Source organism: Papaver somniferum, chromosome 6 (genome assembly GCF_003573695.1).
Source record: "Papaver somniferum cultivar HN1 chromosome 6, ASM357369v1, whole genome shotgun sequence".
In the NCBI taxonomy this organism is placed as follows: Eukaryota; Viridiplantae; Streptophyta; class Magnoliopsida; order Ranunculales; family Papaveraceae; genus Papaver; species Papaver somniferum.
The window spans coordinates 135,993,838-136,052,488 of record NC_039363.1 but is presented as its reverse complement, the minus strand read 5'-3'; the positions used below and the strand labels follow the sequence as shown (position 1 = coordinate 136,052,488).

At 37.0% G+C, this 58,651-nt stretch overlaps 5 protein-coding genes across 5 annotated transcripts; 2 read left to right on the top strand and 3 right to left on the bottom strand.

Moving 5' to 3' along the window:
* Positions 1-17,679: 17,679 nt before the first annotated feature.
* LOC113289436 (protein NRT1/ PTR FAMILY 5.10-like) lies at positions 17,680-19,915 on the top strand. Its single transcript, XM_026538685.1, has 3 exons — positions 17,680-18,155; positions 18,312-18,877; positions 19,007-19,915. Exons 1-3 carry the CDS (start codon positions 17,718-17,720, stop codon positions 19,845-19,847), a joined length of 1,845 nt encoding a protein of 614 aa, XP_026394470.1. The 5' UTR covers positions 17,680-17,717; the 3' UTR covers positions 19,848-19,915.
* Positions 19,916-20,050: 135 nt separating this feature from the next.
* On the bottom strand, positions 20,051-25,822 carry LOC113289437. The gene is made up of 20 exons (XM_026538686.1): positions 25,693-25,822; positions 25,500-25,568; positions 25,161-25,295; positions 24,792-24,910; positions 24,393-24,698; positions 24,123-24,210; positions 23,909-24,014; positions 23,717-23,830; positions 23,383-23,546; positions 23,149-23,269; positions 22,682-22,906; positions 22,400-22,590; positions 22,104-22,271; positions 21,905-22,010; positions 21,589-21,726; positions 21,315-21,476; positions 21,028-21,228; positions 20,714-20,908; positions 20,554-20,625; positions 20,051-20,460 (listed from the first exon to the last, which is right to left on the bottom strand). The coding sequence occupies exons 1-20, from the start codon at positions 25,755-25,757 to the stop codon at positions 20,308-20,310; spliced, it is 2,898 nt and encodes a 965-aa protein (XP_026394471.1). The 5' UTR covers positions 25,758-25,822; the 3' UTR covers positions 20,051-20,307.
* An 18,103-nt stretch (positions 25,823-43,925) lies between these two features.
* Positions 43,926-45,817, top strand: LOC113289435 (uncharacterized J domain-containing protein C3E7.11c-like). Its single transcript, XM_026538684.1, has 5 exons — positions 43,926-44,108; positions 44,727-44,804; positions 45,105-45,180; positions 45,355-45,428; positions 45,516-45,817. Exons 1-5 carry the CDS (start codon positions 43,992-43,994, stop codon positions 45,585-45,587), a joined length of 417 nt encoding a protein of 138 aa, XP_026394469.1. The 5' UTR covers positions 43,926-43,991; the 3' UTR covers positions 45,588-45,817.
* A 120-nt stretch (positions 45,818-45,937) lies between these two features.
* LOC113291541 (pentatricopeptide repeat-containing protein At5g18475-like) lies at positions 45,938-48,411 on the bottom strand. Its single transcript, XM_026541065.1, has 3 exons — positions 48,361-48,411; positions 48,263-48,275; positions 45,938-48,078 (listed from the first exon to the last, which is right to left on the bottom strand). The coding sequence occupies exons 1-3, from the start codon at positions 48,409-48,411 to the stop codon at positions 46,511-46,513; spliced, it is 1,632 nt and encodes a 543-aa protein (XP_026396850.1). The 3' UTR covers positions 45,938-46,510.
* LOC113289434 (protein CURVATURE THYLAKOID 1D, chloroplastic-like) lies at positions 48,352-50,464 on the bottom strand. Its single transcript, XM_026538683.1, has 5 exons — positions 50,235-50,464; positions 49,691-49,926; positions 48,948-49,052; positions 48,783-48,854; positions 48,352-48,672 (listed from the first exon to the last, which is right to left on the bottom strand). The coding sequence occupies exons 1-5, from the start codon at positions 50,365-50,367 to the stop codon at positions 48,601-48,603; spliced, it is 618 nt and encodes a 205-aa protein (XP_026394468.1). The 5' UTR covers positions 50,368-50,464; the 3' UTR covers positions 48,352-48,600.
* Between the last annotated feature and the right edge of the window lie 8,187 nt (positions 50,465-58,651).

Genomic DNA, 58,651 nt, shown 5'->3' with positions numbered 1-58,651 from the left:
ATGTCACCTTCTTGCCTAAGTCACAGATTGAGATTATTCCACCCAACCTAGATTTGGTTTGTAACAAAAATTTTAAACCAACTTTTCTGAAGATTCCCAACCTAGGATTGGAACTGTGTGCCTCTCAAGTCCTCTGGACTATTTTGCATCTAAATACAATACTTTTAAGGAGCCACAGTTGGAATATGCATGTTTGTCCATCCCAAACAAAGTCCATTTTGAGTTAGACCTTGTGAATCCTGCACCCCTAAAATGGAAAGATTTTGTGCTTAAAAGTAAACCTGCTGAAAATTACAGGTTTGGGGGTTGATCATCCGGTTTTTCACTCTCGCTCTCATTTCAGTCCAATTTTAGTGTTTTGAAACTGTCTATGTTTCAACACTTTGTCTTTTGGGTTGATCCTCAACTCTTTAGATTGTTAGTGTATGTGGAATTTTTGTATATAATCCAGTAGATAAAATTTCTTAAAAAACCTTTTTGTTCCTTTTGTACATATTTTGCTAATCCAATATGATCTCGGCTGACATATGTTGGATTCTTGCCTTGAATAACGGAGTTCATATTGCTTTCGCCGAAATCGGGTATTCTCTTTCCTTTTTCTCTACTCAACATGATCCTTTCATATGTTGTATTATAATTTTGTTCATATTTTGAAACATTGAGGACAATGTTTAGTTTAGGTTTGGGGGTGAAAAGTAGATACTTTGATAATATGCCATAATTGAAAACAAGAACTCCTTCTTTTTGAAAAAAAAATGAAAAATGAAAATAAAAATTAAAAATTGAAAAAAAACATAAAAATGGAGCCCATTTACCTTGAATGTTGACTCTTGTGCAAATATGTAATTATTAGGAGTCTTAGTCTAGATATTTAGGCACCCTGATTCTAGCACAATTCACATAGTGATAAGAAATTTGCACGCGCACGATCTACCAATACATGTATAGCCTCGATCTTCAAGGTGTTTGATAGGAAGTCACGATTGCCAATCACTTTAGAATACTGAACGAAACTTGACTAGCTTGTTCTTTGGTTGGTTGGGATAGAAGGTGGAGGTTACATTAAGAAAGACAACCATCGAATTTAACTGGGTGCATCAAAAAGGGCTACCTCTTGCAAAGTGTCATGTAATTTTTGTTTCCTTTTGTATATGTATCAAAAGTGTTTCCTTATCAAAAAAAAAAAAAAAAAAAAAAAATGAAAAAAAATGAAAAAATCAATCAAGTATTTATCAATTCCATCCTCTCTTGTTCCAAAAATAAAAGAGAGTAGTCAATGTAAATAAGAGTCATGTAAAGAGTCATCTTTTGTGTTTTATTGTAATAAGCAAGGAAGGGTGTATGCCATTGATGTACAACGCGAGTAATTGTGAAATACCTCCAACTCATTCACAATTCTCGTAAAGTCCGGACAGCTAGCTAGATTTCGACCTTGGTTCTTAGCCTGAGAAACTATCTTGGTGAGTAGTCATAACATCCGATATTTAACACATGTTAGATACACTTTACACTCTTATCACATGTTTATTTGTTATCAGTGCTAGGATTGTGCCTTGGATAGCTAGATTGACATCTCCATTTTGCTGTGAGCTTAAACTGACTTGCACATGTCACATTTGATGGAATCTGAGCTTATATTTTGACCTAGAACTTTGTAGGTACGTTCTAAGCAAACCTTCACGAGACTTCACTCGTCCACTAGGGACACTTAGTGGTTTAAAAGGCTTAGTGCATCGCTAAATGCATTCGAGAGACCAGCGACAGTGGTATAGGTAGGATTTCCTTAGTTTTGTTTTACTTGAGGACAAGCAAAATTCAGGTTTTGGGGGTATTTGATGAGTGCTAAAAAGTGCATATTTCTATATATTTTTCTTGGCATTTAACTCATTTTGTGCATTAATTCTACATTTTATCCCATATTCTGTGTTTTCGTTGTTTTCAAGAATAAATACTTTTCTTAATTAATTTTGCATTTTAGGTACTAAATAAAGCCTGGTTAACTCACGGAGCGAAAAGAGCAAAGGAACGGCAAAGACTCTGATAGGAAGCGAAGAATGATGTTTGCAAGAGCCGGATCAACGAGAAGTGGGCTTGAAGAGGAAGAATTGTTCTTAAAGAAGATATGGTCTTGGCATACCCAAGACCCAAAACCCTTACCCAAATCCATTTCCATACCCATTTCCATGAGAGCCGTCAGATTGGATCCATCTCATCATCCAACGGTCGCCTCATCATTGTGCATCAAAATCCGAAGCTCCTGTCAAACATATAGTACCTAACTCCATCTGAAGCCGTCCTTTTGCTGCATTCCTCATCCTACGGTCGCTCCATATATTCCCATCTCACCGTTGGATCCACCTACCATCTTCACATCCGACGCGTTTCCTCGCAAATCATCACCCTTTGCCACACCCGCTCAACACCCTAACTTCCAAACCCATCGACCTCAAGCCAACACCCCCTTTCCCCAAACTGTCGACCTCTTCTTCTCTTCCCCAAACTTCCTCTCTTCCATCACCTGCAAACCCCTTCACCACCACCATGCCCTGCCACTCCGTGCGAACTACCTTCTTCCCCGACCATCACAGAGACGCTGTCTCAACCACCATCACCTCCCCTACCTCAAACCCATCTCCCTAGCCTAGTTATTTTCCCCATCTCACAACCACTGAAACCCTAGGTTTTGGGGTGAGTAAAATAACTCGAACTAGGGAACAATTAGAGCATCAGAGGCGTCAATTGAAGGCATAGAAGGACCAGAAGAGGCAGAGAAGAAATGGGTCGACCGTTTTGAGTGATTTGTCACATCAAATTAGGTAAAATATCTAACCCTAATTTTGAGAATTTGGGGGAAAACATTGTAAACCCTAATTTGAATTCTGGGTATAAATAGAAGGTGTGGGTGTGTGTGTTGTAACCATGCCTGGATTAGCCAGAGCACCACCTTAGAGGCCTGGACTAGCCCAGTGCTCTCTACTGTTACTCTTGTTTAATTTCAAATCAGTAATTTCAATTGTATTTGTTCACCATGTCTGTGTTTTGAATTATCTTGTAGATGAATGCTTGTGTATGTAATATGTTGAGCATGAGCTAAATTGTTGCAGCTGAGGTTTAGATGAAACCTCAGTGCACTGTCTGATAGTGGAATGCTAGGTTAGAGCCTTAGTGCATTGTTTTGATTGAGCAATGGGAAGAGACTAATGCTCATAGTGCCTGTGATTGATTGTTTTGTCAAAAGACAGTCAATGCTAGGGGCAAACTAGTGAGCAAATTAGTTTTCCTCCCATTCTAGATGTATGCATAGGATATTCAACTCAACCTAAGATCACATTGTTTGGCTAGGACACAAAGGTGGACTCTAAGCCTTAGCTTAGACCACAATACCTTATTTCAGTCACTTACAATTTCAGTCTTATTTTGCTCCCTGCTCAACTAAATTTTTAGCTATCTTGTTGTTTATTTCTTGTATTTTGAAGCCTGTTGTGCATTGAAATCAGTGCACAAACTCACCCCTGCCCTTGGCTCACAGCCTTGGTTCCATGCTGTTTTGTCATCTTTGCTTTGTTAACTATTTTGGTTCTTTGCAATTGCCATATTACTTTGCCTTGCTCACTGCCATAGTGCCTTGTCTCCATTGCTAGCTTAGGAAAATTTCTTGTATGCTCCCACTCCCTGTGGACTAATCCCTTGCTTACTCTCTATACTAAAACTTGGCCTTGTATACTTGCAAGTCTTTTGTGTGTCGTTCCCAAGCACACCAAGTTTTTGGCGCCGCTGCCGGGGAGTGGTGCTTGCTGCTGCTGATTTCTTTGCTGTCCTGACCTGCAATCATTGCACTGAGTTGTCTGAGCTTCATCACTATCATTGCAGGTGCCACTGAGTTGCTGCAGAGCTGTGTTGCTGGCCACCTGAGCTGCTGCTGCTGCTGGAACCTTGGCTGCTGCTGTTGCTGTTGCTGGAGCTGGTGAACCAAGCCTGCTGCTGCCAAGCCAAAGCAACTGGGCTGCCAACTGAAGCTGCGTTTCACTGCTGGGCTTCACTGGTGGTGGTCTGCTGGGCTTCGCCAAACTTTGCAACTGGGCTTAGCCACCTGCTGCTGCTGGGCTCTGCCTTTTTCTGTTGCTGGGCTCGTGATCTTCTGCTCCTGGGCTTCGCAGCTGATCCTCCTGGGCTCGTGTTGCTGAACCAACTCCAACTGTTGCTGGGCTTGGGCGTGAGCTGCTTAGGACGATCCTAAAGCCCAACTGGGCTAGTGCAACCAAAGGGAACAAAAGCCTAACTAGGCTTCCCTCCTTAACCAAGTAAGCCTAAACCATGAGTAACCCACTTGGGCCCCATTAAATATTCAATTTGGGTATGTAATAATTAATTTATTTTTAATTTGGGCTTGTAATAATTATTTATTTTTATTTTCTTTTTCTTTTATTTTCTTTTATTTTTCTTTTATGGGCTTGTAATTATTTATTGTTGTTTTTATTTTCTTTTGTGGGGTGTGATAATTTATGCTAGGCTAAGTTTACAAAAAAAATAAAAAAAAAAAAAAAAAAAAAAAAAAAAAAAATTGCTCCTAATTTCGAAAACCAAATTTTTAATCCCATAAAACCAAAGTTTTCAAAACCCATAAAAACCAAATGTTTCCCATCAAAAACCAAATGTTTTTCATTCCCATCAAAACCAAAATTTTCCCATAAAAAACCAAATTTTGAAAACCCTTTAAAACCAAATAGTGGGCTTTGTGTCTTTTCAGTATGGGCCAACCTAATACTCTCCATGAATACATGTATCCCACAATAAAAATTCCATTATCATGTATTGTCTTACCTCAAACCAATAACCCTTTTAAAATAAATGCAAGCATGATACAAATACTTCCTTTATTTCGAGGGTTCGATTCTGAGAACCCCTATACTCATGTAAGAGAGTTTGAACAAATTTGTCGGAATATGCAACCTGATCATATGTCCGAAGACTCTCTGAAATTGCGTTTGTTTACATTTTCTCTAAAGGAAAGGGCCAAAACATGGTTTTACGGTTTGAGACCACAATCAATCAACACTTGGGACCAACTCACAGATCTATTTTTTAAAAAATTCTTTCCACATCATAGGACCATCGCTATTCGTCAAAGTATCAATTGTTTTGTCCAATTGGATGAGGAAACTGTTTTTGACTATTTTGAACGTTTTAATGATTTGTTGAGCGAATGTCCACACCATGGATTTGAGAAGTGGAGACTTGTCGCTATCCTCTATGAGGGACTAGACTTTAAATCTCGAGCCATGGTTGAGTGTATGTGTAATGGTGAATTTCTTGATAAAACTGTGGATGATGCATGGAAATTTTTAGCTGAGATTGCAGAAAAACCCGTCACTGGGAATCCATTAGGGAAACTGAGACACTGTCACATGATATAGGTGGTAATGAATTGAACTTTGGAAATAGCATGTCTAGTCCTTCTCATGTGTATGATATTGAATATGAACCTAATCTAGAGGAACATGAGTTGACTAATGACACCACAACTGCTAATAGGGACAAGTATGCATATTACTATGATGATGATGATGATGATGTTATGTTAGAAGAACATGTCTATGTTGAAAATGTTGTGGAACCTTTGGTTTCAAATACATTAGGCTTTTCTGCCCCGACCTTCATGAATGATGTTTCTTCTAGTATTCCATATACATGTGATGAGGCTACTAATTTAGATATTGTGCAGTTATCCTGTGAAGAGCATGACTTAGGTAATGTTGAATCTTCTGTTGACACTAATGATCCTATGCATGAAAATATAGTTGATGTGTCTGATTCCATACCTAAGCCACAATATATTGCTTGTTTTGATGTTAATTTGGATATTTCGGATAACCATGATTCTGAATTTGGACTTGTGAAATTGTGTTGTGATGATGAGCATGCTACACACTTGATTATGATTAGAAATGATGATGTGACTGATAATATTGGTACTTTTGATCTCATGCATGTGAGAAACTTAGATGTCACCTTCTTGCCTAAGTCACAGATTGAGATTATTCCACCCAACCTAGATTTGGTTTGTAACAAAATTTTAAACCAACTTTTCTGAAGATTCCCAACCTAGGATTGGAACTGTGTGCCTCTCAAGTCCTCTTGGACTATTTTGCATCTAAATACAATACTTTTAAGGAGCCACAGTTGGAATATGCATGTTTGTCCATCCCAAACAAAGTCCATTTTGAGTTAGACCTTGTGAATCCTGCACCCCTAAAATGGAAAGATTTTGTGCTTAAAAGTAAACCTGCTGAAAATTACAGGTTTGGGGGTATTCATCCGGTTTTTCACTCTCGCTCTCATTTCAGTCCAATTTTAGTGTTTTGAAACTGTCTATGTTTCAACACTTTGTCTTTTGGGTTGATCCTCAACTCTTTAGATTGTTAGTGTATGGTGAATTTTTGTATATAATCCAGTAGATAAAATTTCTTAAAAACCTTTTTGTTCCTTTTGTACATATTTTGCTAATCCAATATGATCTCGGCTGACATATGTTGGATTCTTGCCTTGAATAACGGAGTTCTAATATTGCTTTCGCCGAAATCGGGTATTCTCTTTCCTTTTTCTCTACTCAACATGATCCTCTTCATATGTTGTATTATAATTTTGTTCATATTTTGAAACATTGAGGACAATGTTTAGTTTAGGTTTGGGGGTGAAAAGTAGATACTTTGATAATATGCCATAATTGAAAACAAGAACTCCTTCTTTTTGAAAAAAATGAAAAATGAAAAAAAAAATTAAAAAATTGAAAAAAAAACATAAAAATGGAGCTCATTTACCTTGAAATGTTGACTCTTGTGCAAATATGTAATTATTAGGAGTCTTAGTCTAGATATTTAGGCACCCTGATTCTAGCACAATTCACATAGTGATAAGAAATTTGCACGCGCACGATCTACCAATACATGTATAGCCTCGATCTTCAAGGTGTTTGATAGGAAGTCACGATTGCCAATCACTTTAGAATACTGAACGAAACTTGACTAGCTTGTTCTTTGGTTGGTTGGGATAGAAGGTGGAGGTTACATTAAAAAGACAACCATCGAATTTAACTGGGTGCATCAAAAAGGGCTACCTCTTGCAAAGTGTCATGTAATTTTTGTTTCCTTTTGTATATGTATCAAAAGTGTTTCCTTATCAAAAAAAAAAAAAAAAAAAATGAAAAAAATCAATCAAGTATTTATCAATTCCATCCTCTCTTGTTCCAAAAATAAAAGAGAGTAGTCAATGTAAATAAGAGTCATGTAAAGAGTCATCTTTTGTGTTTTATTGTAATAAGCAAGGAAGGGTGTATGCCATTGATGTACAACGCGAGTAATTGTGAAATACCTCCAACTCATTCACAATTCTCGTAAAGTCCGGACAGCTAGCTAGATTTCGACCTTGGTTCTTAGCCTGAGAAACTATCTCTTGGTGATTAGTAGTCATAACATCCGATTTTTACACATGTGTAGATACACTTTACACTCTTATCACATGTCTTTATTTGTTATCAGTGCTAGGATTGTGCCTTGGATAGCTAGATTGACATCTCCATTTTGCTGTGAGCTTAAACTGACTTGCACATGTCACATTTGATGGAATCTGAGCTTATATTTTGACCTAGAACTTTGTAGGTACGTTCTAAGCAAACCTTCACGAGACTTCACTCGTCCACTAGGGACACTTAGTGGTTTAAAAGGCTTAGTGCATCGCTAAATGCATTCGAGAGACCAGCGACAGTGGTATAGGTAGGATTTCCTTAGTTTTGTTTTACTTGAGGACAAGTAAAATTCAGGTTTGGGGGTATTTGATGAGTGCTAAAAAGTGCATATTTCTATATATTTTTCTTGGCATTTAACTCATCTTTTGTGCATTAATTCTACATTTTATCCCATATTCTGTGTTTTCGTTGTTTTCAAGAATAAATACTTTTCTTAATTAATTTTGCATTTTTAGGTACTAAATAAAGCCTGGTTAACTCACGGAGCGAAAAGAGCAAAGGAACGGCAAAGACTCTCGATAGGAGGAAGCGAAGAATGATGTTTGCAAGAGCCGGATCAACGAGAAGTGGGATTGAAGAGGAAGAATTGTTCTTAAAGAAGATATGGGCTTGGCATACCCAAGACCCAAAACCCTTACCCAAATCCATTTCCATTATCCATACCCATTTCCATGAGAGCCGTCAGATTGGATCCATCTCATCATCCAACGGTCGCCTCATCATTGTGCATCAAAATCCGAAGCTCCTGTCAAACACTATAGTACCTAATCCATCTGAAGCCGTCCTTTTTGCTGCATTTCCTCATCCTACGGTCGCTCCAATATCTTCCCATCTCACCGTTGGATCCACCTACCATCTTCACATCCGACGCGTTTCCTCGCAAATCATCACCCTTTGCCACACCCGCTCAACACCCTAACTTCCAAACCCATCGACCTCAAGCCAAGCACCCCCTTCTCCCCAAACTGTCGACCTCTTCTTCTCTTCCCCAAACTTCCTCTCTTCCATCACCTGCAACCCCTTCACCACCACCATGCCCTGCCACTCCGTGCGAACTACCTTCTTCCCCGACCATCACAGAGACGCTGTCTCAACCACCATCACCTCCCCTACCTCAAACCCATCTCCCTAGCCTAGTTATTTTCCCCATCTCACAACCACTGAAACCCTAGGTTTTGGGGTGAGTAAAATAACTCGAACTAGGGAACAATTAGAGCATCAGAGGCGTCAATTGAAGGCATAGAAGGACCAGAAGAGGCAGAGAAGAAATGGGTCGACCGTTTTGAGTGATTTGTCACATCAAATTAGGTAAAATATCTAACCCTAATTTTGAGAATTTGGGGGAAAACATTGTAAACCCTAATTTTGAATTCTGGGTATAAATAGAAGGTGTGGGTGTGTGTTGTAACCATGCTGGATTAGCCAGAGCACCACCTTAGAGGCCTGGACTAGCCAGTGCTCTACTGTTACCTCTTGTTTAATTTCAAATTCAGTAATTTCAATTGTATTTGTTCACCATGTCTAGTGTGTTTGAATTATCTTGTATGATGAATGCTTGTGTATGTAATATGTTGAGCATGAGCTAAATTGTTGCAGCTGAGGTTTAGATGAAACCTCAGTGCACTGTCTGATAGTGGAATGCTAGGTTAGAGCCTTAGTGCATTGTTTTGATTGAGCAATGGGAAGAGACTAATGCTCATAGTGCCTGTGATTGATTGTTGTCAAAAGACAGTCAATGCTAGGGGCAAACTAGTGAGCAAATTAGTTTTCCTCCCATTCTAGATGTATGCATAGGATATTCAACTCAACCTAGATCACATTGTTTGGCTAGGACACAAAGGTGGACTCTAAGCCTTAGCTTAGACCACAATACCTTATTTCAGTCACTTACAATTTCAGTCTTATTTTGCTCCCTGCTCAACTAAATTTCTTAGCTATCTTGCTGTTTATTTCTTGTATTTTGAAGCCTGTTGTGCATTGAAATCAGTGCACAAACTCACCCCTGCCCTTGGCTCACAGCCTTGGTTCCATGCTGTTTTGTCATCTTTGCTTTGTTAACTATTTTGGTTCTTTGCAATTGCCATATTACTTTGCCTTGCTCACTGCCATAGTGCCTTGTCTCCATTGCTAGCTTAGGAAAATTTCTTGTATGCTCCCACTCCCTGTGGACTAATCCCTTGCTTACTCTCTATACTAAAACTTGGCCTTGTATACTTGCAAGTCTTTTGTGTGTCGTTCCCAAGCACACCACTCCCCAACCTCCTTTAAAATGAAAGTAATATTTTGGCATATCAGAGGCCTTAAAAGACAAAAGACCAAAGATAAATTACATTCTTTAGTTAAGACAAATAACCCATCTCTAATATGGATTGTGGAACCTAAAATTAAAGTTAAAAAGTGTGGAATTAAACATCCTGGTATGCATCATAAAATTATACATAAATCTAAAGATAATAATAAGGGGAATATTTGGTTGATTTGGAATTGCTCTATTCAAGCTCCCACTGTTGTAAATTCTTCTAGTCAATGTATTACCGTGGAGGTTGGTGATGTTTTGGTGACTGGTATTCATGTTAATTCCCACACAGTGAATAAAATAGAATTGTGGAAGGATTTTATGAGATTAGTTTGCTTGATAAACCTTGGCTAATTCTGGGTGATTTTAACACTGTGTTAACTGTTGATGAGGAAAAAGGTGGTAGGAGTCCTCTTACTTCTGCTATGAGTGATTTTAATGATTGTGTTGATTCTTGTGGGCTTATTCAGGATCTTAAAAGTGATTAGAGTTCTCTTGGTGTAATGGCAGAGTTGGTAGTAAGACAATTCTATGCAATTTGGACAGAGCTCTGTTTAATATGAAATGGCTAGACACTTTTAGTGGTTGGCATTACCATGTGGCTGCTAGAGGAATTTCAGATCATGGCCCTCTTATTGGTTCTGATATTTTTATTAGTGGAGCTTTAAATACCCCTTTTAGATTACAGAAAATGTGGCTTTCTCATCCTTCTTTTCTTCAAGTGGTTATTGATTCCTGGAATGAAGAAATTACTGGTAATCCTATCTTTATTTTCATGAACAAGTTAAAGAGATTGAAAAATGTCTTAAATCTTGGAACTGGGAAGTTTTTGGAGATGTTCAAATAAACCTAAAAAAGGATGAGGACAAGGTTATGGAAGAAACTATTAAATCTGATGCAGGTCCTTCTAATATCTCTTTATTAAACAATTTAGTAACTGCAAGAGGTGAATATGAAGTGGATGCCAATAACAATCATACTTTTTTGAGAGACAAAGCTAAACTGAATTGGATTAAGGATGGATGAGAATTCAAAGTTCTTTCATACTAGTATAAAAATGAGACAATCTCAAAATGCAATCACTTAATTGGAGAATTCTTCTGGGACTCAACATGGTATTTCTCATCTTATTATTTTAGAAATAAATCTGAATATCAGTCAGTTCATATTAATGATTCAATTTTTGATGTTGTTCCTCAAATTATTTCTGATGCCGACAATCTTTTTTTTGGAAGGATGTCCTCATGAAGCTGAAATCAAGAATGTTGTTTGTAATTTGAATGTTGATAGTGCACCAGGTCCTCATGGATTTCCTGGAGTTTTCTACTAAGCATCTTGGGACATAATCAAAAACAACTTATTGGATGTTGTTCAATTCTGCTGGAAAAATAACATGATTCCTATTGGTATGAACTCCAACTTTCTTGTCTTGATTCCTAAAATCAAAATGGGCTAAGAATGCTAAAAGCTTTAGACCATTTGGTCTTAGCAACTTCTGCTTTAAATTATAACCAAGATTATTACTGAAAGACTTACTAGTTATCTGCCAAGCCTTGTATCTCAGCAACAAAATGCTTTTATTAAAAATAGGAACATTCATGAGAAAATTTTACTACCTTCTGAGCTGGTAAATGAAATGTCATCCATTAGAAGAGGGGTAATGTGGGACTCAAACTAGATATATCACAAGCTTATGATACTATGAGTTGGAAATTCTTATACAGAGCCTTCAAGAAGTTTGGTTTTTCTGCTAAATTTTGTAATTGGATTATGATTCTACTTCATTCTACCAAATTATCAATTATGCTTAATGGTGGTCCAATTGGTTTTTTTGGTGTTGGTAGAGGCCTTAAACAGGGAGACCCACTTTATCACGTTCTGTTTATTCTTGCTCAGGATGTTCTAAGTTGAAATATTCATAAATTAGTCATGGATGACAAAATTCAACCAATGGTGGTAAGGAATGGTATTCATCCCACTCACTTAATGTTTGCTGATAACATCTTCTTGTTTTGCAATGGAGGTAAGAAAAGTATTGAGAATCTGAAATCCCTTCTAATGGAATACCAAGCTGCTTCAGGCCAAGTGATTAATGCTACTAAGAGAAAATATTTTGTAGATGGCACATCTGATACCAGAAAGAGACAAATTGCTGATTTTTTTTCCAAATGGATCTATCATCTTTTCATGAAAAGTATTTGGGAGTTTTTCTTGCTCAAGGTAAAATGAAATCTATACACATTTGGCATTTGGTTGAATATATGCATCCTAGACTAGCTTCCTGGAGTGGTAAACTTCTCAATTTTCAAGCTAGACTTACATTGGTTAATCATGTTCTTAGAAATATACCCATCTATAACATGTCCATTTATAAATGGCCTAGAAAGTTTTTAGAAGCTTGTGAAAAAATCATTCAAAATTACTTATGGTCAGGCAATATTGAGGAGGAAAAATGTATTACTCTTAAGTGGAATAATGTATGTACTTCTAAAGAAGAAGGGGGGGTCTTGGCATCAGAAAATTAGAAGATATGAATAAAGCCCTCTTAATGAAGCTCTTATGGAAGATTCTTCACTGTCAAGATGAATGGGACAAATTCTTTCTTGTTAAGTACATGGATAAAAATAGGAACTGGATTACTTATTACAGAAGATCTTCTGTGTTGAATGGCATAAAATGGGTTATTAATGAGTTCAATGAGAATACTAGATGGGTTGTTGGTAATGGTTCTCAAATTTCTCTTTGGAATGACAGATGGATCTTTGAAGAACCAATTTGTAAGTTATTCCCTGACCATCCTTATATTGCCTTGCATCCTCATTTGAAAGTTCAAGATTTAACTATTAATAAACAATGGTGCTTCCATGGGGACTTCTTACAGTTTTTCAGTACTGAGCAGCTACCTGCTATTAAAGAAGGTGAAGACTTAATAATTTGGTGTAACAATCATTCTTGGCACTTCACAGTCTTTGATGTTGTGAATAAAATTAGAATGCAACAACCAAAATTGCATTGGTATAAGAAAATTGGAACTCTGCTGTAATTCCTTATATTTCTGTAAATGTCTGGAAAATCACTAGAGAAGTTTGTGCAACAAAGGAAAATCTGAGGAAAAGGGGATTTAATTTTGCTTCTAGATGCTACATTTGCCATGATGGAGAAGATAGTATGGGTCATATTTTGTAGAAATGTGAATTCAGTAACAAATTGTGGAGCTGTCTAACAGGTATCTTCCATTTCCCTAAGCCAAATTCTTTTGAGGATGTTTATAAACTGAGAAAAAAATTCTAGTCCGGTGGTAAAAGAAATGTGGATTATAAGTTCTTATACTGCCATGGTTGAATTGTGATTCCTGAGAATTTTAATTTATTACGATGATGAGAAGACTGTTATAACCAAATTACAACTTAAGATAACAAGGATGGTCCATGAATGTGAAGGAAGATTAAAAGTAGTTATGTGGGGTTCTGATGCTGAAAGAGACATTTTACAATAATTCTATATCCAAGCCATGAAAATAAAAAGAACAACAATAATTGAGATCTTTTTTCATCTGCCAAATGAGAATGAATTGCTCTTATACTGTGATGGTGCCTCTAGAAGGAACCCAGGTACTGACTATGTTGCAGAATTTATATCCTGTATCAAAGCTTTGGAATGGGAAATTGAAAACCAGCAATTCAAATTGATTCCGTAATTAGATTCTTAGATTTGTGTTACAGCCTTACAGCAACAGAAGATTCCTTGGTTCCTCCGGGCAAGATGGCAAAAGGTTATGGCTGGCATTCACTCAATTTCTTTCAATCATGTGTACAGGGAAGTCAACTTCTCAGCTGACCATTTTTCTAAGAAGGGAGCACACCTACAGAAGGGAAAGAATTTGATCTTCAATGAGAAACCTAGAAGCCTGTTAAGCCTTGAATTCCCAGAGCAATCTTATTATAGATTTTTGTTTGAGCTTTTTTTTGTCTTTTTTATTTTTTGCTCTGCTTTTTTTGCTTCTTTGTTTCTTTATTTGGAGCTGTAATTTTTAACTCTGTTATTTTCTAATAAATTTTTTTGGTTTTTGTTAAAAAAACAAAAAAAAAAACTTGCCAAATGAGATTTGAGAGGTAACTAATACAAAAAGATAAAAAGGTATTGATTGATGTGAAGATAAATTACAACTGGGTTTTAGTTAGGATTAACGATGAACACATTAGAATTTTCAATGAGAAAATCTTACGTCATGCTGATGGAGCAAAGATTTTATTCAACAAGCCATACTCCAATATTCTTTTTCTAAATCATACATTTAAAATAGTGGATGAGAAGGAAAATAGGTGTAGGTAGAAGACAAACATGTACAGAATTATTAAAATATTTTGTTCCATGAACTGGTAGATAAAACGATTAAAATTTAAAAGATTTAAACGATAAAACTACTAACATGATTAATGAGCACAATGACTTTAACCTAAACACGTAAACCAAGGTATAAAGAGATGACATCTACGAAGGGGAACATTTGTGGGAGAGGATTTAGATTGATGATGAAGATCAAATTTGGAAATCATACAGAAAAATCAGAGATATTAGCAGACATAAATAATTACAGAGAATCATGCCCAGAAGTTTAGTTTTCATTATTAAGAGAAACCCCTACCCGTTGTGCAATCTAAGAGAAAAATCTGAAATCCTAACAAAATAATATGTACGGGTTTTAGGCGCGACAATCATATTAAGAAAAATACAGAGTTTTACACTACTAACCCATTAAAAAAAATCGTCCCAAAATTCAAAGATCAAATATACCGGGTGTTACACTATTAACCTCTCAAAAAGAATTCAGTCATAAATTCAAAATACCATGATACATAATAATTTCTTTTACGTCTAGTTTTTCTTTATTCTCTGTGGAACCCAAATTCAGTAGGAATTTCGAAAAGAATGATATAGTGCATCGAAATTAAACCATGTAGTAAATAAAATAATAAAAACCATGCAAGCCAAAATCTTATAAAAATACTTATACATTTTTACTCACATAAATCAACCTATAATTGTAAGTTATTAATCTAGTGTCAGAGTTACTCCGGGAAAAAAACCATGTTGTTCCCTGAATAGTTTTCTTAGCCACCTGTGATGGGATGACATAAAGGCCTGACATTTCAGCAGCAGGGAGAGATGTGTGTATCCGTAATTTATTTATAATTGGTACACTCAATGTAACACCCCGGATTTTTAGCATGGGGCATGCTCAAAGAAGCGCCATGGCATAAGATGAAGCTTCATCCCAATCTTTTGTTGCATTAAGAGAAACATTGGCCTAGAGACAATATAGCGCCAAGTATGGCGCATTTCGAAGGCATATTGGCCAAGGGTCAATGTTGCATTAGGTCAGTTGGGTAGATGACCTTGAGAGTTGCAGCGCAATCATTACGCATTATGCAGGCTATTGGCTTAGAGCCAAACCGCACAACAATTGTGCATCAGGCCAGGAAAGGCTAGCCGAGAGTAAATATTGCGTAATCATTGTGCAATATGCTGCTGAAGTAAACTCAGGAATGATTGCCTGTTATTCAGAAATCCATGGCAACGACCATGAATAGTGAAGCAACCACTCAAAAATGGTTCTTGGTGAATGTTAATCATTCCCCTTTCCTAAGTTGTATAAATGTCAAGTAAACATATAAATGTCAAAAATGGTACTTGAAGGTGCATATACGGACTATGTGCCATGTAAGCTTCATAACTTATACGGAATGGCATGAATGATGTTTAAGCCTCATTTATAGATGCGTAGCCTTGCCAATAAGGCATATGATGTGAAGGCATTATTATTCCATGCCACAGACTCAGTAATGCGCGACATTTGTACATATTGACGCAACGACCTACATGGATTAGGACATTTCCATTATTTTTTAGCCACGACCTTGCAAACGAATTGTCTTAAGTTGTTTGTCCCTTTGTGAATGAACTAAGGTATATGCTTGATCCCTTTAGAGTAGGTAAGGGTACGTAGGAAGCCGCAGTGAGTTGCAATATCGTCGGTCTAGCACTTTTTCACTCATATCATCTAGCTGGGAGATGATTGCGGCACATTAGCCTCTCATATCATCTGACTCGGTATTGCGATGCACGAGATGATTGTGGCTACACTTGATGAGGCTAGTTGCATGCCATTCACTGGATGTTCATATTGCCTATCAAGCTACATAGAGATGGCATATACATTAATTTCAAATTGCGCATGGATAAGAAAGTAAGCTACATCAACATGCAAGTTAGCGGAGCTTGCATACGCCTAAGGAAAGTACGACATGATCCTGATCGATGCACCCTTGGCACGAGCAATAAAAGTGCATGCTTTCGGCATTTCCTAAGCTCAAAGGTGCGATTAGGCCTCTAATGGCCTACGTTCAAATTCAACGCATGCCTTATGTCTGGACAAGACTCGGAAGCCAGTGATGCTTGCAAAGTGCATTGGTCATAGCCTTCAGGCTTTATACCCTTGTTCCGCGGTATGTTGAAATGATGTGGAAGCTAAGTAGGTTGCACCATGCTTCACGAGCATACTTGTAGGGGAAAATGAACGTGCATTTGCCTAGTTTTATGGACCAATTAGTAGCATCAGAGTGGCGCATCGGGGAAATTATGGCATGCTTGCCCAGACGCACTAGGCGTAATTTTTCGTCTGTCACACTCAATCACGTATAAAAATCAAACCACGTCCGTAATCCTGGAAAACATAGATAATAACATTAATTTTTTTGTCTATGGGATACATAAATTATTTTTAAAAAGATTATAATTGTTCACATCGAAAATGTTTTTGCATCACGGTCACTTTGGAACAGGCCTTAGCAAAAGTATAGATGTCCCCAACTCAAAAACCATTAAACTTTAAGTTCTGCATTTTTGGAAACTTCGGATAGCTTTATACTTGTTCTTGTAAGGAATGAATTAAGTCTGAAAGTCGGTTTCATCGTATATTTAGTTTTTGTGGGAAAAGATACAGATAATAACATTAATCTTTTTGTCCAGGGGATAAATAACTTTTTTTTTTTAAAAAAATTATTTGATCACATCGAAAAGGTTTTGGCTCAGTCACATTCCATGAAACTTTGAAATAATCCTTAGCAGAAATGCAGATGTCCTTAAATCATAGACCATTAAACTTTAAGAGCATGTTTGGTACAGTTTTCAAAAACAGTTTTCTGTTTTTAAAAACAGAGAAAACATAAAACAGGAGAAGATGCATTTGGTAGGGACATTTTCAGAAAATGTATTATATTTGTTTTTTGTTTTTGAAAATAAAAAAAGTAAAAACAACAAATTATTGTTTTATGTGTTTTCTCTTTTTTTTCTTTCTTTGTTCCTTCTTCTTCTTTTCAGAACAAAGTAAGAGATCGGGGAAATGACTGCAACTGAGTCATGGCCAGTATCACTACCTCTTAGACGAGTCTTTAAATTTGATCTGATTCAATTGATTTTTTTTTTATTTTCAAAAACATATTTTATCCTACAAAACAAACTTTAGAAAATAAAAATAAAGAAAAGAGAGTGTTTTTAAAACGGTGGAAAACTATTTTTGAAAACTGTTTTTAAAAATCGTACCGAACAGGTTCTTAAGTTTCGCATTTTCTGGGAACGTCGGGTAACTTGGATTTCACCATTGCTCTTTATAAGAAGCGAAAAATACAAAGGAAAACAATACAGGAAATCAGGTGGAAAGTTGAAATCATTCCGTTTTTTTAAATGAAAAACAACTCAAAAAAAAATCCTGTCCACCAAGTTGACCGACACCAACTACTTACCGTCCAATAATGCCATATAAAGAAAAACAAATCATTTTCTATACACTGTACACAGTTGATTGTTTCTCTCACCATAAATCAAGATTCATAAAGGCTAATGGCCGTTTCATCATGTTCCGTTGATGGGAATGGTGGACATGATTATGAAGAACCTCTGCTAATGACAACCAGTTGTAGTTCCAGCAGAAGTAGTAGTGATGGAGGAAACGGAGACATTGGTATTAGTGATGCCGTTGATGGGGTGGTTGATTACAAAGGAGAAAGAGTGTTGGACAGATCAAAATATGGAGGATGGAAATCTGCTTATTTTATAATTGTAATCGATGTTGCAGATAGCTTCACTTACTGGGGAATCTCTTCGAACCTCATATCTTATCTCACCGGTCCGTTAGGCCAATCCACGGTAACAGCTGCCGAAAACATAAATGTTTGGAGTGGAGTTATGGCGATGCTACCTCTTCTCGGCGCCTTTGTTGCAGACACTTATCTCGGTCGATTTCGGACCATCTTATTCTCTTCTGCCATTTACATATTGGTAATTCTCAATCTTTTTTTTCTTTTGTTATGGTAGAACAGTAATAGCAATTTGGTGAAGTAAACAAAATTGAACAATTTGAATAAGATTTATTATCTGTGTGTGTAATTTGTATTATGTCACATACTAACTATAGAGAATACTTTGAAATGACAGGGACTTGGATTGTTAACTCTATCGGTTATGCTTCCTTTTGATCATATAACTTTTCTGAATTACAACAACGACCCGAACGTTATCTCTTCCAGTTCTCCGTCTTCTTTCAAAGTCATCTTCTTCTTTTTCTCATTGTATCTAATGGCAATTGCAAGAGCTGGATGCAAGTCATGTGCACAAGCTTTTGGGGCTGATCAGTTTGAGGGACGAGACCCTAAAGAATGTAAATCCAAGAGCTCATTCTTCAATTGGTGGTTCTTCGGATTATGTTTTGGTAGTAGCATTTCTCACTTGACCTTGAACTACATACAAGATAATATGGGATGGAGTCTGGGATTTGGCATTCCGTGCTTTGTAATGGCAGCAGCAATAGTTGTTTTCCTGCTCCGAACAAAATCTTATCGCTATAGTGTGAACGAGGAGAAGCAGAATCCATTAATCAGGATAACCAGGGTATTCGTTGCAGCTGCCAAAAATTGGAGAAAATCCTTCTCATCCTCCGATACTATTCAGGAGGAGACAGTTATGATTCCCCGCAGTAATCATCTTGGAGCTAACGACTTCAAGTAAGTGAAGGAATCGTTCCAGAAATCTGTTATGCACATGAACCGAGGCTGCTTTACATACATATGTTGATGGCTTTATTCTTTATACTGATTAGTCTTGTTAACTTTTCTAATCGCATCATTGTATAGATTTTTGGACAAAGCGTTGATTGACAGTTCCAATAGCAGCTCATGCACTGTTAGTCAGGTTGAAGAGGCAAAGGCTGTAGTAAGATTAGTACCAATATGGATTACATGTTTAATATATGCAATTGTTAATGCCCAGTCTTCGACTTTTGGCGTTAAACAAGGAAAAACAATGGACAGAAAAATAGGAGCAGGCTTTCAGATACCATCTGCGTCGATTCAAATCTTCGAGAGTGTCTCTATTGTAATTTTTGTTGCAATTTACGACCGCGTGTTTGTTCCTCTGGCTAGAACTATTACACGCAAACATAATGGTATAACAATGCTTCAAAGAATTGGTTGTGGTATTTTCCTACATACAACAACCATGCTAGTTGCAGCTACAGTTGAGAGGAGAAGGCTTCAGATTGCTCTGCAGTCCGGATTGATTGACATGCCTCAAGTAACAGTTCCTATGAGTATCTGGTGGTTGGCTCCTCAATACGTCTTGTTTGGTATTGCTGATGTATTCATTATTGTTGGTTTACAAGAGTTTTTTTATGATCAAGTGCCGAATGAGTTACGGACCGTGGGTCTCTGCATCTTCTCAAGCATCATAGGCACAGGCCACTTGCTAAGCGGGTTCCTCATTTCCATCATTCATAATTTAACTAGCAGGAGTGGGCATTATAACTGGTTCTCTGACAACCTTAACAGGGCACATGTGGATTACTTTTACTGGCTTCTTGCCGGATTTAGTACATTCGAGCTGGTTGTCTTCATATATATTTCAAAATCTTATATCTATAAGACTGTAAAAGGTGAGCTTCAGATGCAGGGACATCTTATAGAACCACTAGATTGAGAAACGAAATAATACTGTAACTCCTTGTACAGTTGGTCAATGTACAGTAGCATATTTATTATGTCCAAGTGTGTATTATCTCTCTGGTCACAAAGGTATAAATAACAGTAAACTGTTGCAAAACTGGGGATAGAATATATATCAGTGATACGAGGAACGAAAGTGTCTCTCGTACGCATTTGCGTGTCAAAATATAAGAAGAAAGTTTGCATCATCTTGGAACAATATATAAATACCAGAAGAGGCAAACTTGTGAACTTGACTAAACTCTATCCTATACAAAATCGATTGTGCACAAGCTTCCGCTCTTATTTGCCTGCCATCAATAAGGAGACGCGTTAAAAATTGATCTTGTAGCTGTACAATCTTTCTTAGTGATCTCATTTCTTAATTTCATGCTGCTCGAAGTGGATTTCGTGTAATTCAGTCTTGTATATGTACATACAAACCCATATCATAACTAGTAGTAGTAATTGTTGCCCTTGTGATTCACTGTATCCTTGCATAGCACTGAGCGCACTTCCATGATCGATCTGGGCGGCGCCAAGTCTTTCTCTTGAAGAGCATTTCCAAGCAACTGTTGCATCTGAGATGCAAAGATGTCATCCAGTATCTGCAAATACCAAACCAACACCAGAAAGAACATGGAAAATGGACTTGGGACTTCAGACTAATGACCAAAATCACAAACAAGAGTGCCACTCACCGAAACTGCAATTCGTGCGCCTTTATAACAGGCTCTGTTCTCTTTTCTGTTATCTAAGAAACTTAAGACATCCTTCCAGAAAATAGCAAAACCCAATTTAGCGGTACAATGACAATGAAAACTGCAACATAAACTAGGAAAAAACCAAGAGTTAACTAACTTGTCCCATCCGATCCCAATATCCTCGGCAGATGTCTACAAATAAATGAGTTTCAAAGACACTATGAAGATGATCTATGTTCTTAGTGAGCTGGTCCTTCAGGGGCTGGATTCTACTTCGAACATCTGATTCTATCACCGTCTCCTTGAATTCCTGGAGGATCTTCTTTAGCTTTGTTACATTCTGCACCTTCGTCTGTTGGTACCATCCGAAAAAACAATTGTCAAGCTTAGAACCACAATATTTAGCATATAAGAAAGCTAATTGTATCGAGCACGTGAATGTTTATTCAAAATACAGTACAGTGGACTCACATTCTCTCCGAGCTTCTCAACAATGGCTTGCAGGTAGCTCCTGAACTTAGATCTTAGCATTACCATTATTTCACTTAGACGCTCCCCGGGAACTGTACTACCCCCACTAGGAATACAAGAACTCCATGATTTCAGCTGAGTTTCAATTCTGGGGCACAGCATATCTAGCATTCTCTTTAAAGAATTCATAAAAACTCCCAGCTGAAAAAGCAATGGAAGTATGTCAAGGCTGGAATTCCAAAATTCATAAAAAAGAACGTAATAACCTAAGAAGGAAAAAAGGTTACTTCTCCAGGAACTTCGTAGACGCATGCAGATCGGTAGGCAAGCTTCTGAACATATTTAAGGCCGAAATTCTTATGCGTCATGTTCTCTCTCAATGGTGATAAAACATCTGCATACTGCTTGTCCAAAGCTTCCATCAGGGCTTTTTCAGCATCCGCAATGGCCTTTAACAGATGTACAACACAGATTATTAAATTAAAACCGTAAGATACATATACCTAACAAATTTTTATCAAAACAGGATAACAAATTAAAATTTAATAAGGCATCTCTTACATTCTCTAGGACAGAAGTGTACTCTGGCCAGCGACAAAGGATGATTTCGTACTCATTTAAGGTCTCTTTGAGACGGTCATACATATCATCCACAAATGGAGTTGTAGAATGCTGTGTTCTGACCCCTGACCATTTTACCTGCATATCCATAGGATTTCAAATTTCACATGCATAGAAAGTAATTCGATAAACAAAAAATGCTCATATTCAGGAAGCAGCGCTCCAAGGTTTTGATCCCACAAATATATGATTTATATGAGGCACCAGGTCTTGTCTAATATATATCTTACGAACTAAACCCAAAATAAGTTCATACCTTGTCTAATTTGCAGGATTCAAGCAGGGACAGACGTTTATCTTGGATCCACGACATGATGTACGAGTGGAACAACTCTTTCGCATCAACACCTCCTTTGACTTGACTGGGAAATGTTGAAAGAAAGATAAGCTAGGTTTGCTAAGGATTATTAACCAAAATTCTAAGCAAGTAAAATACAAATAATAAATCGACCTACTTAATATTCCAGCTAATGAGATCCTTCTGCAAATCAGCAGTTGCAATAACAAGCTCTGTTACAGAAGATGAGGGACTTTCAGGGGGACACGCAGCAAGGAATGCACGCAATCTAGTGCAAAGCTCCACACTATATATGGATGAGGAAATATTTGGAAGGTCTATAAAGCTGCAAAACATGATACCATGTTTTCTGTCAATAATAAGTTTGAAATATAAAATGTGAAATGTACTAAACCAAGACTCCACAAGATGGTGCGAGAAGAAGAAAAATGCTAATGCCCCGTATATCTTTACCTGGGAAGAAGATGCTGATTGTGGATTTCTATATCAGTAAAAATTTCATTTCTGATATTCAAACACAGAGATTTCATCTTCTGATAAGCAGAAGAAAAAGTAACAACATCCATTAATGTTCCTTCACCATTGCTGGTTATGAACTCATCCGTCTCAGCCAAATGCCTTCTTGATCTCTTTTTAGCTGCAACCTACGAGAGACTTAAGGTCTTAGTCAGCAGGAAGAAACTGAAGGATGGAACAACATGGTATGAGTTTTAAAATAAATATTCCACTCTTCACCTGGAAATAGCTGCATAGCTTTGACTGTGCATCAGGCGATACTATATCATGAAGGAGACTGTAAAGCTTTACAGCAGGTGCTAAAGCGGGAGCTGGAGATCCAGTAGCAGGCCGAAAAACATCCAGCATTCCTGATAATGACGCCTCATCTAATGCCTTGTAATTCTCGAAAGCAAGAGAAAGAATCTGTCCAAGTTGATCCTCAATTTCTCCTAAGATGCGATTCTGGTCATTTAGTCACTCGAGATAAGTATCATGATGTACGAGTTAAAACAATATATTGACGACTAGTGTCTAAAGGGTGGTACCATAGAATAAAAAACGACCAATCTGCGGGGTAGTCCACAAGATAAAAATAAAATTATATTCACTAGAAACATGAGAATAGAAAACTAGTACCAGACTAATTCACAAAAAAGCAAAAAAAAAAATAAAAAAAAATAAAAATGAATATATAGAGTATTTACCTCTTGATGACTGAAAGTGCTTTTAGCACTGCCCTTCATTTTTACTGGAAATAATAAATCATATACTAAGATGAGGCAATCAGCCGTAGGCTTAGCCACATCCATAACGTACGAAAGGTATCTATCATGAAATTATAATTTAAAAGCAAGTTAGTAAACAAAATCGTGAAGTAGAAAACCTTTCATATAGATCGCAGATGAGGAAAGGACGATAGTAAAAATAAACTTCAATACCTTAGCTTAACATATGCATCTGAAGCCCCATAATAAGATGCAAATTCAGTAAGTAACCACTTCCATTCCCCATGCAAGACCAGATTTCTTTGCTGAAAATGCTGAGCTTTCATCGCAACTTCTAAAACGAAGTCATAGGCTACAGTTTCCGCAACTGAGCCACACTAGGAACAGTGCCAAAGGATTAACATATTAACCATTAGATAAAGATAAAATTTTCCAATATGTTTCACCATAAGTCTTTGCTATGCAAGATTCAATTAGCATAAAAGATGAGCACGGCTTGGCAGATGTTTAACAGGATTTTTTAAGTAGAGGATGGAGAATTTTGTACCTTAAGATGAACATTTTCATCTATACTGGTAGAATAGTTTATGCACAGTTGTATTCTGCCAACAAGCTCATGCTCGGGTTCACGGTAAAAAGGCAACCAGCGAACCTTGTCACCCTGAAGTATAACTGACATGTTAGCCTTGAGTTCAATAATTTACTCTCAACATTTAAAAAATCTCACTAGGAATATTACCAGCTCCTCCATAAAAGTAGCCATCTGAGCAACGACACGGCCGCAGTATTTTCCCTTGGAATCCTGGACTTCAAGAAAAAGATCATCTCCTGCACTATCTGGAAAACTGTATTTCCAGAAAAGAGGGAAATAAATTGTAAATCAAATAACTTTTACTACTAGCTTGGATATTACTGGAGAATAGGCAATACAAAAAGAGCAAATTGATACGTACAATAAATGTGTTTCACCAGATCCTGGTTGCATACGAACTGTCTCGTCATCATTTGAACTTTTCAATCTCAAAATGCAGGTGTATGTCTCTGTCAACAATTACCAAAATCACTTATAGTTAAACATTATATACCAAGCTAGAGCTAGAATATAAGAAGTTGTATAAAGATTATTGTCAGTCCATTATATATATGTAACCCATCCACTACTTGGTCCTTTATGAGTTTAAGATAATTTATGATTAATGTTTCAGCTTGAAACACAAGAATACCTTGCACTACTTCATATGGTTCAGACCTACTGCGCAAAGTTGTCGCACCAATTTTAAGAAGTCCAGATACTTGTTTTATGTACTGACCACTAGCGTGCAAATATGCTAAACTATATCTTGAGAAAGAGCCACTAGCAGGTACTTGAGGTTGTACATGAACCCTCCGAATTGCTTGCCATCCAGAAGAAAATGTTGACCGTAGATTGGACAAGCGACGTCTAAGGGCTTCCACTTTTATCTTTGTGGGACGAAGGGATGAAAAACTACATCCGTTGGGTGAATCCAAATCCATTTTCACTTTCCGAACTGCGAAACAAACAACAATTTAGGAAAAACTTATGATTCCACAGAAACATTGGTACAATGAGATACAATGTGCGAAGAAAAGAAAAACAGTACCTTGCACCTTAACCCTGCCAATGGTTTTCTTAGGCTTAGAGGCTGACCCCTTAATGCTAGGAGTGGATGACCGTATAGCCAATAATTCTTCTTCTGGTTGTAACAACACATGTTGCAAGCTATAATCAAGAAATAAAAGGAGTAACATTAGTCACACCTGTCACCTCTGGTTTAGAGCTTGCAATTGCATCCACAAGCATATAAATAAGCAAGCAGAGGATAACTGGAACAGTAAAACCTAGTGAACTAAAAAAGGTATACATCAAAAAATCAGAGCAAACAAATTTGCACCAACGAAAAAGGCCAAAATTCCTGTAGAGTATAATGACAGCTTCAGTAACTCAAGAGCACAAAATAGACCGAACTTACCCGAATGCTCTACGCAAAAGTGTACATTCATTGTCTAAAAAGACAGGAGCTTCTGTGCAACCCATAGCCCAGGCACGAAGGCAGAGCCGAACACATGCATCATATGAAATCACTGCATACCATGGTCCTAGAGCACTGTCTAAAGTTCATCAGGAACATAAGAATAGCTGATAATATGATAGTGACAATGATGAAACTAAAATATATCAATGTGCACCTTAGACTAGTACCAGTTAGATGAGGTTAGACAAGAGACTGGGAATGAATAGCAGCTATAAAATATTCAATATTCATCATCAACTGTAACGAAATCCGTGAAGATATCTGGTCATTATTTACCTTGCATGGAATGTGGGAAGGCGGGCTGGCAAACCCCTAGATGAAGCAGCTTCCACCTCAGTACTAGTCCTGTGAGATTACCATTTCCCAAATTCACACAAAAACCATTTGTAAGTGTATGTGATGTGCATTCTTCCCAGATTTTCATTCACAAACAATTTTTTTGTAATAAACAAGACTAGAAATACTAAACCTTTCAAGCGGATCACAACACTGGCTTCCATCTGTAACCCGAGAGGGAGAGGCCATTCCAGACATAATATCAGTGGACGTAGATTGCAACTTTTTAATGGAGAAGCAGTCTGAATCTGCAGTAAACCGAGTCCTAGACCAATCATTTTGAAATACTCCCTCATCGACTTCACGACAAGGATCAGAAATTGGAGGTGCACTAGGAACTCGATCGGCGTAAATCTTATTGGGTATGCCTTTTACATGGAAGTCCTGGTTACAGACACTAACAAACTAAGCATCTTACCAAAGAAAATCTAGACCACTAAACGCACAAAGTCACTAACTAGATCAATCGAACCAAAATGAGAAGAAAAATGTAACCTTTTCGGTGAATTTCTCGAACTTAGGCCTTGAATGAACTGGAGAAGAAGAAGAGTAGCAACTCTCTGAATAAATTCCCCCTCTTGAAGGCAAATCCACATTGTTACTACCCACTTGTGTAGAACCAAATTCAGAGCTTAAAATAGAATCAGACCATTGTTCCTCCTCCTCTGTACCTCCATTCTTCCAATAAGACCCACCATTTTTCCTTTTCTGATTATTTTTAACTGTTTCTTTAAAATCATGGTACACACTGCCGCTAGTCGTACAATTATCCGTGTCAGAGTCCGTATCCATGTCAGACCCAGAATCTCTAACACCACTGCTAGAAAGTGGAATTATACCAGATGGAAAATGCCCACTACTAAACTTTGAAGTAGATGGCAATTCAAATCTTCTGCTACCATTGATTTGGATTCTCTGGTTTGCCATAACTGGACTTCCTCTCTGTCCAAGAACAGAGTCAGAAAATTTTCTTAAGAAAAAAAAATTTAAAAAAAAATCAAGAAACTAAAACAAAATAAAAATGTAATCTTTTGATTACGAGAAGAAAAAAAAAAGGGGGTTTTGTCAATTTCTCACCTGTTTGATCCAATTGACAGAATTCTTGTCAAGTCCTTCTGTAAACATCTTCTCTTCTTCTTCCGAGAATCATATAAAGAACAAAAAGAAAACCCTCGGAAATTTGCAAGGAAATGAAATTGAAGGAGTAGTACTTAAGTCAGAGAGAAATAATATACTGTAAATAAGTTGGGTTCAGAGAATCATCGTCTTCACGTTACCCCAAAAAGAAGAAAAAAACCTTGTCTTTATTACCTCTGGAAATTCTTGGAATTCTTTCCATTTTTTCCCTCTTTTAAGTGTGATTTTATGATATTCAAATCTTTTTTTTTATTAATTACAACTGAAGGACAGAAGAAGTTAACAAAATTAAAATGAGGTCCGAAAAGAAAGGACACGTTAAGGTGATGTGTAACGGGATACTTGATGGTGGGCTGGTGGCAAGTGAGAAAATAGTGGGGGAGGTTTTGTAACGGTTTAATGAAGTGAATGACAATGAACGTAGAGCTGTCAAACGGGCAAGCTAGGGTCAACCCGGCCCTAGCTTGCCAACCCGTACTAGGGTTAGGGTCAACCCTAGCCCTAGTACTATTCACGAACAAGCTCAAAACCCCAACCCTAGCCCTAGACGGGTCAACCCTGACGGGTTGGCGGGTTGGCTTGTTAATGTTATCAATTTAAAAATTAAATTTAAAATTTAGGATTGTTTAGGATTATTCATTTAGTAAAGGTCGAACCTAGGTCAATTTGGTGTTTAACTAGAAGCCCCACCACTGAGTTGTAAAGTGGACGTTTTTATTGCCACTTAATTAACGATATAGCCGGTTACGGCGCTTTAGTTTTCTTAGGCAGAGAACCCTTACATCAACTAAGCATTTTACTTCTTTTTTTTATCATTTTATAAGTTTAAATTAATGTGAGTAAGACTAACTCACAGTTTAAATTATGCTAGTCCTTTTATCAATTTAGGACATCCCGAATAAATATGTGATTGATGAATCTAAGTTGTAATTTAATTTATTGATTGATTATTTAAAATCTAAAAATTGTTATATTTGTTTGGGTAGATCCAAAATTAGCTTTATTTATTGATTTAAAATTAACTAATTCTAATATATGTTTGCAAATCATGGATTTTAAAGAGTTGGTGGGATTGAGGGATATATTTATTAATTTTGACGGGTTGACGGGTAACCCGCGGATTGGCCCTAGCCCGGCTTGTTTTCTAGTAGGGTTGTATATGCCAACCCTAACCCGGCCCGTTTAGACAACAAGCCAAGCCGGGCCGGGTTGAAACAAGCCGGGTTAGGGTCGACCCGCAAGCCGGGTTATAAATTGACAGCTCTAAATGAACGTATGTATGTTCATAAATCGTTTTGCACCTAATAATTTAGGAATTGCTAATCGCCGTTGACACCTAGGAAGCACTACACTACAAACGCACAATGCAACTACGAGGACGCGGATACGGGTACACGGACACGGATTCTTTGTGACGGTTTAGACCTATAAAGCTATTGAGTCTATTTGTCTAGGTTGTTCGCGTCTATCACCATTAAGACTATTTACACTACAACTTCTTTTTTACTTCCTCCATTTTAGGAAAAGGAAAAGTGGTATCACTTTTTCTAAAATGAAGATGGTTGATTCTATTGGAGGTTTTAGGTTGTGTTCTGGCGGTCTTGATATTCTAATCTAGATTGGATTATCTCTTAAATAATCGTATATTGTGTTTGTCTTGATGATAACAGAAGAAGTATTGTGAATGTTGATTCATTAAAGTCCTCGAGACCTTAGCTAGCTAAGTAGTTCCAAAGTGTATACTCTATGCATTGTATAAATTCTCTCATATTGGGTAATTGATTGAGATGACTTGTGGACGTGAATTAGATACACAAAATTGATTAAAAAGATCAAAATCAATAATTCTTGGATGAAAAGGACATTTAGATTTTGATACTGTTTAAATAGATAAAAATGTAAAAATAGCCAGGATGTAAACAGTTTCATCCTACCCATTTTTAAATATTTTTTCTTATTTTTAATTTACATCAGGATGCATCCAGTTTCATCCTTGCTATTTTTTAGGTTTAAGTCAGGATGAATCCAGTTTCATCCTTGTTGTTTATTTGGTGTCCATTTCACCCATCATAATTTTTACTCGTCCATTTGAACCATGTTTTAAAAATATTTAGATAAATGACCAATTTTCCGAATTAGATAAATGGAAAATGTTTGTTGGACAAAAGAAATGTAGACCAAGAAATGGCTATTTGCTATGCGGCTATTTGTCTTGCTACTTGTGTGTTGAGATACAAATTGCATCATTTGATTTACAGATTGTACCGACATTTGCTTTTATCCTATGTCATGGTAGATAATTATCCGATCCGTAGGCACATGAAATTTGATTCCCTTGACACAAAAGTTGCTCACTTTTCTCATAGGCATGTATCTACATCTTCTAGTGATTATATTTACGTGTCATACCGATGTTCCCACCATTGCATGTGCAGATTACTTTGAAATTATTGTCATACGCTCAAAAGCCGTTTGTTTGGTTGTCATTTTAATATCAAAAACAAAACACCAAAAGGAAAAAAGAAATAATCATAACAAACTTAGCCCACCGTTAAATGACTCCCTGTTATCCCAACAAAATGAATCTTCACTCGCAAGGTGGTTGCGGTTTGCCGCCTTTTTTTCGTGATTTAATTGTAATTGATATCTTTATTTTATTATGATTTTGATTACTTTGTATTTTGATGTTTTTGTTATATTTGTAAGTGATCATGTGATCACGATTTTAATATAAATAAATCAAAATTTATTGGTTGACCAAAAAAAAGAATGTTTAGATGCAACATGTGACACCCCTATTTTCCACGTAATCTCGTCCGATGATCACATATGAATTATCTTGTTGTTTTTCTTCGACAAGATATTGAACCAACAGAAAATCTAGGGATATGACCATATTAGTTGGAATCAGGTTTATCCAGAAATATATGCCTATCAGAATTAGAGCTTAGGTTAAAGTAACTTCAAGAACTGGGGAGAATGAGGTTAAGACGTCTCGTTATGTATATCCATGGTATGGATAATGTTATATGAATACCAATATATCTAATAATACTATAAGTATTTGCACTTTTCCTCTAATATTAGTGTTGATTTATTTAAGAATGTCAAGGGTTGGTATTGCCATACTGGAAAATGTAACGGTACTATAACTCGAGGAAGTATCAGAATTGGTGGTCCTATTAATAGAGATGAGCACGGTTGGGAAATCAAACTTTGAATCTAAGTATGACATTGTTGACTCAATTAATAGCTCAAGCAATTGCCATTGTTATGAACCAACATGTTGTAAAAGTCAACAATCAAAGGAGGAAACCAAACCAGAGACCTACCACTAAAAGTGAGGAAGATAGGTATAGTCATAGAGAAGTTCAATTTCAATTTAATAAGCTGAGCCCGAAGGAGTTTTCTTGAAAGTCTGATGACCTTAATGGTAGCCCGTTGTTTGAGGGTGAAAACGATTTCTGTTTTTTTTGGTAATTTCGTGTGTGTGGATGAGAAACGAGTCTAGACCCTAAACAATGTACTGCACGAGAGTACTTTTGATTCGAGAGATCAATCTGTACAAATCTGGCCTAAACCAAGAAATGGTTGTTCCAGGCTTGCTTCGGTCACAAAGTGAAGGAGAAGGGTTGGTCTTAGGGAGGGAAGCGAAGAAAGTGTAGAGACCAGAATCGTTGATTATGAAAGTGTGGTTGTTTGTGACTTGTATCAAAAAGTAGAACTGGCTACCTGAATGAAAATCTATCAGGTGATTTCTAGATACCGTGTTGCTCTCCTAACCAAAACTTGTTGTTTGGTGGAAATAGGTGAAACCTATTTATACAAGTCATAGTAAAACGTACCCCGGTCTCGTAGGAAGTGGAAACGATTGAGTAGTGGAAGAGTGCGGTAACGTGTAACGTCAGAATTTATGCTTTCATGATGAAGGAAACGTTTACACCATTACTTCTTACCACTACTAACCGCCCTTCTTATTGACACTTTCTTGTAACGGGCGTATTGCACGCCACACGGTGTAAACCGCCAGACCAATACCCTGATGAGTATCCCCCAGTTTGTGACATGTTTGATGTCTCGAGTGTTTTCGTGGAAAATATGTAGCACTTTTCTATGTGTGGCAAGTTAAAATCAAGAGGCTTGCCGCAGGAAAATAGCATGCGATGCTATTAGGCTTGTCTTGGCTGGTCGCCTGAAACTTCCCACAAGCCTGTCGGCTCGGTGGCGAACTTTGATGGCTGAGATTGCATCTCATGATGAAGGGTAGCCGTCGATTATGGCTAACTTCTGTTGGCTCCTGGTAATGGCGCCTTTGGTGCATGCCAGCGGCATTGAAGCATGGCTGGCATGGCTCGTGCATTTCAGTGGCATGGTGGTACAAGTGGAGCCTGACGTAGCCATGGCCACTATATTTAGGTGGGGGGTCGCCTAAAAGTTGCCACAAGTCTGTCGGTTCGGTGGAAAACTTGGATGGATGAGATTGCATCTCATGATGAAGGGTAGTCGTCGATTATGTCTACCTTTTGTTGGCGCCTGGTAATGGCGCAATGGAACCTTTGGTGCATGCCAGCGGCATTGCTTCATGGATGGCATGGTTCGTGCATGTCAGTGGCACGGTGGTGCAAGTGGAGCCTGGCATAGCCATGGCCACTAGATTTAGGTGGCGGGTCGCCTAAAAGTTGCCACAAGTCTGTTGGTTTGGTGACAAACTTGGATGGCTGAGATTGTAATTCAGGAGAGAGTGGTCGTTGATTATGGCCACATTTTGTTGGCACCTGTTAGTGGCATAATGGCATAACCGCGGCGTAGTGGCATGCGCCTACGGCATGGTAGCATAGCAGCGTCTGTGGCGTTGTGGCATGGCCACGCCTGTAGCGTTGCGGCATGGCCAAGGCTAGGGTTTGGCGTTGTGGCCAAAGTTTGGACTTGGCGGCATGGCCAAGGATAGGATTTGGCGTCGTGGCCAAAGTTAGAGCTTGGCGTCATGGCCAAGGATTTGGCGTCGTGGCCAAAGTTAGGGCTTGGCGGCATGGCCAAGGCTAGGATTTGGCGTCGTGGCCAAAGTTAGGGCTTGGCAGCATGGCCAAGGCTAAAGTGGCTGGTGGCATGTTGCGGACTATGACCAAAAATTAGCGTTTCGGCTGACGCTACTGAAGCAAAAGTCTTGTTTCGATCATAAAATCCTAATTGGAGTCCGTTATGGCCTTGGCTACGAACAAAAAGTGGATTAGCATGTAATGGTGTCATTCATGGCACATCGGCATGTTACTGCGACAGAGTAGCATGTTGGCATGCCGATTAATATGTTGTTGTGGTAGATCGCTTTTGGCTTTTAATGTATGGTGGCGAGTTTAGAGCGACTTGTTTGGTCAAGAAAAGGGGCCGACCAAACATGAGGCGCGGCCACACCTCTAGTGCTCATGGCACATTTTAAAGTGACCTGATTGGTCGGTAGAAAGGAGAGGGGCCGGCCAAGCATGGGCATGGCTACACTTCCGGTGTGAGCGTGGCGGCTTTAGAGCAACCTGATTGGTCGATGGGAAATAGAGCCGGAAAGTATGGGCCCAGCCACAACTTATGTGCGTGTGGCGAGTTTAAGGCGACCTGATTGGTCGAGGGAAACAGGGCCGATTTAGGATGGGGCGTGGCAAATGGAAAATGGAGCCGGTTGTCCTAAGGCATGGCCACGCCTCTCTTTGTTGCTGATCTTATTCTGCGGCTCCTTGTTTTCTGAATCTTGGCAAGATTTTACATCTGCTAATCCATGGCGGATTAATTACCTAGTTTGCCTAGGCTTAATTTCGACAAGCAAGGTCTGATATACTGCGCAAGGCGTAAAACCCTAACTTTCACAATTTAGTCAGGATAATTGATTGAATTCTATCTGTTGACACATAGTTCTTTTAAGTTCATTGCCAGAGAGCAGCATGCTTTCTGATTGAATACCTTATGCAAAGACCTTATCCTTGATACTTGGAAATTCGTGCTACTCTGTTGCGAATGAACATAAATCGTCATGCCATATCAACATTAAGAGTTCAGCCAGGGAACATAGCACATAAAGCATTCAAAGAAACTTGTATTAATTGAATGTAGGCAAGGTGCAAAAATTTACAGAATACCTGGGATTGTTGCTACATGCACCAGTCTGGATAAATTTCATGTAAACATATTGAACGGCTCAATAAATATGACAGTGAAGAGGTTGATACTCATGGCTCCGCTTCCTTACAGAGTGACGTCACATCAGATGCGAGGTTTTACGATTTTAACCCAAAACTAAAAACCACCATCAACACCAGTGAATGAAAGGATGAGATGGTCAATTTTTTTATATCCACATGACCTTTTTGCACAGAATTATTTAAGTAAAGATTAGCTATTTTTCATCTGATCGGAGATGCTCATACTTGGTGGACTTCAGCTTCACAGGGTTTGGATTATACCACCATGATATGGATATCCTTTCTTCGCATATTCGGCGGAAAGAATATTTCCCTAAGAGTATTTGAAATGCTAAGGAGAGAGATTTTCTTTCATTTAAGAAGGGTACCTTATCCATTAAGGTATATGCAATTGTATACTCAAGATTATTGATATTTGTATCCCACCTGGTAGATATTGAAGAGAAAAATATTATGTATGGTTTGAACACAATATACCGAGAAAACATTGTTGGGAACCCGATGATAGATACTTATATTAAGGTTGTTGAGACCCCCCTTCAGAAATTTTTCTCTCATCTCTCCTCTATATGAATCGGGCGATAGCCTAAACCAAATCCTTTTTCAAATTTTTGCTTTACCTCTCCCCCCAAAGGCATCAGTGAATCAATCATTTTCATCTTTTGATCCCTATTCTTTTAATTTCTACTCATTTTCTATTATTTCTCAATCTATTAGTTTTTACAAAATATCTAGTATTCAATTTTATGGTTTTGAAAAATCTTTTAAGCATATTTTTGATGATGCGTAACTAATTTTTCAATTTCTCCCCTTGTATTTACAGATAATTTGTCCAAAAATGGCATTAGTTTGGTATCATGTGTTGATTATAGCGTTTGTTGTTGTTGTCTTGATGCTTCTTGAAGCTAAGATTTCTTCTGAAAATCTCATTGTTATCCGAATCTTCATGGGAAAAAAACTTGGGTTTTCTCCGATTCGATCAAGAATAATTCCACTTTACCAACCGCACGTGCAAAAAAACTCAAAATACGTGACAAGTCTGAATTTTCATATCCCTCCTTTTGCTTTGGTCATTACTAAGTCAAACTGTTTCCTTTTCAATTTCGATCGATCCCATATTTCTCTCAATGCCATATCTCCTAGGATATTTTCCCAATCATATTTGCAGTAACCTTAAATCGAGCAGTATTTATCAAAACCCTAAGCCCCAGAAAACTTTTCAAGTATGTCAATACTTTAAAATCAACCAGAAGATGGCCGCTACAAAAAATAGTGGAGATATTGAAATCAATTACAACAATGAAGTCTCAGATCTGTCCTCAAAGTTTAGGATGGGAACCTTGGGATTAAATGTTGATGAGGATTCCATCATTTTCAACCAAAATGAAGTTGATGATGATGGAACAAAAGTAGGAGAATGGGATTTCAGTAGATATCGAGGATTGTAATCAAAGGAAATATGTTATACGGTGTTGTTGGAAAGAATATTCAGTTCACCTGGAATTTCATTCCACCAGAAGAACAAAATTATTGAAGTAGATAATAATGTGATGATTTTCAAGCTCAAGAACAAGGATGTGGTTGACAAGGTTACAAAAGAAGGTCCCTGAAATATTGATAGTTATTTATGTATCTTGTTTGATTACTTTCATGGTATAATACATCAAAACCTAGACTGGAACCAACAAGGTTACTAGATTCAACTTAAAAATTTACAGCCAGAACATATAAATGTGAAATCTGTTGAAGAAATGAGGAAGAAAATGGGAGAAGTGTTAGCAATTGAACCACCAAATGCAATTACAACTGGTGGCAGTAATAAATGGTGTCCCTGTTAAAGTCTGTGTGAAAATAAATCTCACAACTTCGTTAAGAAGAGGTGTACCGGTAAGTGCTGCAGTGGGAGTCATAAAATGAGATTCTTCAATAAAAAACAGCCTCAGAAAATCTGTCAAGACTGTTTTATCATAAAACATTGTAAGGGAGCTTGTGAATCAGCAACTGATTTCTTGAAATGGGTATATGCAAAACCTTACCCTTTTGGAGGCATAGGGAGATTGAAAAATACATGGTTGTGTGTACCAATACTACCATAACACCCAAAACTACTACAAAGATAACTGGTAAATCTAACTCCTTTATCCACCATCAAGAGGGGTTACCTGTAAGGATTCAAGCTGTAAATGAGTCAGAAGATGTTCAATCTAAACTAGGAAAAAGACAAAGATTCTTAGATATCAAATATGGGACTTACTACCAAGTTACTGATGAGGTTAATGTAGATAAGAATAAGGGAAAAACAGAGAACCAAGCAACATCTAGAATCACATAAAAGGACAAGCAATCTGGAGTCATTGTTGGGGAGAATGAGGTAAATAACAGACCTTATAAATCTCTTTCCAACATCTATAACCATAACTGCAATTTTCTCTGCTTTCCTATTTTTATTTAAAGTATAACTTCAATAAAATGATGGGCTTGGGACCAAGAAAAATTATTATTTTAAAGAAATATTATATTATCGATAGTATAATAAATTATTATTTTATAGTTAAATAATATATAATTATTTTAAAAAGTAATTCCTAGCTTGGAGGTTGAATAATACTGCTAGGTTAAGTAAAATATTGACCAATTTTGTAAAACTATTATATTATTGACTAATCGCAATGCAAATACAAGCACTCCAAGTATTAATGACACGCCAAAATTACTTCTTGTTGCAGTATAACAATGTTGCCATGGGTACTTTGATTGCATTACGAATTATTGGGATGAAATACAATTTGATTTGAATTTTAAAGAAAAACAAACCGATATTAAATCATATTTTGGGAAAGTTTAATATGTATGAAATTAATTTTTTATATTTCTAGTAGCATTATTATTTTATATATTATTTGAGACCTAATAATCATTAAGGGGAACTTTTGAAATGTATTATTTTATGATTTTATCGAATTTATTATTTTAACACTAAGGGCCCGAATCGAGACCGGAAAATTTTATTATTTTAACGAGAATATTATATTATCGAGTATTACTTTAAAGAAGTTATATTGTATCATTATATGTCAAACATTTCATCAATGAAGATCATCTCTCGAAATGTCCGTGGTTTTGGAAATAAGGACACTAGAATACATCTTAAAGATCTAATAAAATCAAATAATCATGATGTCATTTATCTTATTGAAACAAAATATATCTCAGAAAAATTAAACAATATACTATAGTTTGCAATACCCTAATGCTTTCTTCTATGATCCTATTCGTATCTTTTGAGGTTTATGTCTCCTTTGGGAAATGGTATTACTCGTCAAATTGTAGAAGATACACTTATTAATATGATGTGGTGCACTGTTGAGATAGATGCTAGGACTAAAAATTCCTTGGTGACCTTTATTTATGGGGCCCTTGACCCAATAATAACTAGTGAACAATGGAATTTCATGCATGATATTGCATCAAATAAAAATTATCTTAGATTGTTGCAGGTGACCTCAATTTTATTATTTCTCAGGATAAAAAGATGGAGGTAACTTAATTAGTCAATATATTTTAGATGAATCTAATATCCTATTGTCCAACAGTGTCCTTCATAGTTTATGATATACAGGAAATCCATATACTTTGACAAATAAAAGGAGAGGTCATGCCCCTATTCTGGAGAAACTGGATAGAATTCTAGATAATAATACTTGGTTAAATTTTCAACCTACTGCTATCGTTTATCATCTCATTCCTCTAACTAGTGACCACTTCCCCGTCATGCTATCTACCTCAAAGATTCAAAATGATACTTATAAACCATTTAGGTTAAATAAAGCTTGGTTTAGAGATAGTTCCTGCAAAATTTTCATTAAAAATAGCTGCAAAGTGAATGGCAAGGGTTCCCATGCTTACAGAGTCACTAAATCTCTTTGTTGAATACCAAACAGGATCTTAAAAAATGGAATTATGTTAGTTTTTGGAATATGACAACTCAGATCAATAAGATAAAGTCACAGATTGAGGCGTTAACTCAAAATAATAATAATAATGCTAACGCGCCCATGATAGAAGATCTCAAGTGTAAATTGAATCAATGGTATGACATAGAAGAAGACTCCTGGAAACAAATGTGAAGATCTTAGAAATGGGGAAACAAACACAACGTATTCCCATCAAAAAGTCAACTTCAGGAGAAAAAGAACCAGTATATACACCTGTTGATGGTGGATTTTTGACAAAGGTTAAAATCGTAAAATCATAATTTTGCATATTTCTGACCTAGCTTCAGACATGTATGTGAAATTCGTATTTTAGGATTAGACGTGAAAGCTCATGTCACAATCTCTGACTGAGCATACAAACCTCTTAGAGCACACATGACTATGCAGTCGTTAAAGTCTCTCAATTGAGATTTCAACATATTTCATTAACTGAGCAATTTCAGTATTCACTTCTGTATAGAATCGATAGTGATTGGACGTCTCCTAGATAGATTGCCTGGTAGTACAGAGCGATAACGTCTTCAGGATGTCGCAACATTCCCTGACTATATAAATTAAACATTCAGAGCGAGTATGATGCTTCTACTATCTCATACCTCAACTCTCGAATAAATATCATGCTCCTAGACAGATTTCCTGCTAGTATAGAGCCATCAATTGATTAATTATAGTCGCAATATTCAGAATTGCTTGAAAATAATCTATTTTCATCTTAATATCTCATTACTTTTTTTCCTGGCTTTTCTCAGCTGAATTTCGTGGATTAGTAATATATATTCATTTTTCGGGAATCTGGGCCACCACCAAGTAAGCTCCGAAAAAATGGTGCGAGTGTACTTATCAATAATGCACGAACGAGCACCCAAATATGAACGAACGAGGAAATATGGAGACCTATGCAAAATAAGAAAGGAAAATAGTAATTAAAAAAATATTAAGATGCGCGCACGGCACCGGGCCCACCGTCCGTCCGGCCATGGCGTCATGGCCGATCCCACGCCTCTCCATCTTTTCTTTTAATCAATATTTTATTATTTTCGTCATCTCTTTAAAACTCCCTTGTTTGAGCAAAAATCCTAGTTTTCCATATTTTTTCACACAAGTTAAAAAATAGGGAAGGGCATCACGGGACCGGGTCAACCGGTCGGTCGGCCATGCAATGGCCGTGGCCGATCCCACGCCTCTCCAATTCCTTATTTATTATTATTGCTTCTCTCATCTCATGAAACTCCCTCGTTTGAGCAAACTTTTGGTTTTCATATTTCTCCAATTAGCCAAAAAGTCAAATGGTCCCACGACTGTCCGGGCTTCTTACATAAAATATTAAAATATCATTATTTTAATATTCTAAAATATTGTCCGCACGTGCAAAGTTTTATTTTTTCATTCATGCAAAATTGAGAGTTTTAGTCAAGAAGATCAAACTCTTCTGAAAATCCAGAATATTGCTCAAACGAGCAACAAAAATACCTAAAATTATCAGGAATGCACGTGTGAGGGTCATGGTGGCCCGTACACCACCATGACCAGATCTGATCGGTCCCTTGGCCATCATGGTCGGTTGTCCCCACGTCTCTCCATTATTATTTTAATAATAATAATGCATATCTTCCATGCTTATCCAATAATGAATCCTCGTTCAGGGATATTTCAGCGCGCTCGGACATCCACCCACCATGGCCGGCTCTCATGCCCATTGACTGGTCGAAATTTCTTCACCCACACTGGACAACTCTCCATCTCCAAGATCCAAAGTTCTCGGAAATTAAGGTTTCGAATTTACGATAATTCGACAACTTTTATATTGATATAGCAATCAATATTTTAATTTATATTTTATGTTCGGTCCTGCTACCATGCAATATGGTTCGAACAGAAGACCATCCAATATTCAAATCGAATCCAATACTATGAATCCTACGTTTTCATTCGACTATTCATGACACATTAGATCGGGAATGAGCATTCTGCATAATTCAGCAATATCTGTCGAATACTCGACATATCAGAATAGGTATATGATCGAGAAATCTCATCGGACGCGTCGATCCAAATTATCAAAACATCATTATTACCTCAACTGGTAAAATGATATATCACAACTCATCAAGACTCAACGTCTATGCATTATTCTGTCTCAGCAGACACCATGCTCGAGTCTCATAGCTTATCACATTCGTCCACTATGCTCAACTCATCAAGGATAATACTCATGGTCTAGTCAAGTCAATAATTGGCCAATTAAATACACGTCTGTCTTGCAGACTCCACATTCATGAGACATCAATCATGTCACATAGGGGGATATTCACTAGGGTTTGGTCTAGCGGCCTACGACACATGTGTACACCCACGATGAGAAATGTGAGTAAGTCGTGCAATGGTAGTTGAGTATCAAATATCACTGCATATCCCTCGAATATTAAAGACTGGAGAACAAACGAAGACATCTGCGAGAACTTCATCAATAAATATTTAAAGGCTTACCTATCTTATTTACTATCATTTGATCTTATGGGACGTTGTCGTATGATTTTAGTAAATTTATTATTGCAAATATGAAATTTCGAGTTCAAGCTTGTCTTGGTTAAACTCTCGAAATATGATTCGATCAATGTATGTTCATACATCCTTAGCAATCTTAGTTAAAACAATTTATTGTACACAAATTATTTTTGTTCAAGTTGATCATTTGGAAATTTCATACGAAAACATTTGATATTATTTATGGCTATTGGGAATGTTTCAAATTTAAAAATGAGAGAATTTCAGAATTGTTTGGATCAAGGTACGCATACCCATTATGCATACCTAGTCAATCTGAATTCGCGAACTGTAGAGATTTGGAAACCCTATTTGCATCCATTTACATATGAGTTCGGTAGTAAGGGAGGTTTTCAATCTCGGTTTGCATAACCCTATGATACGACTTCACGAACTACCATTGGTTTGCAAACCCAGTTCGGATGCCCTTTAAGCTTGACTTCGCGAATTGCCAAGAGGTTTGCGAACCCGGTTTGCATACCTATACAGTTCAAGATAACATAAACTCACAAACTGTCTTGTATAATTTGTATTTTTTCTACAACTCTCAAAGACACTTCTAATACAATTTTATTCACAAAACCGCTTTGGGCTTGTTCATTGTGAGTGTTAGTAAGTTCAAAGGCTTACTTAGCCACTATGGACTATCGTTGTGCACGATTCTATAACTCCAGATCATAGTGCAGACTGTCTTGTGTAATTTCAAGGCAGACTTTTATCATACTTACATGAATTCCTAACTATGAATTTCATATTCTAAACTGAGAAAGTATTTTATTGAATTCAAGTTAACCTTAGTTGAGTTCAAAGCTATATGTAGCATTTAAAATCTATAAATAGAAAGACTTTTGCAATAAGATTTATTGATCCATGGAACTCTTGTGTCCTAGTTGCAAAGATAGAGTCATCCTTTATAACCTAAGTTTTTTTTCTAAAGAACTGATTATAGGCTACGTGTTTGAAGATTTCTATTTTGGGATTTGTGAAGCCCGGTCAGATAATCTTTTACCTGATAGTTCTTATATATGGATTTTGTTCTACTGGTTATTGAAGTTCGCGAACTTTTGATCATTAATAAGATAAATATAAATCCCAAAGTTCTTTTCGTCTCAGACTTTGTGATTCCTCGAGATAGATATCTAAACTCTTTTTTGATTTGTTTGGATCGTTCTTGAGAGGTGGTTAGTGATTTAGTCTTCTCTTTGATAAGAGTGTAAGTGTTTTGGATCCTTGAGGTTTGCTGGACTTTGTCTACTGCAAACATATTTCCAAACCTAGATTGAAACATATTAAAAGGGACATCAAATAAGCTTTTGTTTTAGAGGAAGATAGGTATCAAAAGTCTTCATCATTGATGTTAGAGCAACTTTTAGTATGTAAAGGACGTCATATAAGGGAATCACATGCGTAAAATCTTATGAGATCCAATAAATGTAAGGAGTATGACTACATCTGAATTATTTGGAGGCTTAATTCGGTCTCAGCTATATCCAATCTTATGAGATCCAAGACATGTAAGGTGTTTAAAGCTGGACGAGGCCCGAGATTTTTCTTCCAGCGCAACATTTCTCGTTAACAAAATTCTGGTGTCTTATATATATATTTTTTTTTGCATTATATTGTTTATTTTTATAATAGGAATAACAAAAGTAGTATGTAATCAATCTAGATAGTTTCAGTCTTTATTGTTTGAGATCAAAAACAAAATTCTTTTTATTATTGAATTCACATCTTGAAAGATAGATTACAAGTTTTATACTTGTTAGAATTCATATCCATATAATTTAGATACGACTAGATTGATCTTGGATATTAATTTATGAGATCATTTAAGATCTCTTCTACACAATCAGGTACACGAACCTTTGATCTATATATATTGATTGTGGAAGAGAAACAAAAAAACTATATACAATGTGATTCAAGGGTTTTTTATTTTAACCTACTTGTGATTGTATTAGGTTTTATCTATAAAGTTTCCGAAAGAAAAAGTTGGTGGTGTATTTGGTGCTCTCTCCTTTTCAATTGGTATCAGAACGAGCAAACATTGGTAAACCTATCAAATATGTGTCTGTAAACGATCCAAATATGCAATGTTACCTACTAATATGGCTCCTTCCGGCCTTAACTATGCCAAGTGATTGGAATTACCTCAAAGTATAACTCCTTAGTTGATTCTTCTGAATCCAAAGGTAAATAACTTGTTAAATCATCTGTTGAAGAAGATATGTTCTCCAATATCTTAGTAGATTCTGATACAAAATCAAGAGATAGCCAGCCAGAAATCTTGAAAACCTTTATAAGGTTCTTGAACATGAAATCTCGAATATGAACGACCTTTACGTGAAGTATGCTCAGTGCACTGACGATCTCAACGAATCTTTCGATCGAGAACGCACTCTCTGTGAGGCGATTGAGTCTGAACTCAACAATATCAATAAAATCATTCAAGAACTCAACAATTCTTGAACATACTATTAGAAAAGGTTCTGCACGAGAAAGATAGTTGGTGGAGACTCATTCGTCAGCAACGGATAACATCCGTCGCTTGAAAGAAAAGGCTGAATCAGATCTCACTTTGGAAAATGAGTAGTGCATTTCTCTGAAAAAAATACATATTTAAAGTGCAAACTCACATCAATATCTGATACAGTCTCTGATATTCCTTTAGATACACTCTTTGATAATGATAAAGTCATTTATGCTTCAACCGATAAACGATGGTGAAATACACATCAGAAATCCGTACCAAACAAAGCTTCAAATTGTAGTCATACCACGAATACCTCTTTTGGTATCTCACGGTTTTCTTCTCATTGTGGTAAAAAGAGACGTCTTGCAATAAATGCTTTTACATGAAGAAACAAATTAACAATCTTTAAAATTGCTCTTTTTTGTAATCAAGGAGGTAACTAGTCTGCTAGCATCTGCAGTTGATCCTGGTTGCACTATCAGCCAAAAAACTTATGCTAGGGTTTCTTTGGTTTATGGCATATGACATATTATGTTTCCAAAGATAACCGAGTAATTAGGCGATTACAAGATCTTAGGAAGATCGCATGACGATTTTGGACTTGACGAAAATTTGAATTCAAATTGGAGCCAATTTTGCTGCATATTATAGGAAATGTTGATATTTCTGTTTAGGAGGAATAAATCAATTTTTGACTTTCAGGAACAATCTTAGGGAAAGGAGAATGAGATTGAAGGCTTCAAACGACAATATGCTTATTGTGGGATTGATTGCAATGAGTAAAAATCTTCAACAATTACTTATAACCACCATGAAAAGGATAAAATATACTACTGCAAAAAAAGGACACTACTGCCATGTCGAATGGTATAATCACCATTGATACACCCACCAATGGATGACTATAATTAGTTCTGCAAAAACAAGGTTTACTTCTCCTTGAAGATAAAAATCACCAAAAAAAAAGGACATGGGGGAAAAAGTGAAATGAAAAGAAAGAACTAAGTTAGAGAAAATAAAAGTAGAACATAACTGAGAAAACAAAGAATAAAAAGATAAAAGATATCGAGTAAAACTTAAAACAATAAAATAATGAACATGTGAATATTTTTGTCTAAAGATTAATTTTTATAACAGGCTTACTTCTTGTCACTTCTGAAACTGACTTGTTATATCTAACTGAAAGTTACGGTTATACAAAACTTTATAATCATGATATGTGTCATATGAGTCAAGTACTACTTTATACCTGACTGAGAAACTCTGAGTGAGATGTACGGGGCAAGTAGGACAACTTTTTTTCTTTTTTTTTGGATAGGGTAGTACAGTAGTCCCTGGACAACATCCAAACTCCTTCAAATTGAAGTCAGGAAAATTAGGTATATATAAACAACAAGTGTTCCCTGTTAGTACCGTGGATAACACACCCTTTTTCGTACGTAGTGCTGACGAGAGGTAGGGGGATCGATTCCTAGTATCAAGGGTCGGATCTCTTATTTTCTCTTCTATAAATAAGATGAGAATCATGTTGTTGGGATAACGTTTGGATTGACAGTGAAGCTGGTCAAGCTGGCTGAGTTTACTCAGGAAAATGGGCCCAACTATGCAAATCGAAAAACAAAGACAAGAATAAACAAGTAATACGAAGTCTGACCGAGCCGAGTCAAATTCAAACTCCGAAACAGAGTGTTATGGACCATTTTCTACCTACAACTCCATCAAATCTTGTCTAAAAATACCTTGCGAAAAGCGAATATGAATATATGATAGATACAAGGTGGGTTGAATCCACGATTTGTACTGAGTGAAACAAAAATGTGAGACCCCAACCCGCCCAATACCCACCACTTCTTAAATACAACCGATGGGCGGGTTTGAGGTCCCACTTTTTGTTTCACTACGTACAAACCGTGGGATTCAATTTCAACCCACAGTATTCCTCGAATCACTCGAAGAAAAGAGGACTTGTTTGGCACCCACAGTTTTACCTCAGTAAAAGAAATAGAAACGTGGCAAGCAAAGTCACCATTTCTCATCTCCATTGCTTTTCGGTGTTTGACAAGAAAAAAGTGAGAGAAACTGACTAGATAGAGAGAAAATGATTTGGGAGGAGGTCGACTGGTTCGAAGAAGAAGAACATCAAGGATCAGAAGTAGAAACAGAGCAAGATAATCACATTGGGTTCGACTTCTTTTCGCTCTTATCTAATCCTAAGGTCCCTTCTTTTACCCTCCGGCTTCTATTTCTGTTAAACCCTTGTTGATAAGAAAAAATTGGTAATTTATGTTAAGCCCCAAAAAGACAAAAAAAACAACAACTTAGGGTTTCTCAAATGGAGTCTCAAGAAAGGTTTAAACTTGCTTACTCACTTTTTAGCTCACCCCTAATTTGTTTATGATGCTTTGCCCATTGATTTTATAGTGTTTTTGTCATTTTGGGTATGAAAATGTGCTGCATATTCGTTGCTTTGGTTTTAATTGAGCAGTTTGCGATTAAGGGTTTTGCCCCAGTTCCATTATTGGGTTAATTTGTAAGATTGACCATAAAACAGTTCTTAGGTAAGATTTTGTGGATGTGAAGTTGTAAACTAGATAGAAGCTCCAAGGTTGTATCCTTCATTATCTCGTGGATTTAGATTAAGATAATGATATTTTCATGTTAAGTACTGAATCTACTGATACAACTGTGACTACCTTTGTGGTTTTGTTGAAGAACTCTTGGGGTTGTATTCAACAGATTACCACTACAATTTTACATTTCTATGTTGGTCTAGCTTATATGATGGATTCTTCCAGCTTGACATCTAGTAAATTTATTTTAATTTTCGCTGTAGGATTACTATAAAATACTGGAACTGGATCGGGATGCCTCGGAGGATACCATTCGGTCCAACTATATTCGTCTTGCATTGGTTTGTGCCTCAATTTTTAAGTCTAAATTTTATTGATAATCAGTTGGTCATTTTGATTGAAGTCTATTAGTTCAGATATATATTGTCAGAATGCTCATCTTGTTATTATAGTTCTACATTATTTGTTACTTTATGGCTAAGCTTAGTGTTGACCTTGTAACAAGTGCCTGCTGGTCACATTTTCTTGTCCATTTTTATGGTTGCTTTGAAGTGTCTATGCACAGGTTAAGTATCATCAAGAACAGTAATTCTAATTTCACATGAAAGTTTGGTTGTTTTAATTTCTCGTATTCCTTGCAGAAATGGCATCCAGATAAGCGAAAAGATGAGGACAGTGCAACCTCAAGGTTTCAACAGATAAATGAGGCATACTCAGGTTTGCACCTTCTTATGCTCATTCGATAAACTGCAAAACTTTTAGGGTTAAATACAAATAGAAGACAACAGATACTCCTCCACGTGTGAAGTAGTGAAGTCAAGTTTTCATGTCAATGGACTAACAGACGAGGCGATGTGAATTGACCATAGATTGGTGATTTCTTTGTAACAGTTCTAAGTGATCCTGTCAAAAGGAAAGAGTACGACAGCAAGGGGATGTTGTATGTTTATGATTGCAATGTCATGGTAAGTCAATTCCCTTGTATTTTATATTTTGCATCTGTTTGGTGTATAAGCTTCCTCTCTTGATTGATGCTGTTCTGTATTTTGCAGGATTACCTAAACAAATACAAGGGTCTGATTTTAACATGCAACGGCCTTGGTGTGAAGCAGTCAATATTATAAATCTACAGTGTTGCAAACAGGTTTCTGGAAATTCATTTGGTAGCACTAGCTGGAAATAGGAGCTGTCTTTCAAATGTTTTAGGGTTAAATCTTGTAACGTTTTCTCTATCTATGGATCCAAAAGTAGGAAAAGAAAGAGTCTAACTTCATCATGTATAAAAGAAAAAAATGATAAGGATATATTTCACCATTATGTAAGTTTTATGTTTGCTGCGTCAACTGCTTTAGAATCATTCTATCTGTTGCTTACATTCAATATGTGTTTGTTTAGAATTGCACAACGAAATTGAATGGAAATGTACAGTGAGAAACAAACAACATTAGCCGCCAATTCTCTGAAGAACTTGAGTGCTGAAACTCAAGTTTTCATGCAATTACAAGGACTCTTCAAACTGAAACAAGAAAACAGTTTGAACCCTGGAAACTTGACATAATCTGTACGGTAGTTCTGCCCCAGTTCTCAACTTCTGTGCAGCATTATAAACCTATTATCCAGTTCTGCCCCAGTTCTCACCTTCTGCGCAGCATTATAAACCTGTTAACAAAATCCCGGACCATCCTTTCATCAACCATGCATACCTTGAATTTGCAGTCTCAAACCAACGCATCCAAATCTATTACCTGCTGCAGTTCCCAACAGTTTAACATTGGCGCCAAGAGCAGAAAATGAAGCAGGATTGTCAGAAAACGAAGCAGGATTGTCGAGGTGGCATGATGCAGCTATGTTTTAAGACAGTAGTGCCTAGACAAGAAATGTAAACAAGCCTAGCCATGGAAAAATGAGTTAAAATTCCCCTTTACACTCCCAAATCACGGTAGTATGATTGACGGACTGAGAAGAAGGATAAATACAGGTATAGTTTTTGGTCATCGTTCCACATTCCATAATCTCAACGCCTGCGCCTCCAAAATCCTGTCAGGTTTCACACCCCTTCAGTAACCAAGTCATCCAGTAGCTCAAATGCCATCACTAGTTTCCAATCTCCAGACAAGGAATTAACTAAGTGAGCCCAAGATTCATGTTCTGGTTTAAACCCGATTTCTAATAGTCCATGCAATGCCATGGTTGCATCAACCACCCTACCTTCCTCACATAGATTCACCAAAATCTGATTCGAAGTAGCAAAATGAGGGTTAAATCCCCTTCCAAGCATCAAACCTAGCAAATCCATAACCTTCTCCATTTCTCTCTCCTTACACAAGAAGTTCAATACTATCCTGTAACTCGCTTTGTTCAGACGTACACCCTCATTAGGTAACTTCTCAAGCATCCCCAAAGCCTCGTCGAACCTTTTTTCCCTACAGAGACCCCCAAGTATCACATTGTACGCTACGGCATCAACTCGGCAATCTTTCTCCCTCATCTCCCTAAACACATTCATTGCTTCGTCAACTCTCCCAGCTCTACAGAAGCAACCAATGAGTGTAGTGTAACCAACAGCATCGACTTCCATTCCAGAATTTCTCATTTCTTCGAAAATTTCTTTCACCTCCTCCAATCTTCCTTCTTTACTTAACCCATTCATAAGAGATGAGTAATTAATCATATTTGGTTTGCATCCATTCTTCCTCATAAACTCCATTATCTTTCTAGCTCGATCAACTTTTCCACCTCGACAAAACCCATTAATCAAAATATTGTAAGTTAAAGCATCTGGCAAAATCTTATGCTTTGAAACCATTTCCTCAAACACTTCCATTGCTTCTTTTAATCTCTCATTTTTGCAAAGACCACCCATTAAAGTAGAGTAAGTGATCAAATTAGGATAACTAACTTCAGATTTACTCATCTCAGTCACAACTTTAAAAGCCATATCAAGATCGCCATTCTTACAATGATGCTTAACCAATATGTTATAAATACAAGTATTAAGTTTCAAATCAAATATTTTTCTCGAATCAGCAAGAAGTTTACAGGCTAAATCAAGTCTACCAGACCCAACAAGTAGATTAAGACAAGTACTAATAGCTTTAAGAGATGGTTTTTCGCGAACAATTGGTTGAATTAAGTAAAACATATCAAGTGTTCTTTCATGTAAAGAAGATTTAGAGAAATGGGTCATCAAATTAAGAAACAAAGCTTCTTGAAATTTGCAAGTTTCATATCTCATTTGATGAAGAACTGAATCAACAGCATTGAATTTCTTGCACTGAGCAAGCTTGTGAAGTAATGTAAAGTACGTATTGTGGTTATGATTGAATCCTCTTTGTTTTGAAGCCCTGTTGAAAATTTCTAAAGCTCTTTGCGGGTCTTCTTCTTTCTTAATCATGGTGATGGCAAAATCATGTGTAATGAATTTGGGATTTGTTCTTCTCTGTGATTGTTCTTCTTCTAATGGAGGTGGCTCTGGTTTTGGAGATGAAGGTTTTAGGACATGGAGTGGAGATATCCATGGAATTGAAGATGATGAAGAGAACCCACGTTTGGGATTCAGAGATTTTCTCACTGAGTTAATGGATTGTGTTAAAAGATTGAAAGTTTTGAAATCATCTTAATGTGGAATCGACTGCACGCCAAATGTTTGATAAAAATCTACCGGGAGAAGAAAATCAAATATGAAAGCTTTTCTGAATTTTTTGAGAAACCTGTTCAAAAGGCAAGTAAATAGCCTCGACTGACTTTTCTCAATCTCAAGTGGCGCTGAAAAGGTGATAAATGACTAAACAAAAGTTACCACTACCGAATGCCTAGAATTACACCAGAATTATGTTTAAGTTATGTTCCCGGTGAATATTTAGTCTTGTTGTGATCTTCATTTATGAATTTGTTTACCAAGAAAATACCAAATATGAATATAAATTGAGTTCCACAAAATATAAGCATAATACAGAATTTCAAGATAAACAGTTCTGAATCTTATCAAACAATATGAACCAAGAATTCACATGTGAAGAAGGTTTATACTAGAAACTAAATTATTCACTATCACTCTGGCTTGCACCCTCAAAGGCGACAAGAAAAGAAAACTATGCAAGAGGGGCTGGGGATTTCCACACTTTAATCAGACAATCATCACTCATCAGTTGATCCAAGAACCTGCTTCTTCAGCTCTCCAATTTTGGTAAACAATTCCTCCCTGTTTTTCTGTAAAATTGAAGTAAACACATATTATTAGTCAGTTCCTCAACAACTGTATTGTGTAGCCAAAGACCAACAAGTGAAGATAAGCAACTGAAAAGTGCTTCGTCTCGCACCTTAAAAATCAGATAGCGTGAGCTGAACCATATTGTGTAGCAAAGACCAACGAGTTCCAGAACCTTGGGGAACTGTATAAAGAATAGAACATGACGAGGTGTTAATATGATGAATCTGTCCAGGCCATTAAAAAGAACATTCTCATGGAGAAAGCAAAACAGTACCACTGGAATGGAATCAATGGCACCAACAACAGCCGATGCTAACCACAGAGTGATGAGAGCACCACTTCCATACGCTAGATACGAGTATGCATCTTCCGGGTCCAACTGCGGATGGTAGTGATCATAAATTCAGCAAAGTAGTCCACAAATGAATAACCAAGATCCTAGATAAGAATGCCAGGTAAAAAAAAGAAAAAGAGAGAGGTAATTTTCCAATCCTGCAGTAGTTGATATGACATAGCTGTATTTGTAATTATACAGTGTAATGACGAAGATGGAAATGGCAACATTCCTATTTTGAGAAATACTAATTAACATCTACTTTACTTGCAGAAGATTTCAACTTAGATCGGCGTTGCATCCGAAGTTGAAACAGATGCACCCCCACCTCCAAGACGACAAACACAATTTTGTAACAGTTAAAAATGCACACTGTAGATGAGAGCTATTCCAATTCTCCATCAATCCAAAGCAAATCATAAAGTGCTATTTTAGAACAATGACACTCTTTTCAGTACCCATAAAAAGACTCTTACATAAATAGTTATAATTGTAAGTTACTAAAATTGTGCACGATTTCAGAACAATGGCACAAACTTGAACATGTATCTAAGACGGCGCAAAACTTGAACATGGCAGAAGTCTATTCGCAGTTAGCCGGTTACTACTTTTATTAATTGTAAACAACATGTCTTATAGAGCTTGTATTTTCATAGTTAAAAAAGAAAGGGAGAGAACAAAACCTTAAGATTGAGCCCGTCCATGAAATCAAAAGACATCATTTGTTCAGTCAAAGAAGCTTCTTCTTCTTTTGGCATTTCCTCCTTGGGTGTTTTTTCAAAAATTGTGTTTTGCAAAAATGTTGGAGTTTCATCCACTGTAGTCTTTTCAGCAAATACGTCAAGATCCTCATCGGTACTAGTTGAAGCCTCTTCAGAATTTATCGCCCTCACTAAAGAGGTTGATAAATGACGCAATCCTGGAACCAACAAAATAACATTTCCATTAAAAAACTGGAACAGTGGCAAACAATGATCCCAATCTCATGAAATCAAATATCTAAATGGTGACAAAATAAAAAGGTAAAGATCTTGGCTGTTGCCCTTTGTCAAAAACCCCTAAAACCTAACCCCGAAATCTCATCCCAAAACCAATTAAATACCCTTCTATACTTCAATACTCATACTTTATTGTCAAAATTCACCGGAGGAATAAACGAAAACAAGGAAGTTAGGGTTTATATGAAATGTAAAAAAGAGAAAGGAAAGTAAAAGTAGAAAAATGAACCTAGATTTCTTTGAGAAGCATTGATTTTCTTAAATGGAAGAAATGCCTTAGAGTGCATACGGTAAGAATTTGGGTAGGAAAATGAACGATGGGAATTCAGATTAGAGATGGTTTTGGTGTTACAGAGCTCCATTGCTGCAAAGCTTTCTCAAACTCAACAACTCTTCCACTCTTTTTTTTTCTTTTTTTTTGTGTTTTTGTGTTTTTGAAAACAAACTCTTCTACTCTGATAATTCAATTGCAGTCGGCAGTACCCTTGTTGTTTCGGCTTTATAAAGTTTTCCTCTTTGTTGCTGTATTACCTGGCCCAGGCCCATCGGAAGTGATGTAACCGAAGTGTTAGCTCAAAACGGATTTCCAGATGAGCACTGTAGTTACTCAAACAAGAGCCCAATTCTCTTTCTCTCTCCGTAGGACTCGCTCTCTTTCCCTTATTTCTTTTTCCAAAACCTTTTACCACCCTCCCGGGTGGTAAACCTCAATACAGTCCCGGTACTACCTCTAATACCACTTATTTCTGCTGGAGTTTGTATCTGCCCGGTAACTTAAGTCCGCGAACCTAGTCTGCGAACTTGAGAAGGTTATATATCTGAAGATGATTTCTGAACTTAAACTTAAAAATACTAAGGAATGCAGTTTGCAAATCGTGGCTATAAAAGTTCATAAACAGATTCGAGTGAATCAAATCATATTTGCTTCAATTGTGTCTTGTGTAGTACGTGAGTTTTCCTTGCAATTAAACAACTCTCTAACTAGTTCATTTGAAATCATTTGAACTAGTTATGGTGAAGAAGAACGTGGTTGATATGAAATGCTCATATGGCTAACCATTTGGTTAACTATTGTTGAACCAACAAGTGCATACGTTTGGGTACGGTTAACAAACCTAGAAGCGTGCATTGTCAAGTGTGTGTAACAAGCTAATTTTTCGATCTAACGTTTGAGAAATATTAGCTTGAATCTAAATCAGGTTTTCATCTAACGGTGGATATTGATTGCTTTGTTACTAAGGTAACTTAATTGCGAACCCTGATTTGAAAGACTATATAAGGGGAACTCTAGTATCTGTGCAAAACTAATCCCTACACCTCATGTGTGATACTAGTTTGCATACTAGAGTCGGTTCTCCTTTAACCTTTTTTTTTTCTTCTTCTAAAACCAGGTTAACGACTTAAAGACTTCATTGGGATTGTGAAGCCAGGCCGATACTATTTTTATCGTAGTTGTGTGATCTGATCTTGCACCTTCAATCGTACGAGTACAATCAGATTGATTGGCTTGAGATTGATATCTCCGATAGGCAAGATATAAAAAGTAATCACAAACATCTTCGTCTTACTATTTGTGATTCCGCAACATCTTGTTTAGCTACTATACGATTAAGATTGTTGTGAGGTGATTGATAACTCTAGGCTGTTCTTCGGGAATATAAGACCGGATTATCAATTGGTTCCTGTTCACCTTGATTATTATCAAAAGACGGAACAAAACCTTTTAGGGTTTATCTGTGGGAGACAGATTGATCCTTTGATAGACTTTTCTGTGTGAGACAGATTTTTTTATTGTCAAGTCTTCGACTTTGGGTCGTAGCAACTCTTAGTTGTAGGTGAGATCGGCTAAGGGAATCAAGTACGCAGTATCCTGCTGGGATCAGAGGCATAGGGAGTACAACCATACCTTGGATAAGTGGGAGACTGATTAGGGTTCAACTACAGTCCAGTCCGAAGTTAGCTTGGAGTAGGCTAGTGTCTGTAGCGGCTTAATACAATGTGTGTTCAATCTGGACTAGGTCCCGGGGTTTTTCTGCATTTGCGGTTTCCTCGTTAACAAAATTTATGGTGTCTGTGTTATTTCTATTTACGCATTATATTTGTTTATATAATTGAAATAATACAGGTTGTGCCTCAGTGCTTGAAGTGTAATACTTTCTGGTGTCTTCATGGACTGATTTGTGAGAAACTTTAGTACAATTGCAGCTGGTTTGACAGATTGTTTGAAGTGTAATACTTTTGAATGGACTGGAGAAGCAGATAATAGCTTTAATCTTCTCAAGGAAAAATTGTGCAGTGCACCTGTTCTTGCCATGCCAATTTTTGAAAAACCTTTTGAAATACACTGTGATCTGTCTATTGTTGGTATAAGTGCTGTTTTATCTCAAGAAGGGAATCCAGTTGCATACCATAGTGAAGAATTCAGATACAAGGAAGAAGTGGTCTACATATGAGTTAGAATTAATTGCACTTGTTAAAGCTCTTAAGAACTGGCATCCTTATCTCATTCACAGTGAGTTTATAGTAAATACTGACAATCAGGCTCTTAAGTTTTTGAAAACTTCAGCAAAAGTCAATCGAATGCATGATAGGTGGTTATCTAATATCAATCAATATACATTATATATTAAACATCAGCGTGGAAAACTTAATCAGGTAGCTGATGCTTTGAGTAGAAGATCTCATCTTCTTGTCACTCTCAAACATGAGAGTTTGGATTTTGATTATAGTGAAGACAAATATTTTCAGAATCTCTGGGAAAAATTTGGTTCTTCTACAAGCAGTGTTGATGATTTTCTAATATAAGATGGTTTTCTTTTTCAAGGAAATCGTTTATGTATACCTCAATGTTCTTTACGTCTACATCTAATCCAAGAATTGCATGGCAGTGGTTTTTGAGGATATTCTGGGCGTGCTAAAACCATTGCTTTGGTTGAAGAACGTTATTTTTGGCCTTCACTTAAAAGAGATGTTCGGAAATACGTCCAAAAGTGCATGATATGTCAACAATCTAAAGGGACTATCCAAAACACAGGTTTGTATACTCCACTTCCTGTTCCAGATGCTCCTTGGGTAGATATAAGTATGGATTTTGTACTTGGTTTACCACGTACTTCCAAAGGTCATGATTCTATTATGGTAGTAGTTGATTTTAATTCAAAGATGGCTCATTTCATAGCATGCAAGAAGACAACTGATGCTTCCAATGTTGCTTACTTATTCTTTAAAGAAGTCGTTCGTTTGCATGGAATTCCCAAGACGATTGCATCTGATAGAAACACTAAATTTTTGAGCTACTTCTGGAAATATTTATGGATGCGTTTGGGAACTAAACTTCAGTATAGTACAACTGCTCATCCCCAAACAGATGGACAAACTGAAGTAGTCAATCGTTCTTTAGGTAACTTGATTCGAGCTAAGATTATTGGAGGAAAAGAAAAACAGTGGGATATTCTTCTTCCTCATATGGAGTTTGCTTTTAATACTTCAGTCAATATATCTACAGGTAAGACACCTTTTGAGATTGTTTATTCTAAGGTTCCTAACCATATTTTGGATTTGGTAGTGCTTCCAAGGCTGATACAATCAAATGCAAAGGCAGATAACATGCTCGAGAAAGCTTCACTGATTCATCAAGAAGTAAAAGAAAAAGCTTCCGGATTCGAATAACAAGTATAAAGAAGATGCAAATCAACACAGAAGATTTAAGACTTTTGGTGAAAGAGAATTAGTTTTGATTCATCTCAGGAAATAACGATTTTCTGCTGGAACATACAACAAGCCAAAGATGAATAAATATGGACCATTCAAGATACTAAAGAATACCAGTGATAATGCTTATGTTGTTGACCTGCCATCCAATTGGAACATCTCTAATATCTTCAATGTGCAAAAAAAATTTACATTTCATGGAGAGAATGAAGTTCTTTCTACTGGCTAACTCGAGGGCGAGTTTCTTTCAAGAAGGGGGGACTGATGTGGTACATCTTTCTCTGTATCAACTCTCCAAGTTGATCCATTATTTTTGTATCAACAATGATTGTTGATCTCTTGAGTTCATATCAACTGTGACTATTGATCCTTTAAGATTGTATCAACTATAACAGTTGATCCAAGCGTCTATTTTAGTTTCCTTACTTTGCAAGTCTTTCCTTTCCTAGTTTAAGTTAAACTTTTTTCTTTTAGTCGGTTTTTATGAGCCTATATAAAGGCCGGGTCTTCTTGTTTAGAGAACAAATTATTATTCAATATTATTATTATCAATTACAACTTATCTTGACTTTTTTCAATCAGATTTATTTAAGTTTCTTAAGGAACTTAAACTCTATTCGCATCCCCAACAACTAGTTTGCTTTCACCTCTATCACTTTTATCTGTGCCACACTAACATCAGTAACCACCAGTACGCCTACGGGTATGCATACCTCAGGTTCTTGGTTTTGGACTTGTACACTAATGTGATTAACACACTATGTTTATATCCAAACATGGTTATATGATTCTAAACTCTTTATTTCAATCATTGAAACTTTCTTAGAGGACGTTATATAGTTGTTGTTCATAAACTATTTTTCGTCAAAGCTATTTTCAAGTTATTGAAATTATCATAATGAGACGTTCCAAGACAACACCAAATGATTGTATCACACAAACTATGTAAGATGTAACTCGGTAATTTTCATATGATCTTGTTCGGACTTTCGTCACGAATGTAAGATGAATTCAGCCGAAGTGAAAGCTTGCCAAAACATATTCCGAGAAATATATAAGCAAGATAAACTCAGCTCGGAATCTCAAATGTATATAATAGAAAACTATATCGTAACACGACTTATGTCTCAATATAGGAGATAGAGTATAAATAGACTTTTCAAGTGATAGATAAGTTTCAGTCTCCACATACCTTTTGTCGATTAAGTTCCACAAGCTCCCCTTAGTATTTCTTCGTCTTCAATAGATGAACGCCGTGAAGTCTAAATCCCAACTACATAATCTATGTCCTAGTCCGAGACATCTATATAGGCTAGAAATCAAGACTCCTAGTTTTGATCACTAACATTGACAAACATGCTTGAGATAGCAACGCATGCGAGTTCGACCGAGCAATGCTCTAACAATCTCCCTCTTTGTCAATTTTAGTTACAGAACTATCAATACACATGGATTACAAAATAAATAAAAATTGTAGCTTCTCATCCACATGCTTGATCTCCTTGGCATCTTCAACATTACTCGAAATCTTCGTCACTTCCAAGTACTCCAATGATTCCAAAGGTTGTAAGTTTAGTATCATCGTTGTTGAGGATCCGTAGCGATAACAATGAGAAAACAAATGCTCTCAATCATTGTTATACGGTATCATAGTATTATTACACAACATCAAAGTTCAATTGCATCACAACTTTGACAATAATACTATTTAGATATGTATTACTCCCTCTTAGTCAATACATCATCTCAATATGAAAACCACTCCCCCTTACATAATTATCCGTAAACCATGTGTATTTGTAGTATGAAACTACACATTAATTCTCCCCCTTTTTGTCAATAAAATTGGCAAAGGTACGAAAACTAGTGGGATCCTCATGAAATTTCCATAGAGTTTGTTCATGACCAAAAGAGAACAAACATACCAAAAAATTTAGATGTAATCATAAAGCCGAAGCTAAATGCATTCATCAAGGAGTTTATAAAGATACAAGATAACCCCTATAAAATTTCCACAGCCACACTCCCCACAAAGATATGGCGATTAAGTACAAGTTCATAAACGAACTCTATTGAGTGCTAAAAAGTGCATATTTCTATATATTTTTCTTGGCATTTAACTCATCTTCTGTGCATTAATTCTACATTTTATCCCATATTCTGTATTTTCATTGTTTTCAAGAATAAATATTTTTATTAATTAATTTTGTATTTTTAGGTACTAAATAAAGCTTGGATGAATTGTTGAGCGAAAAGAGCAAAGAAACGGTCAAGACTCCCGCAGGAAGGCAGCAAAGAATGATGTTTGCAAGAGCCGGATAAACTAGAAGTGGGCTTGAAGAGGAAGAATTGTTCTTAAATAAGATACGGGCTTGGCATACCCAAGGCCCAAAACCCTTACCCAAATCCATTTCCAATATCCATACCCATTTCCATGAGAACCGTCAGATAGGATCCATCACATCATCCTACGGTCGCCTCATCATCGTGCATCAAACTCTGAAGTTCCTGTCAAACATCATAGTACCTAACTCCAATCTAAGCCGTCAGTTTTGATGTATCATATATCCAACGGTCGCTCCAAGCCTGCTTCCATCTTGCCGTTAGATCCATTTCAGAAGTGACAACCCAACGTTTATCCTCGTTGTTCATCAACATTTGCTACACCCGCCTAACACTACAACCCCAAACCCACCTTCACCTAATCGAACCAAACACACCCTTCTCCCAAAACCATCGAATCCATCTTCTTCCCCTCTCCGTCTGCAGAACCCGTACGCCATCACCACCACCTTCTCCCTGCCATCTCCACCAAACGCCACCAACAACTCTCTCCACCAAATCAAACAAAACCCATCATCACCCTACCTTTCCCTAGCCTTCTATTTCATTAATTTCCCCTCTTTTCTCTCTGAAACCCTAGATGAGAAAATGATGAAATAGGTGAAGCTAGAGGATCAATTGAGGCATGGGAATGGAGCAGGAGAGTCAGAGGAAGAATGGGTCGACGCATGGGGGAGAGATTGTGCCATCAAATTAGGTAAAGTCGAACCCTAATTTCAACTGCCAATTTGGGGGAAAATTGTAAACCCTAAAATTTGGGTATAAATAGGATGTATGTTGTGTTGTAGAAGGTATGCCTGGACTAGCCAGTGCACCACCAAGAGGACTGGAATAGCCAATTCCTCAATTCCTCAAATGTTCTGTTTTTGTTTTTGTTTTTGTTTCAATTTCAATTACTCTTTATGTTTATCATGTTTTTAATTACTGTCAACATGTTCTAGTTATTCAGTTAGGGCTTAGATGAAGCCTGAAGACCTTGTTGGGTATCAAAATCTTAGTGAACACTCTTGTAGGCTTAACTGAATTAGGATGTTAGTGTTCTTGGTCATCAAATGCACCTGTGATTGAGTGTGCTGTAAGAAGACACTCAATGCTAGGGGTGAACTAGAGAATTTAGGTACTTAACCATCCACATTTAACTGAAGTAGGGAAGTAATGAAGCTTAGGGATCAAACATCACCTGTGATTGAGTGTGCTGTAAGAAGACACTCAATGCTAGGGGTGATGCTAGTGAGCTTATCTGATTAACTTTCCATCTATGTATGCCCTGGATTATAAGGAAGGCATGAGCCTCCACCTTTGTCCATTAGGGACAAGAGCATAAACTAGATTGATGCTGCCTAGCTAGGCCATAAGGTGAATTCAAATCCCCTAGTGCATTTACTGCTTAGCTTCTTTGCCTTATCTCACTGCCTCTGTTTCTTTGTCACTGCCTTTGGCTCACTGCCACTGATTTTTCTTGTTAATTGTCACTTGCTTCATCACTTTAATTCACTGCCTTAGTTTACTGCTTAGGATAATCTTAGCTTAGGAAAGTAGGAAACCTTCAATCACACACACCAAGTCTCTGTGGATCGACTCGCACTTGCACATTAGCTACATCGACGCCGTGCACTTGCGGTATTAGTTTGTAGGTCTTTTAGAAACTTACCAAGTTTGTGGCGCCGTTGCCGGGGACTTGGCTGCTGTGTGGTTGAAGTTGTTACTGCCCTGTAACTTAGTTTTTCAGCATCTTAGTGTAACTTAACTGTTTTGCATTACATCTTAGGTTAACTGCATCTTAGTGTAACTTGCATTAGCATCTTGCATATTGCATATTAGTTTGCATCTTAGTTTGCATATCACTGCATACCTGCAAATCATCACTGCATCTGTAGCATTGCCCTGTTGCTTTGCTCATTGTCTGTGATTTTCTCATTTTGACATTGGCTTTGCTCATTGTCTGCATATTTGGTCACTGCATTTGTAGCTTTGCTTAGCCCTGTATCTGCAAACTACTAATGTGGCTTTGCTCATTGCTCTGTAGCCTTCCTCTGAAATATACCTACAAAGCATCACTACATCTGAAGCATTGGTGTGCATCTTAGCAATATCACCTGTACTTAAGCATTGAGTCTTATCATTGCAACTACCATTGAGTCTATGTTAGCTGCAGTTGTCTCCCTGTAGTCAGCTGCACCTTCCCTTTGTTAGTATATCCATCTTGCTGTGCTATGCTTCGCTTCAAAGAGACTGATCTTCTCTTTTGAGCCAACAGGTGCTGCTACAGCCTGCCTCTGGTGCTGCTGCTGTTTTCTGTGTTGCTGCTGATGCTGTCTTGCTGCCTCCTACTGCTGCTGCTTCTTCTTGTTGCTGTTGCTGTGAACCAAGCCCAACTGGGCTGTGCAACTAAAACAGAACAGCTGGGCTGTGCTACAAGAGTAAGCCTAAACTGTGGGCTTGTGTAAAATTTTCTGGGTTTGTAAATTAGATTGAACTGAACTGTGGGCTTGACCCAAACAAAAGTTGACAACCATTTTCAAACCCAGTTTCACTTCTTTTGGGCTGTGTAAATTCTGAAAGTGATTATGGGCTTGTGAATTGGACTGTGGA

Coding starts and splice junctions, on each gene's coding strand:
- LOC113289434 (XM_026538683.1), bottom strand. CDS start 50,367: ATGGAGCTCTGTAACACCAAAACCATCTCTAATCTGAATTCCCATCGT. Junction 48,855..48,947: donor CCATTGATTCCATTCCAGTG/GTACTGTTTTGC, acceptor TTCTTTATACAG/TTCCCCAAGGTTCTGGAACT. Junction 48,673..48,782: donor CACGCTATCTGATTTTTAAG/GTGCGAGACGAA, acceptor TCAATTTTACAG/AAAAACAGGGAGGAATTGTT.
- LOC113291541 (XM_026541065.1), bottom strand. CDS start 48,411: ATGCTTATATTTTGTGGAACTCAATTTATATTCATATTTGGTATTTTC.
- LOC113289436 (XM_026538685.1), top strand. CDS start 17,718: ATGGCCGTTTCATCATGTTCCGTTGATGGGAATGGTGGACATGATTAT. Junction 18,156..18,311: donor CTTCTGCCATTTACATATTG/GTAATTCTCAAT, acceptor TTGAAATGACAG/GGACTTGGATTGTTAACTCT. Junction 18,878..19,006: donor CTTGGAGCTAACGACTTCAA/GTAAGTGAAGGA, acceptor ATCATTGTATAG/ATTTTTGGACAAAGCGTTGA.
- LOC113289435 (XM_026538684.1), top strand. CDS start 43,992: ATGATTTGGGAGGAGGTCGACTGGTTCGAAGAAGAAGAACATCAAGGA. Junction 44,109..44,726: donor CGCTCTTATCTAATCCTAAG/GTCCCTTCTTTT, acceptor TTTTCGCTGTAG/GATTACTATAAAATACTGGA. Junction 44,805..45,104: donor ACTATATTCGTCTTGCATTG/GTTTGTGCCTCA, acceptor TATTCCTTGCAG/AAATGGCATCCAGATAAGCG.
- LOC113289437 (XM_026538686.1), bottom strand. CDS start 25,757: ATGTCTGGAATGGCCTCTCCCTCTCGGGTTACAGATGGAAGCCAGTGT. Junction 24,015..24,122: donor TCTGGTGAAACACATTTATT/GTACGTATCAAT, acceptor CTGGAAATACAG/TTTTCCAGATAGTGCAGGAG. Junction 22,011..22,103: donor CTCATTAGCTGGAATATTAA/GTAGGTCGATTT, acceptor AACATTTCCCAG/TCAAGTCAAAGGAGGTGTTG.